At 38.9% G+C, this 72,089-nt stretch overlaps 1 long non-coding RNA gene across 3 annotated transcripts; it reads right to left on the minus strand.

Annotated features, from left to right (window-relative positions):
* Positions 1–26,696: 26,696 nt before the first annotated feature.
* On the minus strand, positions 26,697–32,256 carry LOC108447974. Of its 3 annotated transcripts, XR_001863719.1 has the most exons (6): positions 32,021–32,256; positions 31,551–31,645; positions 30,938–31,002; positions 30,173–30,285; positions 29,290–29,522; positions 26,697–28,296 (listed from the first exon to the last, which is right to left on the minus strand). It is a non-coding gene; the product is annotated as an uncharacterized LOC108447974 (long non-coding RNA). The 3 variants fall into 3 exon arrangements; XR_001863718.1 differs by lacking the exon at positions 26,697–28,296 and having other exon boundaries at positions 28,491–29,522; XR_001863720.1 differs by lacking the exons at positions 26,697–28,296; positions 30,938–31,002 and having other exon boundaries at positions 28,491–29,522.
* Positions 32,257–72,089: the final 39,833 nt, after the last annotated feature.

The following is a 72,089-nucleotide window of genomic DNA, read 5'->3' on the forward strand; positions in this document are numbered from 1 at the left end:
GATTTTCATCTATGTTGTATGTTTCATTCAATGTTGTATGAAAATAATTTCCCCATTGGTCCTAGAGTGGCTTATTATCTGTGTTATTCATGTCAACTAAGTATGTATTAAGCCCCATGGGTTTTCATAGTTTCTATTATGTATTGCTGGGTCTTAGGAAAACCAATGTAATTAAGGTCTTTCACTTATGTACGTGAAAAGATTAACTTGATAAAATGCTGAATGTGAAAAAAAAATCTGAGGAAGATAAAAGGAAAATGTATTCTCTTCATATGAATAGAAGGCATAGGTCATTAAAAGCACATGGGCTTAACATTAAAAAACACTGAACACACTCAGGTGAAAGGATTTAATTAGGATGGACAATCAGTTCCCATGTAATTTGGATTTGTATGTCACAATTTCTCTTTATTGTTTAACATTTGAACTCTGTATGTAGGGTAATGAGAGTAATAGTTGAACTCTTTTCATTTTCTTCTTGTTGTTTAGGGGATTTTTGAAATTCACTACATGAATAGTTGAAAATTGGCAGTACCAACTAGTAAAAACAGAATCCAACAGTTAGCAGAGGTGAACTTCTACTGATTCTCCAAAGATACTGTTTTTTTTTTTTTTTTGAGAAAGACATGGGAAACAGTTTGGTAAAAAGAGGCAGGAAGCCTCATCCTAACTACCCAGCTTTTGCTTTGATCACCTTCTCCATAGCACTGGTGCTCCAGGATGTTTCCTTAGCTGGGACTCCTGAAAATCTTTTTGGAATATCAGGCTTACAGAATGCAATATATTTTGTACTTCACCCTCCCTCTTCCTTCATCTTTCAAATGTGAAAAAGTTCCACTTGAGAAAACATATTCCCCTCTTGTCCTCTTTTTGGGAACTACTTAAAAGAGAAATCTCAAGTAGCCAATGAAGTAACAAAAGCATTTTTGGTGTACTGGCTCTTTGAGAGGTTTATAAATCTGATCTTTTCAAAAGAAGCATTCCTTTAACAAACAGAAAAAACTTCCATCAAAGTTCATTCCCTTAAAGAAGCTATTTGTCACCCTCTCAAATCTAGTTAAAACATTTTCCAAAACTGTTTAATAACAAACATTGCTTTTTTCTTAAGCATCAAAAGTATGTACTGCTAGTGTATTCTCTGAAGCCAGTAAATACCAGCTGATCAGCCTTGAATCCTTTTAGGAAGTTTAAAACAGCTGTGCTGCAAAATGAAGTGAGAAAAGCAGCAGGAACAGGCTTTGGCAAGCCTGGATTTGTTCATAATGCAACAAAGGTTCTAAATTATTTCAGTGCTGGTAACCTGCAAGCTGTAACTCCAGCTATTCACTTCTGTGAGTGAATAGCACGCAAGAATGACCCAGCAGACAAATTAATTCAGCTGCAATTGGAGCACACACACACAAAAAAATTATGCCTTTATAAAATTTGTGTGTAAAATAAGCGTTCAAATATCTTGCAGACGTAAAATATGTCAATTAGGTCCTCCTGAACCATTTGCAGAGTCAGAAAACTGGAAGGAAATGAACCCCTGACAGATGAAGTGTCCTTATTTAATTAGCCTAATATGAGAGAGAAAAGCTATTAAAAGTACTCAAAGGGATTGTACAACAAGAGGCATTTAGTCCTAAGTACTGGGTTTTTTAACCAACTCTGGTAATGGAGTGTGTTGTTTCAATAAATAGGTTGCAACTCAGTGTGCCATTAGGTTTGCCAATACCAAGATAGGGAGCCAATCTTTCTTCAGTGCTCTCATTCCATTGCTAGGCATGTTCAATAGACAGCCTTACTCAATGGTTTACTTCTTCTGATCGCGACAATTGATAATTGTTTCTTGTTTAACAACCGCTTACAGATTCAGTAAAATGTTGGGCTGTTGACTTGAATATTAGCTGTGGCTTTGGCACCTTCTTTTTTCCTGGATTGATTTTGGTCAGCATATGTGGGCAGCCTTATTTATGGAGATAATAGCTTTTGCTTTGTTAAAGCTCAGTTTCAGATTCAACTTCTGCAATACCTCTTTGAGAGAAAAAGAGAGCATAACCTTATTTGATGCTCAGAGGAATAAAAGTCTACCAGATTCTTACAATTGTTGAAAGAATTCCACAAGTGTTTGTTGTGATTCTAGCTCCTTTCTTTGGTCATATTGAATAAAATTCAAGAGTCATTTCTCACACAGATAGTTTGCATAAGAAATTTAGTTCCAAGCATTGGCCAAAACGTCAAATCACCAAATTTAGGGGGTTTTAATCTTCTGTGTTAACTAACTGTTTTTCTTACAGATGAGGTTCTAAATGCAGATTACATAGTCTTTCAACCAAAGAAAATTATAATTAGCCTATTCACAATTTTGTGCCAATCTGAAAGGGGTCCATCAATTCAAAATGCCAGTAACACCTCATTGTTTATTTCAAGAAAGCAGTCACTGAAAAATGGTACTGAACAGCACTTAACACAATAATATTCACCAAACAACACCAAAGTTAAGAGCAGAGAAAACTTTTGTTTACTGGGTGCCTTTTAAGAACTCAGTGCTTCAGGGCTTGATCACAGCAGCGTATATGAGCAGCACAGTTTCCTCACACCCATGGTACTCCTTGTTTGCTCCACAGCTGGAGTCATCTAGTTATAACTTTGAGCATTTTCTCTGACCCAGACACCTCTTTCCAGTTGAAATCCTTAATTTCACACCCACAGCCACTGTAGCAACACTTCTTACCAAGCTTCATATCTCACTGATCTATTCTACAGAGGGGACAACTTCCCCACATGCATCCCCTATGTCAGAGTGGCTACTCTTGTGGGTTTAGTTTCTTGACTAACAAGAAAATCAGAAAAAAATCCTATAAGGAATAAGAAACTGGCCTTAAGACAATTACCAGCTTCTATTTGAAATAAAAAAGGATTGGGTAAAACTCCTAGCTGCTCAAAGATGATATGGCCTGGCAAAATTTCTACTTAATCAACTACATATGCAACTGATTTTTATTCTTAACAAGGCAAACTGTATATAATACAAGACATATATTAATCTGCTTGAGTTTAAATTAAAAATTAGTCAGCACCTACTGACACTCAGGTGGGAGAAACACCTCTTGAAACGCAATACCTTGGCAAGCACAGGATTCAGAATTTGACACTGCATTTCAAGTGCACAGCCCAGGGAACCCAGACAGTAAGCTACAAACAAAATTACTTGTAGCCAGCAGATCCAGATTATACTAAATTCTTCATCTCTGATCTAAGAAACATTTTGTGGTAGATAGATGCAGAGATAGGAATTTGCTAATATGCATCATTAGCATTTCCAGACTGGTGCCTGTTTCCTGGGAGATGCTCTCACCTATTCTTGAGGTTGTGCAGAGATTTTGACAGCTGTAAAAGACTGTAGCACTGATCTTTGTTGCAAAAAACTCCAGGAAGGAATTGGAAGTCAGAAAGAGTTCAGGTCATTGAGTTCTTAAATCAGTTTCAGTGATAGTAGGAACAGAGAGTAACAGAAATATGCAAGGAGATTATGAAAAAAATCTCCAAGGTAAAAACATGTGAGATACATCTTGGGTTAAAATAATAATGTTATTGCCAACTTTAGCCCAGTGAAAATAAAAGTTATTAAGGTTTAGATCTTTCTGATTTTTTTTTAATGTTTCATTTATATGAAATTAATCATTTCCAATGGATCAAGCTTCCAGGACAACTTGATGGTTTCTGAAGGACCCATCACATTTCTTTGGATTCTGCCTTTGCAAATCACTAGCAGAGTAGCTAATGTAGATGACAACAGCCTGACCTACAATAGGCCTTCACAGAAAATAATCAGGGAAATGCTTGCTCAATTGCTATATTTCTGCCTCTTAAGGACTTCTTTTCAATGTAAAAGTTTCCTAATGTGACAGACTCAAGCTGTAAACAATTCAGAAGATGTCTTTCTCTCTGCCAGGTTGGGGTTTTTCAGCAAATTTCCCAGTAATCAGTCTTTAATTGCTGTCAATCAACTATTCCGGAAAAAAAATCAGGATTTTGAATCATTCCATACTATCATGTTGAAAAGAAGTCCAAGCTTATGGTCTTAATAACTCTAAATGATAGATAGTTTATTAGTAACATACCCAGGAACTTGTGGCATCAAGTATAAAATTCAATAATATTTTGCAGCATATTAAGTTGCACCACATCTTACCTCAGTTATATATATTTGGATTGTCTTTTTCTCTCTCTTTCATTTTAATTTGTTCTTCCAGCAAATTCAATATATTCATATCATTTATGATGGATGATTAGTAGTGGAAAAAAGTTAACAATTAGCAAACTTGCATCAATATATTTCCTGCACTGTACACAAGACAAGGTTGGTACTGGGGACCCTTAGCATTGCATTAAAAATAAAAAGAAGAAAGTACTCTATGATTTCCCTCTCCTCCCAAAGTGGCTCTGCTTTAAGTAGCCAAGAAACATTTACACTGGGATGTTTGGTAAAAAATATGAGTGATATCCTGTTTGGATCCTTTCATGGACCCTCACATCATTGCTGGGTTAGACCTTGGAATTTCTGAAACAAGCAGCAAAACCCAGATACCTTCAGAGGAGGTGTCCCCATTTTCCTGTGAATGTCAAATCAGTTGTCTAAGAACCAGGTGTGTTCCAAGACAGCTGTCAGTGTAAGGGTGTGACGAATGGACCTAAAATGCATGGAATGAGTCATGCTCTGAAGATGCTGGCTTTTCTCCTTGCCTCTCTTTGGACTACAGAACGTGCTCAGCCAAGAATGAGCACTTAACACATAAAGAACATCATATCTATGTGCATTATAATCCATGCTAATTGTATCCTTGCCTTCATCAAGATGACTGATGGAAATAGGGCTCATTCATTAACCAAAGCTACCTCTGAGCAGGCAGAGTTTTCCACTGAGCCGCCTCTTTTGTGCTTCATTTTATTTTGTAGAAAGCAGCAGTTCAAGGAAATATTTTGCTGCACTATTTCTGTGCTCATTCCCTAAAGCAAAGACATGCCTATATTGTAAAGAATTGCATATGCAATTAACTTATTCTGATTTCCCTGAGGACAAGAATAAATTTCTTTAATAGAAACTAGTTGTTATTTTCTGCAGGCTTATGTATTTTGGTCATTCATTGTGTGTGTACATTGCTTTTTGCTGCTTCATGACCTTTGTGACATCAAAAGACACTCTTTTGTCTTTTGTCCACATTAGCAATCCTGAAACATACGTCTTGATCGCAGGTTCCTATTGTTCATCAGGACTCTGTGTTATACATTCCTCAGTAGAAAAAAATCCCACAGTCAAATCCCTTGTGGGAACAAAATGCATGTCTTAATTTTTACTGATACAATGCATAGGCAACTGCTCTTTAAACTGTAATTGTTAGGCCTGAACAAGCATCCATTGAAGACATCTGCATTGTTGGTACCCTGGTGAGATCACTTGGAAAGGCAGTGGTTAGTGGTGTACAACAATATGTTAAAATGCCCAGAGGAATTAGGACGCTTTCTTAGCGATGCCTGTAAACTTTTCTTATTGGCTTGCCTTTTCTGGTATATGCCACTCATAATTAACTACAGCAAAAGAGGGCCCAGCAAGGAAAAGCAATTTATCTGAAAGCCCCTATTCTTTTCTCAAAATGTATGAAGGCTTATTTTGTACTTCCAGCTGGCCAGCATTTCCTTTTTGTTTTCTGAATAATGATCTGATTGTCTCAAATAATAGAAGAGCTTCTAGGGAAGCTCAAAGATGGTATAAATTTGCACTCATCTTTACTGAAGTAGCTTCTATACTGGTAAGGAGTCACTGCCCTTCCTGCCTAAAAGTGAGGAGCATGTATGATCACAGCATAAATAAGGGGATATTTCAGCAGCTATCTCACATGATGACAAAAAAATTGAGAATTTTGGACCTTTGGCAACAAAATAGCCAGTAAATGTTATCATCCATATAATGCCATTTATGCCAGCATTCCTTTGTCTGTAGGAATGTAATTTCTTTCTTCGTCTGTTAGAGACAACTTGTTGCTTCCTGTTTTCTTGAGTAGAGTTCTTAATCTTGTGGAAGATTCTGTATTTGTCCAGCTTCTGCACCAGGTATAGTGTTTAACATAGTAATATTTTTTAAAAGGATCATGTATGCAACAAGCAAAACACATTAAAGTAATCAAAAGACTGTGTAAGAGACAAGTATGCAGATCCAAAGCTCTTCCACCGAAATGGTGGTGCTCCCACAGACGCAAACATAGAAAGACTACGTTGCTCTCCTCTAAACTGCACCTTCACTGGAGCATCTAAATGTTTGGTCTGGACAGTTTCATCAGTGCCTTGTCCTCTATGCCAAATGTCAAAGACACATCAAGGCTGAACAAAAGTCCACTGAAGCTGGTAGAAATCCCTTCAGTATCTTCAGTGAGCACTGGATGCAGCTGAAAACTTACAGGTTGTTGCAAAGAAGAGGAGCCTGCTGCCACCAGTAATATACGGACCTCCTAAAGGCTTGCAGATTTATTAAAAAGACAATTTGAAAACCATTGTGTTTCCCAAGCTGCACACAGAAAAATGAAGAGAAATTTTCAGACCGAAAGGAAAACCCCTGGAAAATAATAATTATTGCAAATGGAAAGTATTGTTTAAAATATAGCATTTTTGTGATTTCACTGATGCCTTGCCTTCCCAGTCTGTGCTTGTCAAACATGCAAAATGCATACTCAAAGCTATTTTGAAGTTAAACAAACCAAAGGTGTTTGTAAATCGGCAAGCAGTTTCACCTCCTGTGCCCTAAAGTCAGCCTAAGCAAGGTTATTTAAACCGAATTTTGAGTGACTGTTTCTGGCTTAATACCTCCTTCTGCTGATTTTTAGTGGCTCAGAGTAATTTTTTTGGCAGAAATTATAAAACAATGGAAACAGACTTTTTATAGGGGAAAATGACAAACACTTCTGAACTCTCACAGGACTGACAGTGAGCACTGCTTAAATGATGTATATTACAGAGGTTAAAAAGTTTCTTATCTTTGGGTTTACAAAATTATCTGCACTATCTGGATTTTCTCCTCAGTGAATCATTCAAGTGTTTTACATGTCATTAAAGGTAAGGGGAAATGTTTTAGTGAACTGTTAGCAGGTACAAAATGTTTGTTTTTCTTAAATAACATTCCTACATAAAGGATGTTTGGAGTGACTGTTTAAGAAAAGGAAAAAAACTTTTGACTTTAAAAAAGCCAAGATCCACAGCAAAGATTAACAAAACGTCAGTGATTAGCTGTGTGTTGAATACAGTAGCTGTAGCTGGAAAAGACATAGCTCCCAATATCTAAGTGATGAAAGAAGAATTTTTTTCCCAAGTCAGAGGTTTAAGAGATTTTTCCCTGCATGTCTTAAACAGCATTTGTCCTCTATTTCTCATGGGCTACTAAGCAGGTATCATATCATATATTGTAATAATTCTTTTCAATTACACTTCTTGGAAAAATTAATAGAATGGGTAAATTATTTTAAACAAAATCCCAAACTTGCCCATATCCTTACTCCACATGGGCCGAAGGTGTTGTCTTCCTTGTCCTCTCAAATATTATACAAAAAATGTAAGGGATGGTTATAAATCCGAATGTTAACTCTAAGGGTGCAGTGTTATGGACACCTACCTTTCACCCCTTTCCTCTTGTGCTGGTGATACTGTAGGAGAAAAGACACTAATGGAAGCGAGTTTCCCCCTATCCATCACTGCAGGCTAATCTCATGTCTGCACATGCTGCCTTTGCTGTCTGTTAGACTCTGTTATTGCTCTGAATTATATTCAGTTCTTAAACTGACAAACCTTCCTGTCTGCTTTACTTGCACATTTCCCCTCAAAGCATTTTGTTAGACTTGTTCTCTGCTGCTTGAGATGTCAAAGCTTTATTGACTAGCAGTTATTCAGCATTTGCCAGCCTTTCTCACCTTTCCAGACCCGTGCTGGGGTCAGGACACTCCTTAGATGTAATGCTTTGGCGCTGGAATTACATTTTCATCACTCAGGGAAACACTACAAAGCAGTATATCTGGAGTCACTCCAAAGTGAGTAGAGCAACTCAAAAGTTGCTTCGATTTCTAGTGAGAATAAGATAACACAGTCACACAGATCAGGTAAGAGACTGTATGTGCTTGTATTTGGCAGGATTCCAGACAGAATACAAATGTTGGACACAACACAATTGGAGAAAGATCACCAGAGGAATCAGTGTACCAGCCTCTAAGAAATTAGGGACATGGGTAGGTGGATAATGAGCTTCAGTTTCCCTATTAGCCTTGTACTAACATTTAGTGGTGAAACATCATGGTAAATGCAGCTGATTGTTGATGCATTTGTTTCTGTACTTCTGTGAGGTTCATATTGCTTTCCACCTTACCTTCCGTATCCCAGCTTAAAAACAGCACAATACTGTCTTATCAAAGCCTTCAGTGTTTACCTCTGAATCTGAGATCATACAAACAATCCATAATTGTGTGCATAGTTGAATTGCAGCCATTTTTGCAAAATTCATCATGTCTGGGCAAAGTTTTTCATAACTTCTCCTTGATGGTATGGGAAACCACCTCCTGTCTTGTGTTGTTAACATTTGTGCCTATGGCAGTTCTGAAAGACAGATGAGATCTTCAGTCAGAGTGTACAAGGAACTCTTAACACTCTGTAGTTTCATTCTTCATTGTTCATTTATCACTTTTTATCAGTCTAACACTATAACCCAGATTGTGTTGGTTTGAAGTCAGGGCTAGCTTGAATAATGAAAATTAAGGAAAATGAGTACATGGCTGTGCACTTTGGAAAAGGTATGAAAAGAGAGATTAGATATACCAATTTTTTTGGCATTGTTCCTAAACTTAGCATAATATATTAGTTGGCTCTTGAATGCACTTAAGTGCATCATGAAGAAATAAATAGGGATCTGCTCACCAGTGAGGCCACTGTCACTGCTCATTTATTTCCACTGCTTCACTGTCCAAGAGGTGTGATTGATCTGCACTCCCTTGAGGCTTCTGGTTTTTGTTCATCAGTATGAATAAAAGTCATAGAACACCATGAGCACATCCTTCTGGTTGCAACACCAGGGGGACATTTTTGAAAATATTAGTCGCCAATTAAGTTAGAGTAAGAGGAAACATACAAATACCAAAAACCCACATCCCAATCAAAAGAGTGAGTTGCTCAAAGCTGATACATCATAGGTATTTCTAAACTCAGTCAAACCTGCGATCAGCTGCTGGTACCTTCAATTTTCATCTATTTCTCTGATCAGAACTATGGTGAATATAAAATGAAGGATCAGCACCTGAATGCTTTTTCTTCACCTTTGAATATGACATCAGTGTTCAGAAGTTGAACTTCATTTTCATCCAGTGTCTTGCAGAGTCATGCCACCTCCCTTAGGCTTTCTGGGAAGATGACAGTGTTTGCAAATGCTTTGCACACTCATACTTCTAAAAAGCTGGGGGAACCATACTGGTGCTCTTGCCTGACCTCTCACATAATACAGGTCATAGCATAATTTACCTTGGTACACTACATCAAATCCAGTAAGCTGTGGCAGAACTACAGCATATATTTTTGACACCTATCTCAATTTAAAGTTGTCAAGGGGCTACATGATTCACTCTGACTTTAACTAGTTCAAAAAGTTAAATTTATTCACTTTTCAAAAACTGTGCCTTATTTCTAGTTTAAATTGCTTTCTCAACCCCTAGCCACAGATTTTCTTACACTTTTATTTCTTAAGGAGTCCTTTACTATCACAGAAGTGTTTCCCAGGCAATAATTTTTGGATCCTGCTCAGATGAAGTCTCACTTTTCTATACTCGAGTCTTCAAGCACCTGTTGCCATTATTTAAAAGTAAACTGATTAAGTTATTTAGCAGGATATTAACACTTCCAAGTGACTAAGACACAAACAGCTAATAAGCATTTTTGAGGAAGCAGCATGCCAAGTTTACAGAGGAGATTGAAAGCTCTCCAGAGCTAATTTAGAAATGTCTCTTCTTCATGTCTACATCCTGATCCTGAAATAGCACTGGAGTTGTTCTGTTAACAGCTACGTCTAAAGATTTCTGGTTATGTCCTATTCCAGATCACAGTCAAGCATAGCTTGTCTTTATTTATATTTTTTGTCTTCTTTAAGATAACCCATTTTTATCCATTGTGTTTGCATTGCTAGAATAGTTAATTTATCTTTGATAAAACTGAGAGGGTCAGAAGATGAGCCTGGATAAAAGAGTACAGACAGCTCCACTTATATCAACTTGATTGAGCCAACCATAAATCTCAGCTTGACAACTCTTTAATACAGTTGATTCATGAAAGCACACACTTCCTGATTTTCATATATTTGTCTTTGACAGGAAGAACACAGCTGCCAAGCTGAGAACCAGAGTGTTAGCTGCAGGAAAAATTGTACAAATTGTATCTGTCTCTGAAGCTGTAGATCTGAAGATTTCTTGACAAATGCCATCATGAAGAAGAACCAGGTTTTGGCCAAAACTCATAGCTACTTTAGTATACCTCATCACTTATCTGTGATAGACCACACAGTGCAGATCAAATGCAACCACACAGGAATATGTTATTCCAACCCTGCCCTATTGAAGGGATTTTCTTTTCTAACTATCTATGGCCTTGGACAGAAATGTGAATTTCATAACTAAAGGTACACTTCCTGCAAAGGAAGACAGAATTTTTGTGTGTATTTTTGTGTGTCTGAATCACTTCTTCCTGTGATCAGGCGCATCTTCATGATTAAAAAAAAAATTCTCCTTATATCAGCTGTAGATAATGTTGTACTGTGATGGAAAAGATAATAAGTCATAAAACCTTCACTTCTGGAAAATACTGCACATTTTGAACATGGTTAGTCATGAACCAGAACAAAGCAGTAATGTGTATTTCCTTTCCCTGACGCTTTGAGGCAGTGCTTGGAAAAAATGATGATAAACCAGATTAGAACTGTGAAATCACTTTGCCACTTTTATATGCTGTCACTGCTTTGGTGGATAAATAGCTATGAAGATAAGTGCAGCTATGCCACATAGCTCCATTCCCTCCTCCACCCTGCCACCCACACTCAAGTTCTGATTCAAGTGCAGCCCAACTCCTTTAGGGCTGTCCAGGAAATTGCCACCCAGAGATTTCCGTAGTAGTGTTTGCAGTCAGCACCACCAAAGGAGGAGATAAAGTTTTATTCGGAGGGAATGCCTTGAACTGCTCTTTCCACAGTCAGTAATGGATGCCTTAAGCCAGCTTGTGATCTGCCATCTCATCTTTGTCAAAGTTTTGTGGCATTATACGCAATCTTTCTTTGCTCATGTACAGTCAATGTGCGCGTGGAAATGCACTTCCCAGAGTGAAAAAAAAAAAACCTGCAGAAGTGAAAATTCATTTTAAGATAAAGTAGCAGAAGTAACACCATGTAACAACTTGACTAGAATTTCTGCAGCTGTCTCATGAAATCTGCCTGACGTTACAGGAATTGCTCTGCAATGAGTTTTACTATGTGAGACACTGAGGCCCCACCTTGTAATTCACTTCTCAGTATATATATCTATAAAACTTCTTCAGAAGAGGCTGTTTGAAAAGCAAGTGGCTGAGAAGCGACCCTAGAATTTAGCTCAGTAATTAGTTGTTATTCTTTCTGTGATTACTAGAAGAAAAGTTTAATTTTCCAGAGAATATCATAAATACAATACAGTCTAGAAAATCTTCCTTTAGCAAGAGATAGTTATCAGACCACTCAGTCGTTGGCTGCACTGTACACACAGCTAGAAATCTTGGCTAGAGACAAAAGTGATTGCTTTCAAATGAAAAAAAAAAAAAAAAGAAAGAAAGAAAACAGAAGAACAAACCTTCAAACACAGAATTGCCAGCCTGAGGAGAAAGGGAGGAATCAAGGGGATTAAAATGAAGAGTCCATGCAGCAGCCAAGGTGAGCTATACACGCTTTTGGAACTGAACTTAACATATTCCTTAGGCTGACTCAGAGATGAAGTTTTAGGTAGAAGAGTTAAGAAAGTTGCCATGAAGCACACCAGCTCCGTGCATCAGCTGTGGAGATGATGTTACTGGTAAGGGTGGAAGATGCCTCAGGGAGCTATAGCAGTACCATAGCTGTGACTTCTATGCTGAGCAGCTTCTGAGCAGTCAGATTTATGTTCCTGCTTCCACTATTAAATGAGGAACTTGGTCTTCTTAGGCTCCTCAGACAACCAGTGACATGCCCACTTAGACAGAGATTTTTGCACCTTTTCATTCTAAAGAAAAACTGGTGCCTCAATACTCCCAGGGGAGTGGGAAAGGTACAAGCATCACTTTCTGCTTTCCCTGCCCGTGAAGGACAGAGGTGGACACAATAAGGACACAAACTGGGAAAGCTAGCTAATATTTTATTGCTCAGATGAGAATTTCATAGTTTAGACAAAGCAAAGTGTGATTTCCCTCATTTCACTCAGATTTGTTGGAGAGTACTCTTTGATGGCAGCTAGGACAAGTTCTCCTCTCAGGAGGCACAAACATGAGAACAAAAGCAGTTCAAGTCCCTGACATTACTGAGAACTCATGTGCTCCTTACAAAGGACTGCAAGGAAGCCAGGACAGGCTGTAGCAGAGGAATGAGCAGGAGCAAGAGCAGATGACGCTGGCTCGTCCAAGAACATACATCCTTGCCAGGAGGCTTTTCCAGGTCTCAGACACAGAATGCTCTGTGCTTGCATAAGAGCCAATGTTTTTCTGTCCTGCACATGGCAGCACTGAGGCAATAATCTGTCAAGCACTTGCTACTGGATTTGTGCCCTTAAGCGAAGAGGGATGACTCGGTACAGATGCAATGGTGGTGGCTGAGGAGTACTGAGAAAGCCAATGGTTTTTAAATTCCATCCCTCGCATTAACCAAAACCAGACTGTTGGGCCTCTGGTTTTCTGAAGAGCCCTCCAGCTTCAGTGCCAGAAGCAGGGAGGCAGGTAGTGTCCAATAGCTCTTCCCTGAGGAGGCTATAGGGTGACCCCAAGGAGTCATCACCCTGATCCAGAGTATAGCAGCAGTAATCATAAACTTAATCCTGTGTTCTTCCATTAGCATCTATTCCTAGACAATATGCCCCTGCTTACATATATAACTTGTTGCATTATTAATTATTTCAAAATCCTTGTCATACGTTGTTTCTTTTGCAATGTGGTGGGAGTTGGGTTAGAGGGGTTGTTGCAGCAAATATTTCTGGTGTTTATCTTCTATTCTGAGTTCAGTTAGACTTTCATTTCTCTCATATTTCAATTAAAAAAAAAAAAAAAGAAACCCAAACAAACAAATATCTGGCTCCTGCTACTACTGAAGAAAGGGAGGTCATACACTTCTTGTCTCCAGCCTCGGAAAAGCCCAGGAAGAAGGTTGCCCTGGATTTCAATCACAAAAATAGTTAAAGTAAGTCTTTTGGCTCCAGTCAGAGTCAGAAAGAAAAAGGAAGGAAAAGCATTTGTAATTGCAAAAGCATTTCCAAGTAAATTATTTGACAAATCTTGAGTATAAATAATTAAACCTCTCATGAGTGTGAAATTACATAGTATAAGATAGACATTTCTTACTAATTTCTTACTAATCCAGTACTCTTTAATGCATTCATTTTTATGTCTTTCTTGCCTACAATTATCTATAAAACTCCATCACTTTCCATTCTTTGTGGTGTTCACATCATATATAAACTGTTCCAACTGTTCATGGTTTATAGTTTTGTTAAAAAAACCTTAACAGAAGTTACACAGAGATCCAATACACCAGAAAATGTACTCTGTTCTACATGCTTAAATATATAAAAACCACAATTATGCTTCCTAAGTGCCTAAACTTTTTCATCCAGAATAGCTGTTTTTCTATGTCACTTCATACCATTCTTGAGTGGCAGGAAAATGAAAAAATATGTGAGTTTATCTGTTTGAAATAACTGAGAGATGGCAGCACTCCATTCAACCCAAACTTGACTTGTCATATAATCTATATGGCTGCAGTACAGCAGTCGGTGCAAGTGGGAAATGCAAGGGAAATGGAGCAGTCAGCTATAGAGTAAGCTAGGACATGCATCGTTTCATCAGTCACTCTCCCCTCTTTGTCATGGTGGGGCTGACAATACCAGCAGTCATGGAAAGTTCTTGACTAAATGGGGAGAAGAAGGAAGTTCGTGACAATTGCTTTTCTTCCTGGCCCCCCGTCTGTTGATGGCAGCAACATTCTCTGTGCTGCTGAAGCTGTCCCTTACATTTGAGAGCGTTAGGAAAAATATTGTCATCATGAGGAAATGTATTAAGATAAGGCACACAGTGAACACCTTCCAAGTGGTATTAATCTTTTTTTTTTTTAAAAATACCACTGAAATTTTTGCACATATCATAGTGGATCAAATTTCTTGCAGCATTCTTTCCTTCCTTTCCTTAAATGCTAGAGTGAATTCCCCCTAATTCTCCTCAGTCTTCATACACTACTCCCTGACAGTGCAAGCTACAAATTATGAGGTACTTTGTCTCGGTTTGCCAAGGTGCAAATGGCCATATGGTGAGACCTTATTGGATGTCAAGTGCTCTGGGTTCTTTGGGAAGAGAGTTACTGTTTGGAGAACAGAGTGCTAAAGATTTTGAAATTAACCTTGAAGCAGCTGTGAATGATATAGCGGCACATTTTATATATTTTGGTCTCCAGAAATTTTTGGATATTTTTTTAAACTTCCTTACAAAAGGCCAGGCATTCTCTGATACTGATGATCACTGCTGGAGCAAGACTCAAATATTTTTCCTCGCATGACAAACACGAATGCATTCCCAAAAGGTAAACTTTCTTTGCACTTAAATGGTTGTGTTTATCTTGCATGCTCAGTAGGTTGATTCCACTCTGGGTTTTGCAGTACATGTGTCAGAGACTGAAATATTATATTTTATGACTTAAACATTTTCTTAAAGGACTTTTAAAACTGTGTTCCAAAAGCTGCAGAGAAGACTACTACACCCTGAATGGGGCCCTGACTGAGGCCTTACACTGCTTGCTGATGAAGATAAGATAAAGTAACAACTCAGGGCTGGGGACATTCACTGAGCACAGGCTTAACACCTCCAGGATGAGGACCACAGCCCCAGGGCTATCAGCTGCCAGGCTCGCACAGACCCTCACACCAAGGGGTGGAGGGAGGAAAGGCTCTGGGTATCTTGGAAAAGCCTCTGGTCAGAGGTGCAGTGACTGCCCATCCTCCACTGTGCAGAGCCCAGCTGAGGGGTCCTCACCAGAGGGGAGGAAGCTTATTCACAGGAGAAGGGGGTGACATGGCCCATCACAAGGGCCCCCAAAGGGGTCCCCAGACCCTGCCCCAGAGCACCAGAGATGATGCAACAGACCCTCAGTGTTGCAAGGGACAGTGTGTCAAGCTGGCCCCTGCTAGGGAGGCACCCACCTGGCCCAAAGTGTATATTAATCCACGGAATTCTGCACTCTTTGGCATGTGGCAGCGTGTGGTGTGGCGGCGTGTGGTGGCATGTGGCAGCATGTAGCGGCGTGGCCACGGCAGTGGGGGACCCTCACCACCAGCAGAGCAGATGGAGGGGAGCAACGAGATGTCATTGGGACCCTCAGATGGGTGATATGCTTCCACCTAACCCCTGTCACCTCTCCCTGTTCCCCCACCCCCCACGCACACTTCTTTTTTCTATTTCTTTCTCTCTTTCTTCTTCCCTTCTCTTTGCCTCTCTACTATTAAATAGAATACATCAATATTTTGGAAATAACATCTAACCTCGTTTGGTTTTAATCTCGTTTCTGGGGATATTTTGAACCTTCTAAGTTCTTTCCAGTTTATGCACAGAGACTTAGCTTGCTTTGTTTTTCTGGGTTTAAACCAGATCGTAACAACGTGTTAGGGCAATCACTCTATTTGGTTTTATACTTTTTCCCATACATTCTTTCACTGCCAAAAGGTGGGAGGTTGTAAATTAGCATACAATAATTATTATACTGCAAAATCCTAGCAGAGATAAAGCATCTGACATTTACACCAAGTCAACTCTGTAAAATCACAGCTTATGTTTGACTGAGTCAGGTTCCATGGCAGCAAAATTACAAACGTGTACAACCACTAGGGTGTTAGAAGGAGGAGCTTACACTCATTTACAAAAACCATGGTGTGGTGATTAAATCTCAGCCTTTGAACACATGAAGAATTCCATGGATGAAGGTCCTCACCTTTCCCATCTTTCCTAGCTGCCCTGTCAGAAGCACATTTTGTAGCTTTCTCTCTCCCAACCCACTCTTCCAACACAGGGGGACTTTCTGTCATACTTAAGCACAATCATTAGTAGCTTTAGGGAATGCTGAAGGAGACAGATAGCTGTTTTGGATAAGGTTAAATTAAATATTTAGGTTTACCCACATTGAAATAGATGCAATTTCTGGGATATTGCAAATGAAATCCCTAATTTATGTATATTTAACATGGATGGAGTAGCTGATGGTCCTTTCCCATTATGTAGGCTCTACCTTTTATAATCCATTAATTTTACCAGGGGAATGTTCTTTTCATCCTGCTTTTGAGCAAAGGTTTCATATCAGAGACCCCTCTCAAAAGATCCTTATTCCACTTAAAAGTGACTTTAAATAAAGCAGAATACAGTTGCCATTGCTCTGTGAGGAAGTACTCTGTCACACTCTGTGTGACACCGTCAGGATCTGTGATTGTCACAGGCTGCGGGGGCTCTGCTGCAAGGTGTCTCCTGCGAGGCAGCCTCCAAGCAGCCCCCAGCAGCATTGCATCCTTAATGCCACGTCAGACAAGTGCCTGCTGGACCTGCCTCAGACTTCGCACATACATAGGCTCAGGGAAGTCCAGGAATGCTTTACGGCTTTACCACTCAGGATATAAGCCAAGGACAAGCAGAGTTTCTGTAAGAGGAAAATGTAGCCCCTCACATGCTGAGGAAAGGGAAAAAAAAAAAAGGAAAAAGAGACGTTTTTGATAGGATGGAGAAGATGCCTTCAGAGGAAAGAAGTTAAGCTTCAGAGTGTAGCTGCCTGGAGAGCGCAAGTGGAGCCATGCCTCGGCAGGCTGCAGCACACATTCCCCCAGGGAAGCAGCATATGCCAGTAAGAGCTGGGCTTCCCCATACACAGTCTCTCCTAATTGTGCTGCTGGATCTTTTTTGGACTTCTCTGGAGTGATGCTACCCCCACACATTCCTCCTCTGCAACTTTCTCTGTAGTCTCCACCGTCAACCTCTATCCCTTATAAGCTTAACCTGCACATGATACTGTGGCCTGAGGTGAAATGATATATGTGTTGTTCACATATAAAGTCCTGATTTATTTACTTTTGAGTACGTGGGGGAAATAGAGGTATTTGAGGGAACCTAAAAAGTTCAAGAAAGCACTTGATTAATATGCTGCTGGACAGGATAAAATTAATATTGCCAATGAAAACACAATCAGGCCAAGTGCAAATGAATGCTTAGATTGGGCTGGGAGGGACTGCATGGGCAAAGAAAGGCTTTTGAATTAACGCAGAGGATCAGGAAAAAATATAGGAATGACTGGAAGAAGAGCGACAGGAAAGAAGGATTGTGTTGGCCTACATGTCAATGAATTGGCCATTGACAGCACATAAATGTTAAGGAGCAGCTTTCAGTCTCTGACTATTTGTAGCCTGATTCCTAAACCAAAGAAGAAATCCAGAGCAGTACTGGATACCAGACTATACCTCTGAGCCATCAGAGCCTTTCACTTGCGCTAAGGAAAATAGATTATTGATGCTGGCAGGAACACGTGCTCTAAAAACAGACAAGATTGCAGCCTAATCCAAATCCAAACAGAAGCAAGTTGTCTAAAGCCAAATTCCTTTTACAGTCCCTTAATTTCACTACAAAATTGCTTTCCTTTAAGTTTTAAATTATGTAGTATCCAAGCCAATCTAGCTAACCCTTGATACAAGAGCAGTCTGTCTGTGCAGGAGTGGACCCCTTAAAAACTCAAAAGCCTAATGGCTTATGGGACTCAGTAAAATCTTGGCCCCACTGAAGGCAGTAGGAGGCTTGCCAAGGACTTCAGCGCAGCCAGTATTTTACCTCAGTTCTTTACAAGCAGCGGTGTTGCTCATTTAGAAGCACGAAAACACCACCGTGAATTTCCTGAGGTCCAATCACCAGCTTTTGCTGGTGCTTCCGTCGCCATCACATGCCTTCACTTTCAAACCCGAAGGGAAGAGGTTGAGAAGTGCAGCCATATTCTCCCACTAACAGCCAGTTCCTTTTATGTGATCTATATGTGATGTTTAATTCCAGGGAAAAGAGGAAGAAACCCTAAACTTGTGCGTTTTTATTTTCCCCCTTCCTCTCATTCTCCTGAAAAAATACCACCCCTGGAGGGTGGGATAAAGACACCTTGCTAGAAATGAGGGGACTCAGGGCTGCTGGCCCAGCCGGGAATACATGTGACATTACGTGTCCGGAGAGCCGGGTGGGAAGCACACCAACCTCGGGCTGCTCGTGGGGCCCCCACCCAGCAGATGACCAGGCGCTGACATGGCCCCATTGGCCGGACATGCCGCCAGGATGGGACAGTAATTGAAAACAGTGGGACTGCTGCCTGCAGTCTCCAGTGTGAGTGCTCAGGAGTGTGTGATCACGATCAATAATGCTCCAAGGGAATCTTTTAAAGTCTTCCCAGCCACATCACTCCAGTAAAGGATTTGTCAGCTTTTCCATAAACCCCAGTTTTGAAAAGTTTATAGCGCAGCTTGTTTTCATTACCTTGAGGTGAAAGTTGCCATATAAAATGTCAGACCAGAAACACTTTTTTTCCCTTGCTAATACAAAATACCATTTAAAACAAATTTTTGTCTCCAGATTTAGAGTCCTGGTAAGAACTATGTTATTCCCTGAGTGCTTTGAGTGTGCTGCTCAGAACTTCTGTGTGAAAATCTATTGAATTCAAGAATCAACAAACAAATGGCAAGCTCTTCTGCTGGGTTTTTGAACCACTGACTAATATGTCCAGAACCGCTGAGTTATTTTGCTCACTCCCAAGAAATGCTGTAAGTCTGCGTCCGGGACTTCTGTGGAAGAACAGACAATATGTTTCTGTCTCTTCCCTTTCCAGCAGCTGGAATTATGGTTTTGCACCACTTTGGTTTTTTTAAGGAGTAAAATTTCAGCTCATACAAAGTTGCTGTAGCTCCATTCTTTACAATCTACTTTGCATCTTCTCTCTGTTAAACAGTTTCTATGCAGCAACCTAGAAATAATTGAACTGCCAGTAACAGATGGGACTTTTCCTGTTACAGGCATGAGTCACGTTCCAGCTACCTGTACTTACAGAACACGGTGGGACAAGAATCAAAACCCAGCTGACGTCAGATGCCTGTGCCTCACACAGACGGGCAGAACATTTCTCATCACCTGAGAAATAATATCTGACCTCTTCCTTCCCAACAGTTTCCCTCACTGCTGAACTAGACCCTTGCCCCTCACAGTGCAGTGGGATCTCATCTCTGCTGCTTTCTGACCTTACCACAAGGAACAGACTAAAGTTGCTGCCTCTCCTGTGTGGGAAAGAGATGTGAGAGCAGCTGTTTCTCAGCCTGCAAGCCTAGTGCTTCTGTTTTAGAGCAATAGATGCCAGCAACCAAAACGACAGCTAAAAAAACCACAAAGGAATTTTGTACCTGTGCATACCACCTTCACTTATCTATGGTTGGAATGATTAAGACTTCTTTAATTTCACAAAGTCAGTTTCACACAATGTTCTTACAAAACAGGATACAGAATGTTGCAGTCTGGTATCTTTGAGGACTGACCCAGGAGAACAAGAACTGCTGTCATGCAGATGAGTTCATCCATGGAAACCAAATGGATTTATATTTGCTAGATCTCCAGTCTCTGAAAAGTCTGCTTTATCCAAATGTCATATGACCATCTTACTCCTGGTGGAACTGACATATTCTGGATGGTTTCTTGATGAGAAGGTACATTTCACCTAGTTTTTGGCATGGTCTATACCTGGGATAATTTCTTTTTACCAATGGATTTTTGCTGGTGAAAGAAAGTTTGGAAAAGTCAAAGAAGAGAAAAAGATTTTTTTTTTTTCTAAGATGTGCTTAGAAAAAAGTATCTATGTGGATATTGAACTGATTAGTTGTGGGGGTGTTTTTTTGATGAAATGAAATAACACAAAATATTTAGGAAAGGACAACAGATGGAAAGAGTCTTCAACTAAATTTAAAATGTATTAATATTGCCATTACAGGAAGCTGAAAGTGTATTGCCAACTATGGAATACCAAGTATAAATACAGCACTTTTGAGTCTTGTTTCTTAAGGAAATGAGGCTTAAGTGATTGTGTGATTGCCTAGTTATAAATCACATGCCTTTATCCTTCTTCAATCCTTTTTTATTCTCTAGACTGACTCAGGAGGTCAATAGAGGTTTTAAGGTGAAAACATTTCAGTGAGGGTCCTAAAAGCTTGAAGCCCATCAGGACAACTAAAACCAAACAAAAACAAAACAAAAGCCAGCCCCCAAAACTATTAGCATTTCCACTGAGGTAAATGATACTGTAAAAACTCAGCTGCTTTTGAGCACCAGAAAATCCACAGATGGTAATAGACAGTCAGAACACTTCAACAGCTGGAAAGGTTTTACTTGAAGCTGTTACCTTACTAGACACCAGAAAACCTATTGCTAACTAAAACACACAGACTTCCAGACCAGATGCATTGACAGGGAAAGGTGAAAAGCGTGTACTCTGACTCCAAAATTTCCTACAAGTTTTCAGTGTTATATATCTTGTAATCTTCACAGGATGCTGGCAAATAGACAACATTGACAGAAAGCTGGGTCCAAGCTAGCTGAAAGATATATAGACCCTTATTGAAAGGATTACCTTGGCATTAATTTCATGCTGTAGCAAATAGACCATATTCCCTTTTCATTTCTTTTAAATTGAGGCCATTTGGAAAGCTATATATTCTTTGTAGGAAGTAGACTTTCCTCTAGTATTATCCTATTCAAAGGCTGCATTTCTCAAGGCTTTCCTCTAAGTACATCTAGAGAAAAGTAAGTCACCTGTTAAAATGACACAAGCCATTTGCGAATGCCTTCCCTAACCCTGGAGCCACAGGCAGAATGAGAATACATCTTAAGCAACCTTCCAAAAGAGGCAAGAAGACAAGCTTCTGTTTGTTTCATATATTTCCAAGATACCACAGGATCATGCAGCACAAGACAACAGTAAACAATTTCCAAATTTCTTCATTGTGGTAGAACACTTTCCAGTTGTCCTACTGTTCTGTTTCCATTAACAGCATTATGTCCATCGGTATGTTTCTATTGCCATCAGTCTCCTACATGAGACACAGAGTGAGCTGAAGATTGAGCCTTCTGTTTTGTTTTCTGCTGTAATGGGATCTGTGATGCTGCGGGATTCCCAGACTGCTTGAGGTGGGAGGAAGGGCACAGTCCACACAGCGTCTTGCAGGGCCAGTGCCTCTGTACATGGCCCAGGCCTATCAGCCACCCTGATGCTCTGCCAGGGAGCTGAGAAGCAGCAAAAGAAAGCCAGTTTTGCTGAATGAAAGAGGGAAGCTCATGTAGTCCAAATGAACAGCAATTTAGACTTTTTATGTACCTAACCTCTGCCTTCTTTGTGTTGTCAAGAATAGCAAACAAGTGCTAATGGTGAGCAAATCCATCTGGTGTCAGTTCCATCCCCCTCAAACACAGATCCTCGGATTAACATAGACCAGTGCCAAGTGCTTTGACTGGCATAGATATTCAGATTTATTTTTTCTGTTGATAAATAGCCAGAGCAATGTTCCTGTCCTTGTGAGGCTGATGGAAATCCCTCTGAAAACACTTGTCTCAGTATTTCCACTGAAAATACCACAAGATTCCTGCCCAGCCTGAAAAATAGAAGTGTGTCTTAGGTTTATCTCCTTGCAGTTTTTTTAGAGATTTTTATGGGCAATAAAAAATTCCTGCTGCTACTGCTGCTAATGAAACTATGAAGAAACCTTCATGGTATTCATTATCTCGTGCCAAATCCCAGATGTTAAATTACTGTATGTTGTTGGGCTTCCAGTCATGAAAACATAAAAAAACCCAAAACAACAAAAATGGCTTTACAATTTCTTTTCTGCATGGCAGCAGGCCTGGACATTCTTGTTTCAGATCCACCATAAATATTTGATTCTCAAGTCACTCATATTCATGATTCATTTTTTTAACAGGCTAGTAGGCACACTTTGGCAGAGGATGCACCATGTGCCAGCTATTGGAAACATCACACATTGGAAACTGCCTTTTTTGACCATCTAATAGTCTATCTTATCAAATTGTAAACACAAGAGAGGACTTAGGGACAGATTGTTCTTGGCCCACAAAAAACGGAGTAAGAGCAGGGATTTTGCTGTCTGATCATTAAGCACAGATCTTGCAAAGGAGTAAAAGCTCTTGGAATACCTGCCACCTTGCAATGTGCACTTGGAGCTGACACTACAACCACTGAGGACAGGAGGAGATGAGCTACTCAATTTATCGGGAATTTTATTACTCCCCATGCAGGAAAAGGTGTAGAAGCAGGACAAAGCCAGTGGCAGCACCTGTCCTTTGTGAAGTGATGCACTGTGAACTGTTGGGTGCAATCCATGTGAGTGAATGTGGTGACAGGACTCCAAAATCAACAGGGGACTAAGCAGAGCATGCATCTGCCAGTGCTGACATTGAAGAAATAGAGACAAATCAAAAGGAAACAAAACTTTATCTATATTTCAAAGTCAACACCAGTGCAGTGCCAAAACTGAGAACAGCTGAGAGCAGCTGGAGAGCTTCATTTCTCTTGACTATACTTGGGTTTGTCCTTCAGGGTGCCTTAGTGCGATCTGAGCTCTTTCCTGGAGCAGAGTAAGAGCAGGAGTAGATGGGAGAGATGCTGAAGAATGAGTTGTGCATTTTGGGAAGAGGTCAAGAGTTAAAAAAGAGTGTGGATGAAGGAGCAGAAGAATGACAAATTACCTTCCCTGAGTGTCTGTGATTTTATCTTCTTGTGACCAAAAAGAGGTAGCCAAATTCTGAACAAAAAGAGTTTTTTCACTCCACAGAGAACTGCTAACAAGGTTTAAGCTCAGCCCTTCCACAAGGTATTTTATATGCCAGCTGTGAAATATCACAAACACTTGACAAATGTTTAACAATCCGGCCCTGCTATGTTTATCCCTTTCAAACAATACCTTGTTGGGGGCCTGGTTCTGAGAAGCAATTGTGCAAAGAATGTGGATGGGAGGAAAAGCAGCTTTTCAGAAAAGAGAAAAACAGCTTTGACAGAAGCTTCGAAATTTCTGTGAACTCTATTCTTCTGTCAACATACGGATGTCACTCCCTGGCAGGTGGAATCATCAGCAGAGTGTGCTCCCTAAGCATTGCTTAGATGAGGAAATGCTTCATTTTCCAAGCTTAGTTGTTGCAGCAAACTGCTGGGGAAGTTAATTGGTGAGTCTGGATATATCTAAAGCATGAAGGGCCCGCAATCGCCTCCCAGCATCCAATTCTTAGCAAATGGCTGTGTTTAGCAGCAAAGGGAAAGACGACCTACCACAGCTCCATGTCACAGCCAGTATCTTTGCAAGAAAAGATACTTTGATGCTTCCTTTTTCTTAGTGGCCTGTTGTCCTGCATAAGACATACTTACAGATTTATTTGGTCTCAGTTGTCCAATGAAAGAGGCATCAGAATTTCTTTCTCCAGTCAATGAACCACTAGAGACTCCCTCATTACCTTTAACTCTGAAATCGTCACTCAGAAATTTACAGGCCAACCTATAGCTCCCCAGAGAAACTCTGCATTACTTTGGTTTGCCTTTCTCTGATATGCCTGCCTTTTCCTATGTCGCCTTTTCCCCCATCAGAACTTCTTTTTTATCCTGATGGCTCCAGTTCAGTTTATGCAGTGAAAAGTGTGAATGTATTAAAACACTTTTGGATGACATAAGCCCTTTTGAACATTTTCCACACAAACATGCATCAGGTATGCTCCCACCAGCACATCCCTGCCATTGTTGGAGCCAGGTCACAGTCTAGTCTCTGAGTAACAGAGGCATAGACATTCGTAGGGAGTTGTAAGGGTCTAAGAACTCATTACCCGGCTGTTGTGTGTGAACCTTGGCAGCCAGCTAAGGGGGATAGAATCAGAAAGGTAAAAGTGAGAAAACACATGGATTGACATAAAGACATTTTAATGTGTAAAAAAAAAAAAAAAAAAAGGAAAAACAAGGGATGCAAAAGCAACTGCCCACCACCTCACTCAGTGGTAGCCATTGATAAACTCTCTCCCAGTTTCGTTCCTGAGCACAGTGTTACATGGTACAGAATATTCCCTTAGAGTCAGCTGTCTGACTGTGTCATTTCCCAATCTCTTTCCCATCTCTAGCCTGATTACTGGCAGGAGAAACAGAGAAAGCCTTGGTACTACGCAAGCACCATTCAGGAACAACAGAAAATGTGTGTGTTAAAAATGATGTTTGAGTCACAAATCAAAAAACACAGCACCATACAGACTGCTATGAAGAAAATTAATTCTCTTAGCTCAGCCCAGTACACCAGCTCATATGGTGACAGTAGTTTGGTTACACAAAACAATGCACAATCCCCTTCAATCAAGAGGACTGATACTATCCAAATGTGCTCCAGAAAAACTTGTCCTTTCCAATTGTATCTGTTGCTCTAAAACAGAGTAGGAGCTTTTCTACATATTTTAAATCCTCCCTGATATACTTAGGCCATCAGGAGAACTTAAGAATCACTGTTCCTTTACCTATCATCCATGAACTGACAGATGGGACTATTGGTCCTGCTGCCATGCAAGCTCTTCAGAGCCTCGTCTGGATGTATTTGGACTAAATGAAATTCGCTGTCTTATCATGTTCACAATACTCTCCCATCTCTTTCCTAGCTGTGGGATCTAAGAAGATAAAGGAGATGGCAACCAGGGACACTGGACATTATCCTTAGCAGGCTAGGATTAGAAAGCAGCCAGAAACCTCTTCTGGAGCAAGGACTGCAGGTTTCCACCCAGTGAGGCTCTGCCTCTGGGAGAGCGCGGGCTGGGGCTGTCCATGCCCAGCTCTTCAACTGTAAAGGTCTGGTTTGAGATTGGGAAAGAAAAAGCCTGGGAGCAGGAAAAGGATATGGCATCACTCATGGGAGCCTGGCTAAAACTCTTTCCTGACAAGAGGGGTTGCATGCTTGGAAGACAGATTCCAGCAGTGCTGCAGCATCCAAAGAGCCAGCCTTGAGAGAGAGAGGGAGATTCTGAGAAAAAGGGAGAGATCCTGTAGATATCTAAGCTAGGGAAAATAGTATGCTCATACAGAGCCACAAAAGGCTCTTCAACAGCAACAGTGGAGAGAAAAAGTGGAGGTACCTGTGCTGCCTCTGCCGAGTGCTGTCACTGGCACAGCAGTACTGGCAGGACACACCATCACCAGCAGTGGTGGAGGTTTGCTCTGTAACAGGCAGCTCCCTGCCTTCCCTGCCTTTGTGAACCCTGAGCTATGCCATGGCTGTGGGGGGAAGCTATAATCCTTGTTCTCATGGCATGCAATCTCAGCCAACCTTTCAAGAGGAAAAGTTGCCAGACTTAGGATGTCAATCTCCTGGTGGCATCCATTTTTGAGTTAAATGACTTATATTACTTGAGAACAGAAAATTTGGTATGGAAGAGTAAGAAAGGGTAAACTAAAGAGTAAAGTGCTATATAAAATTTTGTGTTAGTAATGCCAAATGACTCATGGAAAACTTAATAATCACCTCACTTCAGTTTCAAAACAATGTAAAAATGTTTTTAGTCCCACGTCTTCACTTGCTTTCTTCCCCCACCCCTTTACAGAGACCATGTCTTGTGGCAGGGTACAGTTTCTCTGTGCCAGAGCTCAGGGCCAGAAGGGCTCAGCAAACACCAATTTGAATTTACTACGACATGCCCCACTGAGAATCTCTTCAGACAGATCAGTTTTGTTCTTTTTATATTAGACTACAGGTAAGTCTGGAGATTGGATTAACTTTTTTTTTAATCCAATTTTTTTGAGTGTAGACATTCACTTCAAGCAGCCAAAATTCACAGAAAAGCAGTCATGAGTTCTCATACCCATCATTACATACTTGTATCACATCCAGTACAGAGAGGGATTGGTCCTGAGGGGTTTGTCCAAGTTACCATACTACAGAGAAGAATCAGGAAAGCCAGATCTTTCAGCTGACCAATTTCATTGGAGTAGTTTTGGATTTATATAGCCAGTCAAGATCAGCAGATACTTAGACTCTGTTTTATCTGGAAAGAGACTAACTCTTAGCTGGACTTCATAAGCTAGCCTTCATCCAGGACCCAGCATCATATTCAAATGAATCAGAAGAGAGAGAACAGCAGAGGAGAGGAAAGTAAATGTTACAAAGATCTCGAAAGCCCCTGCCCCACCCCAAAATTTCTTTGCAATCTCATATGTGCACATACTAGAGGATGCATTTGAACTCAAATGTTAAGTTTCTAGATGATATTTCATCTGAAACTCAGTATTAATTTAATTCAAAAATAAAAACCTAAAAATCATTTCAGAAAAAATACGTTTTTCTCATTAGGATCAAACTGTTTGTTCTGATTGCTTTGTGCTGGTAAAAGAAATCTGAAAGATCTGACTTTAACAATTTGTCTTGGTGCTAAAGCCATATATAAGCAAAAATCAGGGTTTGGATCAAACTGTTTGTTCTGATTGCTTTGTGCTGTAAGGTTATATTTTTTAAAACAGCCAAAATGGAATTCATGGTTCTGCACCACAGAGGGGGAGGAAACGCTGCTTCCCTGGTATTCATCTACTCTCTTCATCCCCATCTTCTCAGCTCCTCTCTACCCAGCAGCCAGCTTTAGCACTTCTCTGCCTGCCGAGGAAGCTCATTTGACTCACTAAAATGGCCAAAAAAAAAAAGGGAAAAAAAGGGGTGCCTTCCCCTTCCCAAAGAAAAACAAGATTTTTTTTTTTTGGCAGGGATTAAGCTAGCTTCTCTCCTGGTCAGAGGGATGCCAGCACTGTCTGCAGGGTTGGCTGATTGGTGGCTAAGGAAAGAAAGGCTCAGGCAGGGAAGTGCAGAGAGCAAGACTTCCCCCTTTTGGCAGCTGGAAGCTGTTAGTTCAGCTCAGAGTTGTAACTTTAATCCAAACCCTAAGTGAAGTGAAAAAGCTGGTTTTCATGCAGTTCTCTCTTTCCCAATCAGGCAAAACTTTGTGTTTTATCTTTGCATCTGGAGCAAGGGAATTGAAATTATCAGATGAGGTAAATTAGTGATTGACTCTCAAAATATAATTTGGTACTCATATCTTATATTTCATGTTTCTTTATATCGCTAAAAAGGGATCAACAAGAGTAATGCTGTCTGTATGTACTCTGTATTCCTAAGCACAAACCAATGTGCAAGTTCAGCTAAGTACATATTTAAAATATTTTCCAAAGTGTTCCCAGAAAAAATCAAAGGGATATTCATATTTGGTTCCTTCTGTAAAGACAGATTCACATCTATAGCTAGACATACATGTACAAAGACACTCAGGGTGATGTGGACAGCTACATATGTGGATTCACCTTTTTTCACACTGTGTATGTGAAAGCAGGACAGAGACTAATTGCAGCAAACCAGAAACTATAGTAATTAATCTAATTCAGAAGTTACCAACCGTCTGAGAAGGGAAGAACAGAAATGGAATCATGTTTAAATGCAGCCCATTTTGCTTTGTTCTTCAACACAGTCTCATTCAAAATACTTTGGAATTTATGAGTCTACTGAAAGTGAGGTCTCATAATGTGCACAGCATGTTGCCAGTTAACTTGAATGAGCTTCTCCTCTGCTTTCTGTCTGATTGCTATAATAGTTTGCTTGAAAAGGGGCCTCTCCTTCAACAACACATGTATTATGAGAAAGTACAAAACCAGTCCATAAGCCATCCAGGTAGGTTTGTGCAGCTCACCTAAACATCTGCCTTCCAAAACATGATCTGGTGTCCCTTGAAGCAATTTGGAGCTGTGCATCTCTGCGGCACTCTGGCCCCAGCCTTGCAGCAGCACAATTCTTTGTCAGCCTTCCAGTGCTTCCTAGTGCAGTTCAAGAGACAAATGCTTGCTTGCTTGTGGGACTGCAGTGCTTTGATCTCCACTTCCAGATGGAACCAGAAGTGCTGAGGCACGTAGAGAAAACAAAACCAAATTTTTGCAATCCACAGGAAAGATGCCTAAGAATAATAGAAATATATTTCTTTATGCTGGCTGCTTTTTTTTTTCTTTTTTCTTTTTTTCTTTTTTTCTTTCTTTTTTTTTTTTTGTGACAGCATCATAAGCTCAATCAAACAAAAATCTTTAAAACACCAGACAGAAAATAAGGATTGCAGATATCGCTTTTTTTTTTTTTAAATCTCTTTGACATTTAATTCTCCCAAACACATAGACAAAGCTTCTTCTGATCTCAGTGGTACAGGATTTGACTCTAAAAGTTCCAACCACAAACAATGAAGCTATTACTCCTATGATTCATCTGACTCTCCACAGGAAAAAAAGAGTACCCTATTCCTATAGCTGCAATGCTTACTGTACTTATTTATGAACTGATATGCAGTACTGGAATATCCAACATGTTTTATATACAGATTATCTCTATAGAACTGGAATATTGAAAGCACTCAGCTGTAAAAATTACTTTTAAAATCATTTATGCAATCTTTCACATGTTGATCTTTATTTCAGCTGCAGTGTTTGAAAGCTGTAGAGCTTTGTATATTCTTTTCAATTGATTTCACAACATTAATTTAATTTACAGTATCTTGCATTACTCAGATTTATAAATAAGAAAGACTAGTTTCAGAAACACATTTGTTCTCAATATCCTTTCATTGCACTCTGCTCAGAAGTACTGGAATGACTCTTCTCCTCATCAGAGCTATTCAAACCCTTTAAGACATAGTGGCACTAACATTTTGAACTTATGCAAATAACCTGCTATTTTGTCTGAAACTGACAGAAAAGGGAAAAAAGTTGCATTTATAGGAAAAATATTGCTTGATGCTTGACAGTTATGAAATGTGTTCTTTTTGCCCTCCTTCAGGTCACTGGGAATGAATTCCTGTCACCAACAGTATAAATCCTATGGTCGCTTAATAACCTGCACAACATATACTGGTCTCTATTTGTAGAGAAGACATACAAAGAGTATTTCATCTGAGAAGTCATACCTTGTTTTCACCATGAGCCTAGCTCTGAAACAGATGGGAGAGAGTGCCAAGGCTCAGCACATATTGGAGCTGCTGGCTTGGGATCCATGAGTGACACAGCCATCTGCTGATGTTTCCTCCCACTGTGTCCTGGGTGCAGAGCTGCAGCCAGGGCAGATGCTTCACGTAGTTGGATGCCCTTTGCATACTTAGAGAAGATCTTAATTTTCCCCCATCTCTTCTAGCTGCTGGAGCTGCAAGAGAAGCATTTCACTTAAGGAGGTTCCTATTTAGCTGTTCTGATTCCTGGGAGATTTCCCCCACTGCCAATTTAACACCACTGTCCCCACAGTAAGTCACAAGGGCTGAGGAGACCAATCTTGTCTTTCCCTGCTATAGTCCTGTTGGAGAAAAAAGATTTCATCAGAGATTGACTAGGATCACCCCTTCTCTTAACCATATGACCAGCAGACAGCCAAGACTAGATGAGGACAGAGCTTGGTTTTCCTCCCCAGGACACCCCATGACCTGGCTTTTAGACAGTGAAGAAGGACCAGGTGCACCAATGTGGTACCCAGCCTTGTCCCATGCCTGCATTAGCAGGATTGTATGGCTTGGTGGCAAACCCCACTGGTCTTCACAACACAGTCCAAATGCACATATCCTACCCTACTTATGGGAAGGAGGGGGTCACTGACAGCAAGAATGTCAACTATGATGTGTCTATTCTCAGGACAGGAAGAGATAGCCATTGTCCAGCACTGCTGGGCTTTGTGATTGAGGGTTGTCTTGCTCTTCCTTTTTTTTTTTTTCTTTTTAATTAAACTGCAAGTTCTCATTGTCCTGGTAAATTCCAGTTTTTAATAAACTATGAGCTATTTAAATACTATTTAACTAGACATACTTTAGATTTGGAGAGCTGATGATGGCAAGAGGATCTGATGTGATGTGCAGCAAGTCCTTTGGCAGCTGTTTCAGAGACAGTATTTGAAAGAAATCCACACATCCACACAGAGACTATTAGGAAACCAAAGAAAAAGACATGTTAGGATCCAGGAGCAGGATATTTTAAAATGTTATCCATGTTTCAGGCACAGATCTTGTTAATTTAGGGTACTACGTGCCATAGTTCAGAAGCACCAAATATTAATGGATATTTTAATTGATTTTAAGGCACCTCTGAATTGATTTTAAGGCAGTTTAGGAGGCACTCTTCCTCATCACTTGCTTACATATGGCAATAGACCAGGAGAATTATAGCAGTGTTATAAAAAACTACAACAATGTCGACATAAATTCCTACAGGAGACCTATGGAGGAATGAAGTGACTATATTTTCTGTATAATTAATTCTTTCCCACACAAAAATATTCTGCTTCTGTCAATAAACCTGTGTTTTAAAAAATCTCCATCTAGTTCCCCTCTTTGAAATGAAGGCTTACATGTGAAGTTTAAAATCACACTTATTCAAATGGTCAAAATTTTTCAGGCTGCATAATAATAGTCCCTTCATCTGGAATAATAGACATGTTTAGAATTACTTTGAGGATTTTTATTATTTGATTATTGAGGATTTTTATTATTTGATTATTTTTTCAAGGGGGAAATAATAAAAAGGGGGGAGTTAGAAATCCTAAGATAAATTCATTCATAAAACAGAAGATCATACCTTTTCCCCCAAGATTTTTAAACAGTGGAGTTTTTTGCTTTTGTTTTCTTCCTGTCACAGTGACCCTAATGACAGAAGAGTGATGATTATATTACTAAATGAAAGTAACTTACTTTAGCATTGTCACTATCACTTTAAGATTTATGTCCATAGTTGTCTGCCTAATTACTGTTCTTTATAACTGATACATCACAGAGATGCAAAAATACAAAAGCTACACTTGGCAGTGAGAGAAGTAAATTGGGTTTGTTCTCAATTATTTTTCCTATCAGTCTGCATTGAAAACAGTGCTCCCTATGCTCTGTGCTTTATTCCAGGGGGACGCACTTATGATCACACTGAGAAGGAGGCTCTATAAACCACAAACATTTGCCAGATTTGCCAGCACATCATTATTACACCACTCAGGATGCTTGACTTTTTTTCTGTTTTATGCACACAAAATTCACACTCAATGGGAAAAAATGACATGACCAAGGCATGACTTAATCCCTCTTAGACTCATTGTACATTCCATTACTGTAGAGTTTCAGATATGCATATTTCTCTGATGTCCGTGTCTTAGTTTCAGCTGATAAAGGAACAGTTGGAGAAGATTTTACTTTTTGCTTACCCTGCCTTGACACAGTAGGTCGATTTGAGTGGAACTACTTCATCTGCCAGCAGTCAGCTACTTCCCATATTCAAGTAATCTTAATTAAAGTCTAGCTGAAGAAGAATACAAAATACATGAGAATTATACACATGGACCTGGTTAAAAAATTGTTATAATTCAACCACTGAACAACCAAGCAAAACCAGAACAAATCTGCAGCAGTGCAAACATGCATGTAAGCATGTTATATTAGAAAAACATGAAAATTATCATTAATGCTCCTTAACCAATGCCTTAGGAGAGCAAAGCATTAAAAGTATTATCTGAGAACTATGTAATATACAAGAAGTATAAAGAAATATCAAATGAAAATAAAGTTCAGACGATATTTTCATTATAATTTCTTTCTTTCCTATGAGTAGATAAAACAGACCATTTGTTAAAATTGAAATCAAAAAATCTGACCACAATTATCTTAAATGTGTTACTTATTAATATGCAAGGCTCTGTGTGGATATTGTCTCTGGAAATGCTCTTTTCAGATCTGGAAAGAAGCTCTGCATTCCAACTCCCTGCAGCCCTTCTTGGGAGGCATGAGATTTTTACTTGTCCTAGCAAGCTGATGATATTTATCCATTCCAGTTATTCCAGCTAGTTTGTGCCACCCTCGATGGGTTGCAAAAACTGTGAGAAACAATACAAAGCAGGATGCATATTCAATGCACAGGAGTAAGGCGACAGTGGCTTTGTCTGCTTGTGCATGGACTTATCTAGGAGTGCTTTATTCCTCCACGTGGCTATCTGGCAGAACTCAGCCCTGATGTGAGGGTTTTCAGGACACAGAATACAACTAGTCCAAAGGACAGTGTGGGAATAATTGCACTGCCATATCTCTCATGTTTGTGGAAACAAAAAGGCTGGGTGAATCCAACCTCTGATTCATCTGACTGTCGGGATCTCTCAAAGCCCCACCCTTTTGCTCACACAATTCTGGCTATTGTGATTCATTAAATTTAGTCCTATTAATGCTCATAAACATATTTTGGGAATGCTGACAATTTTCTTCTGGAATGGTGGTTTGTGAACAGTCTTTTTCCCATTCCACACACCAGCAATGATGCAATCAGGGTAGGACAAGGTGGTGTCACATGCTGGAAACCTAATGTGAATTGCAAATGATAACATCCACAAGTGGGTGAGAAACATTTCTGCCCCACCTTGTGGACCCTTGGGAGCTTCCTGCTTTTGATCTATGAAAATCAAATCAGCTAGCTGTGAGAAGTCCTTTGGTTTTTAGCATAGCTTTTAGTGAGCTTGGATGAAAATCAAATGAAGAGCAATCAAAAAATCTATGTTTTCCCTTCACACAAAATACTCTATCATTTAGGCAGGTTTTGTCTTTGAGACTTGAGAAGACTCTGGTGTTGGGGGTAGTAGGTGAAAGAATTCCACTGTGGTATTTTCAGTGCTATCTATTGGGAAGAATACATACAGGGATGCCTTCAAATTGAACAGGGGTTCCCAAAGATATTGATTCAATAACTAAAGTTCTTTCATCTGCTAATTTCCAATTATTTCAGCTGAGTTAGAGTCTTTGAGGGTGGAAAGTCTGTAGAACCAAATGAGGAACTGCCCATAGGTGCAATCCCCTTCCCAGCAGTGCTCTTGGCCTCTTTCCCCTTCCAGTACAGGGAAGGCAAATGCTCCCGAATTCCTTCTCTGGGGAGACTGTGACACTTCACGCAATACTGCATCTAGCAGCCTATTCAGCATGCACAAAGAGGAAAGATCTTTGGGTAATTCACTGTGAATGGATAGAAATGAGACTGAAATCCTCTAAGCCTCTTTATTTTCCCATCCCTACATCAGTCAGACATAATACACTGCAGCCCACAGATTTTTTAGCATGCTTTTGGTGTTTACATACCTATGATTACTATTTTTGCATTAAGTTGTTATTGGAAAATATTAATTTTGTACAGAAATACAAAATCCACTTCTTTTGTTGTTACAACTACAGGCATAAGTTTTTCTTTCCATCATTGAAACATTCAGGAGAGTCCAAATTATGCTGACAACAGAGTAATTTTTCCGTACCTTGTGGAAGAGAAAATGTTATGTCTTTGCAGGAATGAAGACAAAACAGAGGAGCAGCTGTTTCATACATAAAGGTACTGAACACTGAATCATGATGAAAAATGATATTTAGTGAGGCAGAATCTTGAAAGTGAATTTTTGGAACTGTAAAATTTATGTATTAGGGTATTTCAGAGCAACTTGGTTGTTTTATTTATTAAAGATACCTAAGGACATCTACTTTTTAAAAGATCCTTATTCAATAGTTTGATCAAGTATGTTTTGGGCTATCCAGCCGTTTAAAACTTCTAAAACTGCTGGTCATTTTTACATCTGAAATTAAGAATATGGTATTCAGAGGTAGAAACACAAATCAACTAATTAATTTCATTTATTCAAAAGTTTATTAATTACTTTTATTTAATGTATTAAAAATTTAATTATTTCAAAAAATCATAAAATCCTATTAATGCAAAATTTAATAAATAAAAACAGGCATAGGTTTTAAGCCAAAGCAGTTGTGTTTGGAAATATTGATGTCATTGGAAACTGCACAGGTTGTTGCAACATGGAACAAAAAAACCAACATGGATATGATCTTGTACATAAACCTCCCACAAACTTCAGAGATTAATTTGGTTACCTAATTGCAAAAGATAGTTCTTCATGTCTGTTTTTCAAAACATGGTGCTGAGAGGCGATATCTATTTGTCTCTAAGACTCAAATAGACAGCAACTGAGTTTTTAAAATTTAGAACAAGAGCAATCAAGCATCTAATGCTCTTTGTGTTCATAACTGCATAGAAAATCTCATTAAACATTACTCATTTGGTCATTGTTGTTTATTTCCTTGGAGACAGCATCAAATCCTAAAGTACAATTGAAATCAATGACAAAACCTTCATCAACTTCCAGGAAAAACAGTTCAAGTCTATAGAGAGGTAACGAGTTTTTCATTTAAAAAAAACCAGCAAAACCAACACAAACCACAGTTTTCAAAGCCTCAAAAATGTAGTCCACTAGGAACTTTGGGTATTTCTATGTTCCTACTCCTCCTTTGACAGATAAATCAACTAACTCACATAGATTTTAGTTTTGAAGAGTGATAATTGAGTAATTGCTAAAAGGGCAACAACAACAAAAGAAATGGATGAAAACCTTCAGCTGGAAGGATTCTGTTGCAAGAAATACTTTTGACATCATCTTGTGTTTATTTAGGGGGGTGAAGGGGGGCACACACAACTTAATGAGTTTTTGCCCCAGACAGAATAGAAAGAAGCGTACAGGTGAAAATTTCTGATTAAACCTGCTGAGCTCACTAATTTGGGAAAGACCAGGGAAACACACCGGAAGAACTTGTGGATATGACATTGCAACAGAATGAAGTTTGGCAGAGGGAATCATGGGAGCTGCCATCAGGAACTTATCCCATAATTGAAGTGTTCGTCAACTGGAAACAAGTACTGAGATGGAAAGATCTTGGTCTTCAAGTTGATGCCAGTGTGACAAGGAACTTGCAGAGAGATACTTTTATAAAAAAAAAAAGATGTGATGTTAAGACATACAAGGGTATTACCTAGCAAGATTCCCTTGTAGAAGACTGGCACAGTGTGAAATAAAGCATTCCGTTCTCTGTCTGAGAACAATGAGTTTGAATTTGAATCAGTGTAGTGAAGGAATAGTGAAAGACTGCTGAAAATAGAAAAGGTGATTAAAAGAGTTTTGCATTGTCATGTTAAGCAAATCAAAGACCTGGACAGAAAATGTCATTTTTTAATAGACACCAATGAGAGAAAAAAAGCCATGAATAAATTTAGGATGGAGATGAGATACCTTATCCTTCCAGCACCAGGTTTTTGGAACAACTTGTTTTTAGATCAGTTGTTATAAATTTGTGCAAGGACTGCATGACAAAACCACAAGTAACATAAAGGAATGGGTCTCATCGACACAGAATGTTCCTTTCCTGGGAGCCTGTGTTGCTTGGTTTTAAAAACATGATTACAGCAAGTGCTGGGGAAAAAAACCAAAACAAACCAAACAAAATAACCCCAAACAAAACCAAAACGCAAAAACCCCTCTGCAAATAAGTCTAAAACTCACTGAGCAGTCAACAATTATCCTCTAGCAATAACTATTTTTATTGCTCAAAATAGGAACATTTTCTTCAGATTGTGCATAAGAATTTTCATGAATCATAATCTGATAATAATTTCAAGGGAGGCATATAGATTAACATAAAATTTGAAATTTATTTAGATTTCAACACAGCACCACCTACTGGAATAAAACTAGTAACAATGAGTCTGAAACAGGGAAAACATCGCTGGAGTCCACTATGATTAATTTATAAGCCTAGAGTGTGGAGGGCTCTGTAACTGGCTCTGCCTTGCATACTATCCCTGTTAATATAAATTTGATGGCAAATTCACGATTCTTTTCTTATGATATTAGAAAGGAAGACTTTACCACAGCATAGGTGAGGCAAAGTTTTTCTTTGAGTTAGTAGATATAACTTGGCACAAAGTGAAGATATTTACACAGAGTTAAAGGAGATAATAATATATTTCACAGGAAAGAGAGCATTGTGCATGGCAGTTTACATGGGCTGCAGATAGCTAGGTATAAGTGATAAAAAGTAGCTGCTTGGCCTGTCACTAGAGAACATATCAGCCACTTTAAAATACACTTCACTTAGACTAATCACCACATGACTGCTATTCTAAATGAGGCATGCAGGTGTAAAACTGGAAGAGCACAGTCCCTTCTGCTTGTTAATGAGGAGATTATAACATGTTGCAGGTCAGAGTTTCAGGTGAGCAGAAAGCACAAGCACTGAACAACATCCAGAGAGCAAGATGGGACATGTGTGGTTCAAAGCCATGTTCTTGGAGATTTCTCTCTTTTGAGTTCCCTCTGCCCTCCTTCCTTGAGGAAAAAGAGAAGTCCTCCAACTTCCTATTCCTAGGAATTTTTTCTTCTCACAGCTCTAGAAAGCAAGTTACAGGGAAAATGGCTGCTTTGCATGGACATTACACTGGCAAAGTTTGAAATACCTGTGAGGAACGAGACAACTCTTAGAAAAATTAAAATAATTTATTAAAACAGAAAAAAAAATTGAAAAATTATAAAAATCAGGAAAATGTCAAAATTTGGGATCCTAGTGGCTCAAAAGGGTATTCCCAGGAACGCAGGGATTGGAGATCTTTTGGCTTTTACAGCACTGAACCTCCGGTGGAGAACTTGCAGTGCTGGGCTGACTTTTGGCTAACCCAAAAGTTGGAGAAAAATTATTGAAGGCTCCTAAATAGGAGTAAGGCTTAAGTGCCCAGCACTGGCGCCCACCACAGCTAAGTCTGCAGTGGTCTGCACCTGCTCTGAGGCTGACTCACTATTTTATAGTTCCTTTGCTCCGCCCCAGTCCGCCCACAGACCGCCCATGGCACACCCCTTTGGTTCTAAGTGATTGGTGCTTTCCTTTGACAGATTATCTCTGTCTACCAATAGCTCGTCGTTGTCAGGGGGTAGTAGCAGCTGGAGTAAGAGTGGTAACATGTCCTTATTAAGATTCAGGTTGCCATGGAGCTTACCTACAGACCAACGGCTAAAGGTCTAAAACTGGCTGTTGGCTGTTAGGAACTGGGGTTTGGGGCTGGTTCTGAGCAAAGTAGAAAACTTTAAAATAAATATTAAAATACATCCAACACAGCTTAAAACATTAGCAAAAGTATACAGAGAACGTAAGAAAAACAACTCTTTTTTTAAAGTTGGAAGGGGAATTTTAACTGGGACACTTTTAACTAGGGGATTTTAACTGGAACTGGTGCAGATAAACTGCTTTGAACAAGTGAACACACTAATAACAGAACTTGATATTTGTACCTGGGCTGATGGGTGAACATTAACACTCAAATTTGTGTAACCCAAAATTAACTAATTAAAACACTTAACATGCAAAGACCAAATTAATTAGGGAGTTCATGTATGACATACCAGTGTCCCCACACCCACCCTCCGTGGTTGCTTTACCACTCAGCCTGTGGCTGCAAAAGCAATTCAGAGAACTGTTGTAAGATGTGTGGGGGAAAAAAATAAAGGGCCAGCCTGTGTCTCCCTGAAATACTAGGACGCAGAAGGGTAATGTAAAAAGTATTTAAAAGTTCCTTTGGAGGAAACAGCCTGCCCTCAGTTGGCCAGGAGTGCTCAAAAATGCTACCTGCCCCCAGCTTTCACAGTGATGGAGAAAACTGAACATGGCTGAGCTGGCATGTGGCCTCATCACAGTGGCCTACCCTGCCAGGGTCACACACTGGTGTGCTTGTGTCAGGCCAGGAAAGCAGTAGTTCTGGATCAGGCAGCAGGCACTACCCCAAGCAGGATGTACACAGAGGGCAGCAGTGACAGCAATACAGAACTGCTATGGGGCACAGGGCACTGAGTGATAAAATCATAGAATGGCTTGGGTTGGAAGGCACCTTAAAAAATCTTCTAGTTCCAACCCTCCTACCATGGGCAAGGACACGGTCCACTAGACCAGATTGCTCAAAACTCCATCCAATCTGGCCTTGAATGCTTCCAGAGATAGGGCACCCACAACTTCTCTGATGCCAGGCAGAGGCAAGCAGCTCAGCCCTCCCTTCATCCCTCAATAAAATAGCTCTGTCTTACTCCCCGCAAGAGTACCAGGCCAGATGCCACTACAAAAAAAAAAAGTGCAGGGGAGAGTGGAGGTTGGAAGAGTGAGTATACAGCAGTAAACTGTCACATTTACTGTTGGCAAAAGGAACTTTCAGGATTCCCAGCCACAGACCTGGGCTTGCCAGGGAAACACAGCCCAGTACTAGCTCCCCTTACTACTTATTGCACCCTCAGCTGGATGAGTTGATAGCATTTGGACAGGACTTTGGATAGGATTACTGCCACCTGGCATTAATGACCTCACAGTTGTCCCATGTTGCTTGGAGCTTAGGATGTCTCTGGAAGCACTGAGGTGGGACTGCTCTCTCCAGGATAGGACTGATGCCAGAGCTGCTTAAAGAAAATGAGAGGAATCATCATCTGCATGCCTTCCCCTCTTTCTTGAGCTAGCTTCAAGTTAGCTGAATCCCAACCAGGAAACATGATAATCTTATAATTTTAATGCTGAAGCTCCTCAGATTATTAATTGCTTTCTAAAAAATAAAGGCTGGTACACCCACCACTGTAGCAGAGTGCATGAATAAACAGTTACAAGTACCACACTCCCATTTAGCAAGAACATCAAATAAGATGTTCTTACAGTCAAATAAGACTGTCCTTTTGAAATTCACGAACATGGAAACAACCTTGTTCAAGAACAAAAGCACAACCCTTGCATTCCTGTAGTACCACTATACTAGAGAAAATGGATATAAAGTTATGATTTGCACTAATTAGAGGATACCAGTGCATGATTTAGTTCAAATTTACACAGTTTTTTTGTTTAAGGTTTGACATTTGAAAGTCCGCACCTTATTTACAGTCAAAAAGCCGAAAGGATTTACATTCTGTAAATATTTTTCTTCTTATTTAGTTGTTTGAAATCTTCCCTTGCCCTCTGTTCTCACCCCCAGACAGAGTTTACACAACTAGAAGGAGATTTCAAATGTGTGATTTTTTTTTAAAGAGACAAGAGCCAAGCACAAATCTAGTAACAACGTGTGGGGTTTCAGAGTATGAGGTTCAAAGTTGTCTTATTTTAGACATCTTAGTCATCAACTTCTCACAGTTTTGCTGCAGGACATGATCTCAAAAGAAAAACCTGGAATACTTTACAAATAGTAATGAAATCGGGGTTGAGGGAAGTTTTCCTCTTTTTAAAATCCTTTAAAAATTCTTTATACCCACAAACCTATGCTTCTTTCTCCTTTTCCACCCCGTGAACAGCAATATGTTTCCAAATGGCCACCAAGGAGCTTTAAAGGGAAGTATAATTCTGATTGTGATTCTTCTGTGGCCTACTATTACTGCAAATCTGTTCATTTGTTTCCCTATAGAAGCAAATAAAATAAAAAGATGAAGATGCCAAGTATATTTGCATGTAAGAATAATAAGCATGATGAATTTTTATTGTATTTTCATTGGTTAGTTGTGACTTAGACTTGTTTTTAAAACCTTTATCACTGTTTCCCCAAGCATTTCCATGTTCTTATGCACACTCAAAATCAATGTCAGTCTGTAGCAGTGAATTTGCCCTAACTCAGACGAAAAATGAACGGTCTCCTATTCTTATTCCTCTCATAATTTTTTCAAAATACATGAAATAAATATCCCCCAGAAATATACTTTGTCATTTACTACAGTGTAGCAGGTAGAATTTAGCTGTATGTGTGCCTTCATTTTTGTAATGAGTGATTTCAGCAGATGATGTTTCACCTCACTCCTCTGGAAAAACACACATCTTATGCTACAATATGTATGAAAAACATAACAGTAGTTACATTTTTTGTATAGACCTTTGTATATCTTTGTATAGACCATCTTTGTATAGACCACACATTTGTTGATGTGCATTGATCTGATAAAAGTAAAAAAAAAAGGCTACAGACACCTGAAAGATCTTCTGCTGCAGTGTTACACTACTACATGCTGTTAACCATGAACTAGTAGAATAAAAAACATATCTGCATGCTTGCACCTTGACATCTGAAAATTTACTCTTTGATCCTCGTGATCTGAAGAACCACCACATTAGTGATGTATTTTTGCACTAAGCTGGATTCTTTGGATCGTTACACTGAAAAATATTTTTTCAATTTTTTTTCCTCTACTAGTTGAGGAAAATCCCATGCCTTTGTCCCCTGATTTCTATCTGTGGTATTTTGAGGCTTGCTCCATGAATCCAGAAAAGTTACCCAACTAGAAATACAGCCTGACTTTCAAATGGACTGAATAGTAGCCACTCCTACTAGCCACTCCTACATCATGGATGATGGGGAGTACTCAAACTTTTTAAAAATTGGGCCATTTGCAGTAAAAGCCATAGGCAGTCTGAGTTAAAAAATTGACCCAAATCCTTACTTTGAAAGACCCAATAAGCTACCAAGCATATCTAAGTTCCAATCATTCTCTAAGGGAGACTGAGAAAGGGGAAGAATATGGTTGATTTTCCAGCTGCAAAAACCTCTAGTCACATCAGCAGGGAAATCCTGGCTATGTGTTTTTGTCATAGCACTGCTAGTGTTGCTTAAAGACTTTTCCAGAGCTGTAAGAAATCACTGCACCTTGAGGGCTGTTAACTTTATCTCTGACCTTCGAATTATTGTTGAAAAGGCTTCATTCAAATTACATTCACTCATTACCATATTGTATTTATAATGTGTATGTATGTATGTATCATTGAAACAAGTGCCCAGAGACACTGTGGAGTCTTCGTCCTCAGAAATGTTTACAGCTCAGCTGGCCAAGACCCTGAGCAAGCCAACACAGCTGCAAAGTTGACCCTGTTCTGAGTGGGGGCTGGGACCAGATGCCCTCCAGACAGCCCCTGCAGACAGAATAGATTATTGGATGATTCTGTTGTTCACTGTCATGGTAGCAAACAATGCAGGTGCTTCCTTTTTCTGCCATGTATTTAATATTTTTCTCATTATGTTATTACCAAATCCAGATGTAATGAGATTTCAATGCTTTTTAGTATTTTAAGTAGGTACAGGAAATAGAGGGGATCATTTGTTAAGAAGCAAGTAATATCATCCCTAATTAACTTTGAATACTATTTACATGCTAATTTATTTTAAGTTTTTTTAAATACAAGCAAAATATGAATTGAAATGACAAAGTTCTGGGTGGAGCTATCTACATTCTTCATCAGATCAGAGAGTATACCTATCAGTTCTCATAATAGTTTTACATTGGATAAATTAAGCTTTGATATTGCTCAGCTTTTACTACAGTGGGTAATTGCCAAAGTTCATTTCTAGTCCCAATGGTTTTTGTCTGGAATATAATCTGATAGAAGCTGAAAGCTCCTAGGCAGTCCAATGAACAAGACATGGGAATCGAAGGCTTTGGTGTATCCATATCTCTGCCACTGAATAAGCTCATTCTTAACCCAGGCTGGGGCCTGATTCAAGGTTTACTACAACCAGGAGGAAGCTTTATATTGACTTCAGTGAACTTTGTCCTACTGTCCACTTGTCTCAGTTCTGATTCTGAAAGTCTCATGCAAGTGAAAATGTCCATTTTAAATCTTTAAGATAATAGTAGGTGCTAGATGCAATCTTAGTGAGGATGAGGAATAGGGTTTCATAAAAGAACAGTGATTCCTACTCATGCATTGTGCAATATGTGATGCCTAATGGATGGGAAGGGGGGAGAACCTTTTCTCTCCAGATACTTGCCAATTTGCTTCAGAAGGCTCTCATGAACATTATGCTTCAGAAGCTCTCATGAACATTAATTGTTTACTGTCATCACTGTTGTTGTATTAATTGCTGTTAATTACAACACTATCTTAGCAATGTCTTCAGCAAGGCTTTCTAGTTCGGGGAAATGGGAGAATGATGCTCAGTTCCTACCTGTATGAGCAGGATTGTTTCTTAGTTGTTAGCTGCATTTAAACACCTTCATTATGCTAAAGTCTCAGAGACTTATAATTCCACCTGTCTTGCAGACAGGGAAGCATTTCTGTTTCACTTTGGGGTGGGTTGGCTGGTTTGGGTTGTTGCTTTTGTAAGAACTCAGTGTTAATAAAATTCACCCTGCAGGTCAGGAAGTCCTCCTGCAGGCAGATGGAATTTAAAGATTATCCAGAAACACCACCCAAAACTGCCTGTATCTGGCAGCGATGTTGATCACAGTGGGAAAAGAAGATCCTGTTTATATCTTCCTTGCTGCAAGAGCATAAATTATGGGATGTATACGAACGAAACCTCAATTTCTGCGCATCTCTTGCAGGAGGTCTGTGTTTATAAACACATAAACCATCTGTTAAGTGTTTTCAAATTAAACACCTGTTTTTATAGTACAATTTAATATCTAGTTTCAAAAGAGCCTGTGAGATCTAACGAAGTTGCACAGGCTGTTTCTTGACTCTTTGCAAGAAATGCAAAATAATCACATAATTACAGAAAATGCCTGCAAATGCAGACTGCATTTTCCTGTTTCGGTTGAATTCCTATGTTGGAGTAATTAACTGCAACTTTGCAATGAAAACTTTGCAAATGCTTCAAGCATTGTATCAATTTGTGTGATGTGTGTGATGTGATCTTCATTGAGGAATAACTGTACATAAAAGAAAACCAGTTTTACAAATAATTAAATATGTAACGTACTTTGGATATATCATGTGAATGTCAAGTGGTATATCTGCTTTTTCATTCACAGAAAACATCTCCAAGTCACTGTTAATGTCAGCAAACCCTTTCCAGCACTAAGGTAGTTATTAGCTTTCTGTATAAGACACCGTTTGGCTTGGAAAAGTGGTTTGGCCTCACAATTGATAGAGATACTCAGAAAGCCATGCAAACTCAGTATCCAAACTTTGAAGAAGTTAAAATAGATTTTGATAATCTCAGTTAAGATAGCTGGACACAACAAAATCTCATAAGAGCATCTATTTGTACTGTTAATTGCCTAAATACATTCTCCAGACTGGCCTTAAATCCACAAGTAGATAGTGTTGCAAAAAGATTCTAAGTCTTTTTTTCAGAGTGAAACCAGCCATGAAAATTCTGGCACACTCCTAAATATGCTCAATTGGACTCTTTTTGTAGCAGTAAGTCTAGTTTTAACAGGTGCCATTAAAGCTTGTGCTGTTTTATGAGGAACATTTTGGTCAGCTCCACTGAAAATTAATAACTCACCGAGTCTGTCAATCTCTCAGTATATTTGCTGTCTGATGGAATGGAAACCAGCCTCTTTATCAGTGAATACACCCTGCAGACATATAAAAAAAATTAATGAAAAAGCCCATTTCATTTGAGAATGCAAAGTAAAATTGTCTTATTACTTAGCTTATTATTACTTTATCCAGGCAATGCAAAAAAAAAGTGTCATCATCCAGCTGCACCAGAACTTTACTAATAAATGGCTGTAACTGTCTGATGGTGCATGCAAGGAGTTTGGTTCTCTTCCCACTGAAGTCAAGGGGAGTTCTGTTACTGACTACAACTAAGTATCTTGTCCTTGTGTGAACTTAATAAACGTGTCATTTCCATGAGCAGCATGCACCATGTTTTATGATGATTATTACTCATATTTGATTAATGCTCATTTGAAACTTACATGTTAGGCATTGGGATACAGTTTCTCCTCTGAACTAGGTATTTTGTGCAGCCACACTAAGAGAAATAGGAAAGATATTGGCACATTAGGCACAATTAAGAATTCATCTGCCAAACAGGATTTCCCAGCTGGTGAAGGGAAAAATAGTTAACTCTTATGTCTCACAAACATAAAGCCCAGGACATGGTGTTACAAAGCCAAAGTCCAGGTGGTTCTAGCTAGTGATTGAGTTCCCTCTGTCCCCTCTGTAAAATCTAGTGATTTTTAGCTTTTAAATGGCCATGAGAAGAATTGCCAGCCAGTATAGAGGAGTGCTCTGAGATCTGCACATCTCAGAGTCATCACTGCAGCAACAGGAAGCTGTTATCTGTCTTGTTATCTGTGATGTTATCTGTGTTTGGCTGAGTTGTTGGCTCCTGATTTTGAACACCAATACACCGATTCTTCACTGTATTAAGAGAAAATGCCTTTTGAAAAATCTCTGTAATGCTTTTTACAGATAAGTCTCTGATTTCTCAGGAAATCCCCTGATTTTCCATGCAATAAGGAGGAAGGATGTTTTCTGATCCTTTCCTAATGAAGTACAGAGAAGCTTGTCTCTGGCACACAGAGAGGGGGCTCTTGAGGACTGGAGATACTCAAATATTTTAGCCTGGGTGTTGAAGTAAGAAAGGTGGAAGAGAAAGGAATGCCAATAACCCATATTGTTTCATTGAAGACCATAGACGCAGAGCTACAAGCCACAGTCCCTGTGTGATGTGCTCCCGATTGGTGCCTACTTCCATTCAACATCTTTTAGCCCAGGAGTGCTTTTCCCAGGCTACTGCTGGCCACTTACAGCAGCAGTGCTCTCTCTCCCCATGACTTATAGCTCCTTCCAATCGCTCTAAGTGCTAGTAAATGCTGTGATGGTGATGATGGCTCTGAGCTGTGGGAGAAGGCTGTTCAGAGTGGGAAGGTGATAAAGAGCAGCAGGCACAGCAGCCCCAGTGCAGGAACAAACACAGGCTCCTCTTCCCTTCTTCATGTTCCCCTGGTGCACGACCCTCCTCACATGGCTCCTGAGAGCTCCCCTATGCCCTGGTGCTTGGAGACAATCTCAGCATTGCAGAGGTTGGCTCACTGACTGAAACACTGACTGTGTTTCTGTTCTTACTCATTTGTCACTATGGGGAAATTTTCTCATTCTCAGGAAAATGTTCTTCCTACTTAAGAAAGTACTTGGACATTGGTCATCCACATTGATGTGGCCACTGTGATTTAGGGAAGCAAAGCAAAAGACATTGGCTTCTGGAGCATGGTTCCACCTTGCTGACACATGCCACAAGAGTTCCTATGAGGCCCTGCAACAGTATCCTTGTATCAAGAGTTTTCGGGGTGAGGGAACATTCTCTCGTGAGTTCAAAAACTGTCAGGTATCAATATAACTTACAGTACTTAGCAGAAAACTGCAACAGATAAAATAAAAAATAAATTATCTGCTTCAACTGCATTGCCTATGCAGCACCACCAGTCCCTTGGCTTCTGTTTCACTGCCCCTTTACAGAAGCCTCCTCACACTCATGAACATGTGTTTCTAATCAGAAAATGCTCAAGGAAATACCACCTGCCTACAAAGGATACCTTTTTTTCCCAGTCTGAGCGGGCATCTTACAGGCAAGTTTTAGTACACAGCAAAAGCCAAGCAGAACAATTAACTGAAAGGGCAGCTTTCTTCAGTGTTATCTGACATGTTTGTAACAAAACTAGGAGAGAAGGCTTTTCTTGATGATTATTCCCGGTGAAAATACAATGAATAAATAACTTAATGGGAGAACAGAGTAATAAGAAACTTTTCCTTTTCTTTGGCTCTTTAGTTTACTTTGACTTGCCTAATCAAGGCATTTTTTTTAAGAAAAAAAGTCTGAATGTACTCAAAATAAAAGTTTTTCATGACTCCTGATTTTCAATCAGTGTTTTCTGAGCCACCCATAAACACTAAGCAGTTAAAAAAAATCAATGCTATTGTTTCTAGAACTCTTTAAAAGTAAGCCACAGAGGCTGTTGGACAAGGAAGGTAATCATTTTTGTGGCTTATTACATTAATATCAGGTGAGCCAGATGTTAAAATCCTGTAAGTGGCGATCTCAAAGAATAGGATCCCAATCCTTTGCATTTGAGGGTTGATCCAAAATGGACTTAGTTTAATGATTTCTCTTGACTTAAGCGGACACCAGGTCAATCTGATCTGCTCTAGTACTTTCAATTTCACACAGTCATGCCTTTAAGAATAATGTGATTGCGCTGTGAGAATGATGGAAGCTTTACTCGGCTAAACCATCAGTGTAGAAAAAAAAGTTGAGGCCAGTTAGATCCAGCAAGGACTTGGCACCATATGTTTAAGAGCAAAATAAATAAATAAGCAAAACCACTAAGAAAAGGCTTTTTAATCTGTAAGAAAAAAACCTTAGCAATTAGGTGATGGTCAGACATAGTGGTAGGTACCTATACCACTGTTAATCAGCACCTAAATAAATGAGCACATGGGAAAACAGCCCCTTCTCTCACAGTGGTTCTCACTGTAGGTTTTAAAAACAGAAACTGGGGATGAAGATTTCTTCCAGTCCAAAGGGAATCTAAGGAGCTCACCATCCAGAAACAAGAGAGGCCTTTGCAGTCTGAGCCTGCAACTCTCAGGATACATGCAGCATGCCATGTGAGAGGCCAGCAAGAGACCCAGCAGCGAGCCCGTGTGCGCTGCTGCCAGACGTCAGCCTGGAGGTTGATGGCCCAGTATCCTGCAGCTGCCACGCACATCCTGCGTGTGCACAGAGGTGGCTGAGGGTCACACTCTGCAGCCAAAGGAGTGTGGGAGGAAGGGAGGAGTGACATTGCCCTCAGACTGCCAGCCATAGGAGGGAGTGGCTGCAAAGCAGTGGCTTGTTCTCACACATCACATGCACACAAACACTTATGAGCCAGATTGCTTTCTAACAGCTCTGCTATGTAGTAGATACAAAATCCATGGCTTAGGAAAACATCCCTCTCTGTGCAGAACTTCACTGTTTTTACAATAATGTTACCTTATGTAGTTCTTGCTGGTGGGAAGTCTATTAAAAGCTCAAGGCCTGGAGACACTAAAACAGAAAGCTGAGCAGAACCATGTAATCAACAAGTCCTAGTACACTACGGCCTTTTTAATGAAGATTAAAAAAGCAACTCAAACACTAAAAGAGAGTCTTATATCTTTAAAAGTTTTTAAAGGCCCAGACCATTATTCATTTGCAAAACTGATATCTATTCTACACTTCTCTCTTTTCAAAAGTTGAACACACACACCTTTCCTCTGTGAAACTTTTTATCCATGACTAGCTTCTTAATCCCTTTCTACTACACTTGCAGGCCTGAGACCACTGGGATAACAAAAAAATTAGTTCCAAAACCAACAACAATCCAAATGCAGTGGCTGTCTGTATGCGTCCACACAACAGTTCTGAAAAGATGGAATTTAAACAGGCTCTTGGGGGTTCATGTGAGTCATGCAGTGACCACCAGAGTCCTCAAGAACTTCCAATCTAGCTCTTCTACCTGCAGGAAGAGGCAAGCAAATAATGCGCATGGGCATAGATACAAACATGTTTGCTTCCTAATCACCCACACAGTAGGGATAAGCAGATCAAGTAATAATTTATAAATGGAAAATGATGTGTACTTAATGATGTACAAAATCTCAAGTTGTTTAAAAGTTTGTTTAGAACCAACTGGGACTTCCTGTTCATCCAGGCCTATTTGCTTATCTGAGCAAATCAGATCTCTCAACTTCAAGAAAACAGGGCTGGAAAACTAGGGGTGATTGTCTATTCACAATATCTCACATTGGACCTGGTAACTTTATTTCAGACAGACATGGGGAGAATTCCTACAAAGTAAATGAGACAAAAGGAAGAGTTGGAAAATGTCTGTACTAAAAATACTCTGAATAACCCAGACAACGCCATTTTGAGCACCTAAAGTCATCCAGCCACTTTTGGTTTACATCACCGATATACACTTCTAAATAAATAAATTTGCATTTTTTTTAGGGTAAAGCTGAAATCTGCTGCTAGACACTGGAAATGTTTGTATTAACAAGCTCTTTGAGTCCAGTTCTCTCTTTGGAATGGCACTTGCAGCTTTGGGTTTTGCAGTGCTTGCTGGAATCAAAGTTCTCTAATGCAACTCCATGCTGGCTGGATTAAGTACAAATGAATATTTTTATCCCATCTTCTTCATTTCAGAAAAGTTTCAGCCAAATCGCCTAATGTCCCATTAATTGTATACTTTATGTCTTCTTCACAGGTTCTAATAGAGGTCAGCTCGGCTGCATCTGGGAAACAGAGGCAAAAGTAAATAAGTTTATGCTCAAAACTTGGCATCCTTCAGCAAACTCGTGTATAGTTGCTATCTGTCTCTGCTTTTCACCAACAGACATGGTGATGCCTCAGCATCCATTTGTGACCATGCAGTACCATTTCAGACCATGTTCAGCAACTAAAAACTTGCCCAAGCCAAAGATTGATGCAAGGATTAACAGGCCATGCTTCTGATAATGCTACCAGGATTTTATTTCTTTCTTGACAGAAACAGTGATGATTGTGTTAAACTATATATATACACTCCCAGCAATATTTCTGGTCCTTTGCTCCTAAAGCTCCAAAGTTCAATCCACTTGAAGTGTTTTTAAATTACTTCCCTTAACCCAGGAGATAACAGGATCTTCCCTCAGAAAGAGTGGCCGTCTTCAAGATTTCTTCAGGAAGACCTCCTTATTTGGAAAGATTTTCTCAGCATCTACCTCAGGTATTTCACAAATAGCAGGCACTCTAAATTTTCACATTGTTGTGATACCAGCAGTGGTTGATGGCACTCCAGAAAATGTTTTGTAGGCTTTGGTCAAAGCCCAATGCTGCATCCAGACAGCTGCGACGCCTGGTGTTGAGTTTCACTAGCAAAACCCGCAAGGGGTTTGTGATCTGTCCAAATGGTAAAGAGACTTCCCATGCAATTATGGAAGCACTTTAAAGTCCAATGATAAAAATTGGACTTTCTGTCTCCAACTGGCAGTAAATCTATCATGTCATTTGACTATTCTCCAGAGACTGTCACACTATAGGTCAGAACTATCCCTTCTCTTACATTACAGATAAATTGTTGCTCAAAATAAATAACTAACATGGGGGCCAGGGAAGCTCTAAAATACTTGGCTCTCTCTCTCAGTACCAGACACATCTCTTGTTCTTAGCAAGCTGTGTAAATAATATGGAACTGCTAAAGCAGAAAAAGAAATAAAGTTGTTAAATGGTAAATGAAGGCACACATGCTTTCAGATGTTATGTTCAGGAAATCTGAACCCTTTCACCGTTCGTCCCACATCTTATGCAAGATGGACCCCCTCTCTCTGTTCTGCTACCATCAAAATCCCTATCTGTAGTTTAAGCATGTGCTTTCTTTTACAGAAGGCCTCAGTGATGCTGTGTTTGAAGTACCTTTGTTGGCTTATCAGTGCAAGAGGTGAGGATGTAAACAGCACTTGCTAAATCACCTCTCTAGAGAATTCTGAAAAGTGATTAAAGTTCACTTTACCACTTACTACATCAACATAAACCTTTATGAATGTCTAAAAAATATATTTCTTGCAACCATCTTCCAACTAACTCCTTTGGCTAGTTCTCTCTCTGTACACATAAAGTAATTATCTAACATTTAGACATAAGTTACCAGCTTTTATATAGTCCCTTCAGATGTGGATAGATTTGTCTGGCTTAATGAAAGAGGAGGTTCATTCAGAATATTACAATGGTGAAATGATGTTGTCCTATCATCTAGGCTCTCTAATTTAACCTCAGGTTTTTCTCTGAGGATCTTAAACACTCACTTAGTATTCATAAGTTTTGACCTAGATACAAATCTTGGTCTTTTCAACTCATTAACCTCTTTCAACAACAGCATTATGTCAGTCTTCAGTATCTGGTAGGTTCTCATTTAAAGATTTGCCCCAGTTTCCATTTCATTTTTTACATGCAACTTTCTGCCCAAGAAATTCACATTGGTCCCTTGATCATAAGAACTAGAAAAAACTCTGCTCTATATATTCTTTAGTTTTTTATCTTATTATGTATTTTATGGTATGTTTTAGCATTTATTTAATTTAGCTTTTTTTTTGTCAATACTACAGTTGTGACCCGGATCAGCTCTGCTATGCACAGCTGATACATACACTCCATATATACTGATAAACAAATGTGAGATGGAAGTCTTTGTCTTCATATCTTGAGTAGGTAATTATTTATCTGTGTCACTAGTTGGCAAGATTCTACTTTCTTTCCTTTCAGGCATATATGTCACTCTGCAGGATAAGTTCTTTACTCTTTCCTTTTCATACTGCCTTTTTGTCTCTATATCACTGATTTGAGAAGATGATTGATGGACTGCTTTGCATTTTCTGGCTTAATGCCTAATCCTGAGGCATTTCTTACAAGAGACCACTTAAAATATACATACTCATCTAGAGTGAGCTAGCTCTTTCAGAGCAGAAAAATCCTTTGTGAGCTTGAGACTCTTCCAGCATGCTTTGTATTTTGTTTACTAGGGCAGTTTGTTTTCCCCTCGGTCCTAAGCACAAGTTTTGCGGTATTCCTCACTTCTCCTTCTGTGGCTAATACTAATTCCATTACTTAATACAATGTTAAATTCACTTCTGCCTTAACTTTGAAAGCTGTCATTAGTCATAAAAAACAATCTATCCCACAGCATATCACTAAAGGCATTTTCAGAGAAGCAATACATAAGCTTTGTTGCATACACAGCTATAGATCCCTTTTGCATCACGATACAAGTCTGAAATGTGAATCATTTTCTGATAGATATATGGAAATGGTACATAGCTTTCTGTTTGGTTTTACAAATTTTCAAAAGTCCTTCTCATCTCTAAGAAATTCTGCAAGTGGACAGGGACTTTGCAGATAAGAAGCCCTAAGGGAGTAATTTTCTACTCCTGTCTACCATGTCCATTACAAGAAATCAGTGCCTACATTTTAAAATAAAATTCCAATTTTCTTTGGTTGTACTGACTTCCTTAATTTGTCATAAATTTTAATGATTTTTAAGTGTTCCTTGTCAGCAATGTTGTTAACTCTCTACCAGGATATTGCAAGCTAGAAACAGCTGCCTAACTTAAGTATGGCATGACTGGAATGAGAGTGGGGAGAAAATCACTACCACTTGATGATAGGGAGTAAGATTTCATATCTTTTGCTACTGAACTCTAAAGTGAGACTGCTCATGAGGCAGATGACTGTTTTATATGAAAAACAAACTTGCACAGTAGTCTTCCATCTTAAATTGGAGTAAACCGTCTGTTCAGAGATTATGAATGCTATAAACAGCATGATTTCAAATTTAAATGAATAAGAAGGTTTTGCACAGCAGGTTTTTTTTCATACTCTTGTACCAGAGATATTTTTGTAGGTGTTTTAGATTCAAAACAAATACCTGCAGGCAATTGTTAAAAATGAAATAGTGGTTGGTTTCCATATTTATGTGCAGAGACAGCTGTCCGCTGCTGTGTGGGACCAGTGACCAGCTGCCAATACTTTATTCCTTCTTCACAGCTCTAAATTTCTCTCAAGGTCAAAAATCCTGGGAATAGAGGAAATGACCTCTGAATTTATTTAAACATTTCTCTACCCTCATATCTTTGACTCACATTCCCATGCAACTAGGAGGACAGTGATGTTACGTGAATATCTGTGGGCTAATTGCACTTACATGTCTGATGTTTATTAACAGCAATACGTCAAGAACATATTCAGAGTTAAACAGACAATCCTTGTTCATCGCCTGCCTTATCTAATAAACACTATTCCATCCCAAAGCTGGACTTTGGCAAGGTATCAACATATAAGTCAAAATCTGTGAATCAAAAAATTTCGCCTTATCTTTTAGGTATGCATTAAGTTTTAAACTTCACCTCTCCTCTTTGCTCAGCTAGAAACATCTCATTCCTATAAGGCCTGGAATGTTACGTATTCATCCTCCTTCCCTTGCACAATGTCAAGCCAAGAGTCATGAGGATGTGGCATGGTAACTGCTCGAATATCATGAGAAGGAGCAGTGCTTTTTATTTGGAAGGAGATCTCAGACCAGATTGGCAATAAAGCAGTAAATCAAGTAGTCTAAAGGTCCTTAGAGAGGTATGAAGTGGGGCAGAAATACTTGTGCAGTTTTGGGAAAACCATGGCATAAGACAGGGTCAGAGACAATTTTGCTCATGCATAATTTTCAATGATTTGGAAGAATGAGAAGAAAAACTGGGCCTAGACAATTTGGACAAATGCATTGCCAGCCAGAGAATGGAACACATATGGCAGGGGGAAATTAGAAGAGGAAGAAAATACTCTAGAAGGATTAAGAACTGATGGAACAAGATGGGTACTTGTCAAGCAGGCAGATACCTATTCTGTTGGAGCCACCTTCAAGTATGATAGTGCCATACCTAACTTTTTTTTAACTTAGTCAATTTTCTCAAGATTGCCTAACTAGTAGGTACAGTTATTCAGCCAAGAAATCAAAACAATATCAAAAAATCTATCTATTAAATCACATCTAATTACCCCACATCCTTACAATATTATTCGCCAAAGTGATCAAGTTATTGAATGAAAGAAAAGCATGAAAAAGAATCAGCATATAAATTTATGTGTGATTTGAAAATATTTATATTTTGATGATAGGCAGCCAGAAAGACTGATTAATTCAGTTCACTATTTTTTTACTGAATAAAACAATCCTCAACAGAAAATCAACTATGGCCAGTTGGAAGAGCAAGGGATATTTTACATTTTCTTTCTTCTGCTGCATTATATTTAATGGAAATTAAACCCCCTGCATCTGACACTGAAAAAAAGAATCAAATACATTATTTGTGTTTATCAATATACCATATACTATAAATAATCAATCAACTAAATCCCCAAGATTGTGTTAGGTTTTTGTTTAACTATATTAATGGACTTAGAAGAAACTTAGCTTGAATTTCTGTTTGTTGAATATTCTTCTAGGGCCAGATTATGACTTTAGAAAAGATTTAGGTAAATATGATCTTCTTATATATATTTATGAAATTGGTATGCAAAATATGGCCAATATTTATCCCTTAAAAATTATCACAACATTTCTCCTTGGTCTTTAGTTTAAAGACCTTTCAGGTTTACCATTTTGCATTTGAAAAATAATTTCAACAATGTGGATCTAATCTGTTACTTAGGTCTAGCAGACAAATTTCCATGTAGCGTCGTAAGACAGATGTTCCTGTTTTTTTATTATTAGTTTTTATGTTCATTAAACCTTTTATGTAGGTTCTAAAATAACATGCCAGTATCATGAATGACCACGTTGCAGCATGAAATACAGCAAATGTTCCACAGCAAATAATTCAGCAGCCAAATCCCCACTCTTTTCTTGGTGAATTTCGTATTAAGAGAAAATGTTTACCATTTTAATTAAACAGGAAAATTGTTTTGCAATATTCTGTAGTTTATTCAAGAGCATCTGGTTGAATTATCCAAGGCTGGAAAACTGAACTGCTTTGATTGGATGCATTAGTCACAAGATATGGGTAAGAATGCTTCCACTTGGCGAGTATTTCTCTCTGTTACTTTAAAATGTGCTCTTTCAGTAAACATTCCTGAGAAAAGCTCCCCAACTAGCAATGACCCCATGAGGCCAGCATTTAAAGTCACAAACTAGCATATTTCAGGGGTAACTGCACCAGAGTCCCTGTTTGACTAATTTGTTCTCCTTTTCTTTTGTACACATCAGATGGAAAAAAATATGGCACACAGACTGTGAACGACTGAAAGTTTTGCCTCTGCAGCAAAGTCTTCTCTGAACATTAAAGACACTGTAAAATCCAGGGGGTTTTTGCCACTGAGAACTAGCAACAAGGTTGAACCCAGGGTAACTAGCCCAACCACATGACTTCCTTTCCCCAATAAATCCCCAAGTTTCACCAAGGTCAACGACATTCTGATTCTCTTTAGAGCATAGTAATAAGGCATCTCCAAAATTCCCTCACTCAGGCCTCCTAGGAAACCATTTGTGGTCTTCTGATCTGTCTAGGCTTATCTAACAGCAGAGGTAGATTTACTGTGTATGGACTTGTGGTGCTCCATGCCTGTGCAGGTTCACGCTTTCCAGAGGAACTGAATGCAAACCTATTGCTGCCTGGTTGCCACAGAGCCTGCAGATCTGTACAGAGTGGACTGCTGAGGACAGTTATATAGGTTTTGCCTTACAGATTTTTAGTAAATCCAGGCTTTAAGGTGACCTTAAGATCCTGTGTAACTACTGGTGTGGACACAGAGAAAGTGGTGTGCAGACAACACAACATAATGAAGGATCTGGCCTTCTCTGGATTTATTTTCTGAATGCACTTTGGTCTTAAATCTTAATTAAAAAAAAAAAAGTTTATAAATAGCAGACACTGAAGAGACCTAGGTTTTAAATTCAGTTAAGAATCAGTCAGTATCTAGCAAAGAAAAAATTACTGGTGTTTTACACCAATTTTACCCTCTGTGATTTTCTGTTTGTTTTATTTCTTTGGCTAAACATTTGCAGAAAAAATGAAGATGAAAATCTTGGAAGGAACTTTTAAAAACAAGAAATGTACTCCACCCTTATTACAACATTATTCTTATTTAGCCAAACATTTTTCCTTTAACAAATGATCTGCTATAGACGCATACACAGAAAAGGCATAAAAGACCTACACCAGCAAAATCTTCTCAGATTATAAAAAAATTATTAGGAGGGGTGAAATATGTGAATAGATGAGAGAAGGCAAAGAGCACAAAATAAACAAGAAAGTAATACTCCTTCTGTGAATCAAACTAAAATCTTGCATAATAATTCCTTGAGTCCATGAAGGATAACTTAGACTGAAATAAAATCACGTGGGCTTCATGGTGGCTCCCCGTTGTGAGTGGATAGTGGGCCTCATGTGACTAAGCAGATGAAGAAAGGAATAAGCATATGAAGAGTGGAGAGGGAAAACGTGAGTAAATAGCCCCAGCAAAATAAGAGTCATGGGGGTAAACATGTTAAAAGTGAAAGTCACAGCAACCTGAACCTTAGCTTTCTGAGATGCTTAAGTGAGAGGAAGGCTTAAACAAAGAAACTTGCAATCATTTCAGGAAGCTATCAAAGATGTGGCCTTTCCCTGTGTTTATAGCTGGATTTTATTGCTGGAGTGGTGTGCTGTTCACTCAAGGTTAGCAATTATGCTTCAAGTCTCTTTCTTAGAACTAGGCTGCTTGCTGGAGGAGCCCCTTGGGGCAGCAGAGTTTTCAACAGAAAGTAGTCACATACATCACCAGTTCCCTAAAGTGTATATAATTGCCTTTGTTGACCTACAGACAGACATTTAGAGCATACTCTCTCCAAGAATTTCCAGAAGAACTTAAAGCAGGGACCATTACTTTTCCTAACGCCCTTCACATCTCCCAATTTAGTTTTCTTCTAAAACTGACTCAACATAATCTAAGTCCTATGCCAAGAATGTTTTGGTTTACATTATTTTTTTTCTCATTATAAGCTCTGCTAAAGGAGAGCCCACTGAATCAGACTTGTTTTCAAAGACTGCTTTGCTACTGCGTGCAGTCACTGGCTGCATAGCAGAGTTCTCTCATGCAGCACAGGCAGTGCCAATATCTCTCCGAACAGCCTGTTAAAAACTCATTTTGGAGTAATCCCTGATTTGAGTGCAAGGGCTTTCACCAAATGACCTACAGAAGTCCTTCCTGATATAAAAGTTTCTGTGACTCTGTAATCCTAGGCGCCAAAATGTTGACACAGCAGCGACGAGGGAGAAGGGGGCAGAGAATATCTTTCTGTCACCAATACACATTTAATCACGGCAAGAACATGGATGCTCAAACATTACAAGTTAATTTATGGATGAAATCCAGAAACTGACACTTAAATATTTTTACAACTGTCACATATTTCCTTTTTCTAAGAAAAATATCACTAAGCATTACTGCAGAATTTTGCTTATTAAGGATTACTACTTTTTACATGTTTTTTTTTGTCAGAAATATTTCACATATCTCTCCCTTGGTTTTAAGCCTTGCCATATCACTTTGCATTCCTATAAAGACAGCCAACCTCAATTAGTCTTTTAATGGAAACTGGCTTACTTCACTTCTTGTTTTGTGTCTATATGAGAATAAATGAATGCAAAATAATCAAAGGAAGTTTACACTAGTGGTAAGTGTAGCTATGACTTTGAGAGAATCTCAGTTTCCCAATAAAGTTTTAATATTTGTATTTACACCATAATAATGATCTGTGAATAAGATTGATAACCATGGTTTTAGCTGGTTGAAGTTAAAACTTTCTCATGTTTAGCAACAGAAATTAGTGCATCATAATAAAGTTGAATAACCATATCTGAAATCTTCGTAATATTTTCTGTGCTGTACAGTCAGTAGTGGTGCCTAAGAAAAAGAAAAACATGGTCACAGAGTGAAAAATAATGCCTTATTGACTTTATAGTCCAATGGGGACTATAGTCCATCGTGACCCAACATGAAGTATGTGCTAAATGGCCCCATGCTCAGTAAGCTACGTCCAGTTCTCTTAAACCTAAAATAACTATTGCAGCTTTATGCTTTAATAAGTTGCATCTGGCAGGCACCTCAGGCTGCAAAATAAAACTTCAGTTGTTTCCTATGACTCTAGTTTTCCTGCCACAACTGGCTTGTTCAAGACGCTTCTCAAAGCTAGAATATCATTGCAAGGTGTGAGAAAGAGTTTCTCCTTGCCCTATTCAAGCTCACCTCTGTGACCTACCCAGTATATACTGGATCTAAATATAAACTTATTTGGCATGTCAGAATAAATACATGGTATTTGTACACAAGTCTAAAATAATACCTTTGTATTCCTTTAGAAACAACCCATGAAACCATTTTCTTGCACCTAGCAATTGATGATAAAACACTCTCAGCTGTTTACTGTTAAATCTCCACAACTCCATTACAAACCTCAATGTCATTTTCCCCTAAAATAAGAAAACCAACAGATTTTAGCAAACAGGGCAAGTGGAGGAGAGTCAACTAAAGAGCTAGGGCAAATAAAATCTCCTTTTCAAGTTAAGAGATGTAGAGGACTTTACTCAAAATTCAGGTACTGTTCACTTGCTGTTTTCCGTCTTCTGTTATCAAGAAATAAGACCAAACACATACCTGATTTCTGAGGTCCTAAAACAGAGAGCATCTGAAACAGTGTCTCTAGTGCTCTAGAGATACTGCAGAACAAAACATTTCCAAATCTAGCACTCAGTCATTTGGTTCAACCAGAAATCCAGTTTTTCCAAGCAGCACATAGGGCTACATAAATCTTAAGTAACAGAATGTCAGTCTGATGAGCACTCAACTTTCACAATATTGCTGCATGTATCTGTTCAGTTTGAGCTCATTTTCACATATATTTCTATAGCTTTATAAAAAATAACTGTTCATCTGGGCATTTTCCTAATTTTTTTATATGTGTCTCCCTCAAAGTGTCAGGTTTTCTCAGTGCCAGTTCAAATGTATCCTTTCAATTCCCAGTGCTGCTTCAGTAACTTCAGACTAAATAAATAAAATGCAGCTGGATTTGAGAGACAAAGGTCTTCACCACTGAATATTTAAAAGGAAAAGAATTTATTCAGTTCCGAACATAGAGTTCTTCATTCCCCAAATCTGAGAATTTCTAAATTGCTGCTTTCACCCCATACTGAGATCAAATCTGTTCTCAAAATAGCAAAAATTCTCCATGACATGGGATGACTGCTTCCACCAATTTCCAGCAAAGTACTACTTTCCTGTAACTATTCCTTTGGCTAACTGTTCCTTTGTCCAGCATGACCTTTTCCAGTTTGATTCCTAAAAATGTTCATCTCTGGTGTTGTGCAAGGCAGTTTTTTTTACTACTGATATATGAAAGGAAAAACATGAATGAACTTACCTAAATTATATTTCCTTGCCAGTTGGAGTTCATCCAAACAGTGAAGCAGTCTGTGTAAATTCATTTTTATGGTAACAGTTTTGTCATCTAACTTTGTCTGTATCTGCAGAAAATAAAAATGAATATAAATGTATTCAGGAGTAGATTAATTTTCTCATGCAACAAAGGTTGTCCAAGGTGGAATACTTGAGAAATAAGCCTGTCATGAATTTTACCGTTTTGACATAGCAATACCCAAAACACATAATTGTATCTCCAGGTATGGTTATGTTGAAAAAGCTCCATGAATCTTTCAATTCTTTTTTAACTGCTTTTTCTTTCCTTTCATGGAGTCTTACTATTAGAAAAACCAGTTTGTTTTTTTTCCTTTTCTTGTCATATAAAGAAATCTTGGCAAAAAATTTCACCAAACCACATCTGTGAGCCCTGTGGCAGAGTCAGAAACATCTTCAGATTGCTTCAGATTTTCTTGAAGCCCCATTAATTCATATCCATGTGTCCTTCCTTTGGGCACATGAACTCTTCTCAGGTGGAATTCTTAGTGCTACTGACTTCTGCCATTAACCTAACCTATTTTTTTCTGATTAGGTTAAAAGAAAGAGAGGGGGCATAGCTCTAGCTTTGTGCATTTCTTTTCTCCTTTTTTTCTCCTTTCTGAAAGAGTCCAACTAATACTGGCCACAGAAAATTTTACTGACACATATCATCCTGTATGTAGACTCTTGCAGATTAACACACAAATATCTGTGGGTACCTGCATCACATTCTGTAGAGCATTTCTGTACCTTCTGATACCTTCCCACGCCTCTAAATGAAATACCCATTTTCAGTTGGATTGCTTGAAACCAGCTTCAGGATCAGACACAACATCAGGGTAAAAAACTGTTAATTCTATAAAGATAGAGATAGAAAAGGCGAGACAAAATATTTGCTGCCTTTCTTTCCTTCTCATGACATGTTTCTACATGCACTCTTGATGGAAAAGACAAGCTGTAAATGACAGGGAGAAACCCCTAAAAAGGAACTGAAAAATAGGAGATCAGCTCCTGGATGCCTTTATTTGAGGATGCTAAAACTTTATGCCCTACAAGCCTGAGAAAACATCAGTTGCTTCACTGAGATGTCTGCCTTTCTGGTTCACAGAGTTGCATCCACAGCTAGGAAATCACAGCTTCAGCCTCCTAGTAAGTCAAGCGTTCTTATGAAAGAAGTTTTCATTTATATAAAAAGAACACATGTAATTTATTTTTTTAATAAGTTAAGTCTCCCAAGAGTATTTGCCAAGGAACTTTTATTCTAATATTTTGGTTGTCTTTGCAAGATGATCATCTTGATAATTTAAAATGTCATAGGATGTTTGCAGGAACAATAGACCAAATTCCTGAGCTGGTGTAAATTGACGTGACTCCACAAACATCAAAGAAGCAATGCCATTTTCCACCACACCATCAATGTTCACAAATTAAATGGATGTTTTGTGGTTTACTACATGTCAGAAAACTCGTCGTGCATCTCAAGCCCACATAAGCTATGGTGTAAAACTATTTTATTTTTAATAGATCTGCAAAAACAAACTTTCACATCAGAATATTGACCTCAAATGGTTCTTTTACATCAGGTTTAAACGCCACATCTTTAACGGTTCAGGGAATGCATGTGCAAAAGAGGCTAATGGCAAATTCCCTGAAGCACAGGCCAGATTTGCTCCAAATGCAGTGCTTTACAACATCTTGATCATGAGACTATCTTCAAAATTTTCTGGGTAAAGTTTAATTGTTTTTATTCTGAACCATTTCCCCCTCTCTGACAGTAAAGTATTACCTTAAGAAGCACATTTTAGGTTTCAGAGTAGAGATTCCATCATTCTTTTCCTAAAGCATATGAACACTATGCAGCAGCAGCAACATCTCAGCTTGCTCCAAAGTTTTGTTTTAATCCTTTTTGGCTCAAAGAAAATCAACAGCTTTTAAATTTAATATATGTGTACATACAAACACTAGATAGAATATTTATATATTTTTAAATGAAAATTACAGAATGAGGAACTATGAAGAATGAACATTTCTAACATTAATTATATGCTAAATACATCATAAATTTACACGGAAATAATAATAACGCTTAGAAAAAATATCTTTCATCAAATGGTCCAAAATCACTTAAAAAAAGTCCTATGATCCTCAAAATGCTCCTATGAGACAATTGCATATGAATGGATCCATTAATGGATCATCCAGCCATGTTACATTACTTTTTCCATTCAACTTTGTTAGGAATAGAACCAGCAACAAATAGTTCATAGCATTTCCAACAGGAAAGAGGAGCGTAGAGTAGAAGGGTGAGAGGAGACTATGGGAGGTGGCAGAAAAGCAAGGGTCTGAGTTTGAAGAGAGGACATGGCAGTCCTGTTCATGGCAGTACAACAGGAAAGAGGAAGGTCTGCCGACACAGCAAGCCAGCTCCTCAGAACCTAGAGCTGCTTGAGCCCAGAAGTGTCTCATCTTCTTCTGAGAAGTTTGAGGTCTACTAATTCTCCCAAAAAATCTTGACATTTGCTCTGGCTTTACATGCTCAGACAGTGTGGCTGACAGTCCTTTCTCACTTTTCTTTCCACACCTTGACTGCTAACTGATAACTACTGCAGATCCTCTGTAGACCACTTGCAGCTGGCTGAGCAGGATGACTCACCTGAGGTTTTTATGTTGGGTTTTTTTCACAGAAAAAATCCTAGCTCCTGCTCCAGTAGGGATTTAAAAACATGAGTTGCATATGCCAAAAATCCATCTGTTTCAAATGTTAAGGGCAGAAAAGTAGCCATGTCTGATGAAATACATGGCAGCCCAAATCAAGGATTCTGGATGACCTTAACCATTACCTTTAGCTGTCCCTTTCCATCATTGCTAGATGGAATGAGATAAGGATGCTATTAAGTTTTAGTTTCCTTTAGCATATTTATTATGATAGAAAGTTGTGCATGTTGTTTTTGTATTAATCCATCACATGTTGGCTTTCATAAATGTTTAAAAACCTACCAACTAAAAAGAGACTGCTACTACACCAGGCTATAGTATGGTCTGAAATGTACTAGTCAAAACACTCTCCAAGTGTACACTTTCAGTAACCCTGATAAAAACAAAGGAAGAAAAATTCCTCATCCCTTTTTCTGTCTGCAGGAAGTAGAAAATCACACTCATAAATTTACAGCAGAACGGAAGTCACATTGCATTACGGTATCCTCTAAAATCAATAGAAACTGAGTTGAAAAAGTACCTGCAAAAAAAATCAGTCTGCTTGGCACTAAAGGCAAAGCTAAAAACTGAAGTTGTCCTCTGGAATAGCACACCCCAAGAGATAACATGTAGTAGCATGGATAAGAGGCTGCAGAACAACTACTGCCAGGAAAAGTCACAGAGTCTGCTACAACTCAGTGAACAGTGTAAATGGTGCTTTTTGATGTTGATCAGATAGAAGCAAGTAGTTTTTGGTTTTTTTAAAGCAGTTGTCCCCAAAGTGTGCCAAAGAACTGTCAAAGCTAGTAGCTCTAGTAATGCAAATTAATAGAAAACTATAATATTTACAGGCAGTAACACAAAAAGTCTGCACAGATATTTTTTCTATATAATTGCCACCAAAATAAGTCTGCCAAAGCAATTTATGTCACTGCAAATACCATTTTTCCTTGTAAATGTTTCTTTCTTATGTTTTTCTTTGAAATACATTTGCAGTGAAAGAAGAAGGTGAGAAAAGGTCTTAGTTTTCAGTTCAGTAACAAGTAGTGCCTAACAGACTAATGAACAAGGACAACAAAAATCTGGGCCATTATTCACAATGCCTGCAGCTAAAAATGCATCTGCCATCTCTACCAAGAATATCTGTTCTAAAATACATTCATAATATGCAGGGGTCTCAAAGTGCATGTATTACCAAAAGATATATATGCTCTATTTGAATATAATAAAGCACTTGAATTAATTATATCCAATAAGACCTTCCAATAAATTAGTAACACATTTTGAACACTATCTGCACTGTTCCTTCTTCCCTTGGAGGAAACTCATTGTGTTTAACTGATGAAAACATCTGAGATGCCAAAAATAGTAGTGATTTATGGTTTCACAGTAAAAGTCAAATATTCCTTTGAAACTTGAATAAAGAAATAATGCATGAGCACTGAGAATATATTCCAGAGATGTCATTCAGCTTGGTTCTGAACTTGGAAGATATTTCTTGTCAGTGAAGCACTCTTCAACACAGAGACCTCTCCAAAGCTTTGGACTTAAACACTGGAATAGCTATATTCCTTTTAGATGTCTTTTTATTTCATCTAACCTAGAAAATGCACCTGGGAGATGTTCTACACCATCTAATGCAATGGAAAGAGCATCAGGCCTGACTGCATCATTTGACCTCTGGTGCTACTTTAATACAGAATAAAATTATCATAATTGAAAACACCGCTTGGCAAGTTGCTATTAATTATGTATTGGATTATTGCCTAAGACCCATGTTGCATTTAATTCTCTTGTTCAAAGGTTCTGGTTTCTATTGTGTTTTCATTTGTTGACTGTGGACCAAACATGAGTTGCAGCACTTTCTGCAGGATCCTCTTCAACACTTCCTTTCAGCAAGGCTGCTGAAAGCAGGCAGCCATGGCCTGGCATATTTTGCATAAGGAATGCTACATATGCAGAGTCACTTCAGATTCTATCTTAGAGCAGATGGGGATTGAAGCCTCCTGACAAATACTTTTAAGCATAACATGGCTCTTCTGCTCCTGATTCAGTTACCAGTGCATAAACCCTACTTTGCTACATGGGCATTTACTTGATCCGGTGACTGCTACACTTGCCATTTGACATCCTGAGGTCTTCCCACCTCACCTCGAGTTTTCAGCAATGGGTCTGTTATCCTCAACTGAGGTGTGTGCATCCAGCAATAGAAATGTGGTTGGGATCCATCTTGGGCACATCACTGCTTTGATGTTGAATTAGCCTGGGTATTTGATACAGAGATCATGCTATAGTTAAACTTTTTTCTTGCTGGTCATGATAGAGCAAGTACCTGAAGGGGCAAAGTATTTCGGACAGATGATATATGATCCAGAACAGAAGCTACTTATATTAAGATGGTCCCTCACAAAATTTTGAACAAAATAGAACCAGTAAATTGAGTTTATATTGATTTATCCATTTCTTTCTTAGAGTTACACCTATTTTAATCTAGTTCTTGAAGGCATCAAGTATGATTTACTGTATTGTAGAACCGTGGTCTCAGTTTCACCAGCTTGCTTCTTCTCTTGAAAGTCCCTGAGCACTAGTAAAAGGCAGTTTATGTTTTGCAGAAATCTTTCAAAGTATGTAGCATTTCTGCATCATCAGCTGTTGTGGACCCATTGAAACCAAGGGAGCTGGTTCACAGTTTGCTCCTGGTGAGGATCTGACTGCTTGTATCGTACCCTTTCACAAACCAGCACGGTTTCAGTTCTCTTTCTGTTAAAAGCTTCTGTCAGGGGAACAATAATATTGAAACCTACAATCCACATTCAAGCAAAACTTTTCATTACAGAACTGAAAACAGCTCAATAGTTCAAACCAAAGGATCTGTAATGTTTTCCAGAAAGTAAGTCATGTCATTAATTCAACGCAGTGAAACTCCTCACAATAATTAGGTTGAAATTAAGCTAATTTTTAACGGCATATTAGCTGCTTTTTTTGAAGGAGCAGTTGGTTTATTCTCTCATTTTCATCCACCATGGTGTCACTTCAGGACAAAGACAATTTTGTACAGAAGTCCTACCTCTGCATTTTCATATTGTTAAATGCTTGATTTTTTTTTTTTTTAATTTTTTTTAGTACACACTTATCTCTGAATTTCCTGGAATTTTAATATTTGAGAATGATTACAAGATCCTTTTAATGTAACTCTCTCACTGTAAGACACTTTACAATTCTAGGCCTTTTTTTTATGTCCTTAGGAATATTTAGGGATATTTCTTAAAAACCTCTACATCTATGAAAGAGATTGTATCAGAGCTGCAAAATATATCCTAACAAATTTCATGTGACAATGAGAATTAAAATAATGGGATTAAAAAGTGACATGGTCACTTCATCTTAATGAGCTGTTTATGATGGAGAGGGTGCAAATTTACTTGTAAATTAGGCAATTTTTTCTTGTCATCTTTAAGACCATTCTTTATTTAATATTGTGCAGAACTCATGTAAAGTGGGTTTTTGGAAACTGTTACTGTTAGTGTCAGGGCATTCATTATCCCATCAGTTTTACCGTTAGCTGTGTGCATACCTACAAAACATGACAGTTCTAATTCTGCTGGGCCATTAAAGGTTTGAATGGTTGGTTATGTTCCCAGGCCTGTTGAAACCAACAGAACCAGTTATTCCGCTTAATAGGGATGACTAACATTATTAAAATCAGTGGCAGATGACCCAATACTATTGTTTCCAAGCCCATGTTTTCAGATGGGAGCATCTAATAATTTAAAACCAGGCCAGTATGCCTTTAACCAGAATATTATGTAACTCCATCTAGCATTATTTCATTTATTGAAAAGCTGTGACTTTTAATTGTCATCTTTTCTACAAAAAAATTCAGCTTTCTGGGGTGAAAAAAACCCCCTGTTTTCTTAAAATCACACACTGTGTACTACTCCAGGCATTGTTTTATTTAAATGTCATTGGCACCTTGACAATGCCAGGTGACCCCTTCCAAAACCCTGTTTTCAAAGGTAATGCAGAAGAAAGCCTTGCTTTTGAGAGTACTGGTACTCTACCACAGCAGTTAGCTGGGACTGCTTGCTGTGACTCTTTTCTTAACCACCATTTTTAACATTGTGAGACTTTTAATGTCTTTATTTTAACTTTATAACAGCTCTTAGTGTTACAGGGAGAATTATGCTGCTTTTAACTTAGCCATGGCCTATGAGAGGCTGTGATTTTGCTACTTTTGGTAATTCTTCTATATGCAAAAAAAAAAATTCTTCTGACTGCTGCTTCCCACAAGGCAGACTTTACACACTCATGTTCTCTGGCTCCTGATTTGCATCACTGACATCCTTTGCTTTTCTACTGAATAGCCAGTCTGTTTATACTTGTACCATCTCACAAGTCAGTAGCTTTCATAATCAGAGTTGTGTTAGTCTTTTGGGCATTTGCCTTATGGTCACTGTACAATTTAATGCATTCATCCTACAGTTTGGTTGTCTTTTTGCCAATGGAGAACCATCCCACCACAGCCCTCGGTCTTTTACAAGCAGCTTTCCATGTAACTCTAACTTGCAGAGTTCAATTTTTTTCAGTTTAAGCTCTTGCCTCCATGCCTACTGAAAGGCATTTCAGTAGTTGTTCTTACCAACATTGACAAGAGGAATCAAATCTATGTTCACAGCCTTGGTACTCTAGCTATCACAGTCAAATTGACACTGGCCTGGACATTTGCACTTATGACCTTGCACAAGTTTTCACCAGTTAATACCCATTTCTGCCGAAATTATGAATCATTCCTTACAGATTTAGCAGCTCAATCACTTCTGTCTTTGGTGTGTACCCATATAAGGATGCTGTTAGAGTAGGAGAAAGCAGACAAGGCTTTGTTTATTTATATCTACAGTTATCCAGGCTCTAAGAGTACCTAGGAAAAAGTAATTTGAAAACTTCAAAATTAAAACAAAACAAAACTAACAAAAAAATCCATGTCCTATAAGAAACTCCATTTTCTCCTACTTTCAGGAGCAGGATTCGTAGGTAAGGTAACTTCTGTAACCACCTCTGGGTCAAATTTATTAAACCACAAGGAGCTGTCAACTCCCTCAAAGGCAGGAAAGCCCTGCAGAGAGACCCCTAACAAATTTGAGGATGGGGCAATCACCAACCATATGAAGTTCAACAAAGGAAAGTGACGGATTTGGCACCTGAGATGGGTCAACCCTGAATTCATGGACAGACTAGGAAATGAGAGGCTGGAAACCAGTGCCATGGAAAGGGACCTGGGGGTCCTGGTCAATGACGAGTTGAACACGACTCAGCAGTGCCCTGGCAGCCAGGAGGGCCAACTGTGTCCTGGGGTGCATCGGGCACAGCATCGCCAGCTGGGCAAGGGAGGGCATTGTCCCACTCTGCTCTGCACTGGAACGGCCTCATCTCAAGTGCTGGGGGCAGGTTTGGGTGCCACAATATAAAAGACATTAATCTATTAGAGAGTGTCCAGAGGAGGGCAAAAAAGATAGTCAGGGGTCTGGAGGGGAAGCTGCATGAGGAGAGGCTGAGATCACTTGGTCTTTTCAGCCTGGACGAGACTGAGGGGAGACCTCATTGCAGTATACAACTTTCTCATGAGGGGAAGAGGAGGGACGGGCACTCTCTGGTGACCAGTGACAGAACCAAAGGGAATGGCCTGAAGTTGTGTCAGGGGAGGTTTAGGTTGGATATTAGAAAAAAGTTCTTCAGCCAGAGGGTGGTTGGGCACTGGAACAGGCTCCCCAGGGAAGTGGAGTCTGACAGAGCTCAAGAAGCATTTGGACAAGGCTCTCTGGTTCATGGTATGACTCTTTTCAGTGTCCTGTGCAGGACCAGGAGCTGGACCCAATGATCATTGTGAGTGCATTCCAACTCAGCTTATTCTGTGATTCTGTGATTCTGTGATCGTAGCACGTGCCCAGGTAGGCTCAAATGTTTGCCAAGGCCTGGCTCTCCTCTTCCTTGTGATACCCTTCAGCTGACAAGACCTATGTGATCTCTAGGACATCAAAAGATACCTGCTCAGGATAGAGAGAGGACTAGCCTGTGCTTCTATCTGCACAGGTCTTTAAAGGCTGAAATGATGCAGGTGTGGCATCTGGACAACTCATAATGCCCATCTGAACAAATCACATTAATTGGTTACTGTTACACTTAAAAAACCAAAAAAGCTTCATTTTACAGAATAGAACCTAACCTTTGCATACTAAAATTTGGGAACACAGAACACTTACTTTCCTTCTGCTGAGCAATTTTTCTGTTTATTGATATTAGCTTTCAAATGACAGTACTAAAGTTCTATCATGATCTGTACAGAGGACACTTGGCAAAGGGCTCATTAACAACTGAGATGAGCTGTAAAAGAAACACATAAAATGTCAAGCTAATTTTAAAAATCATGCTACACTGTGGAATGGGCAATTAAACAATAACACACAGCACAGTAAGGTCTGAAAATTAAAATAGCAGAGTGACAGATGCTGCTATTGTCAGGGATACAGCTCAGCTCCCATAGTCCATAACAAGAATCAGAGTCCTCGAAATGTAAGGAGAGATCCAGCGTGAAAACTCAGTAACCAAGGTCCCTGCTTCAGGCATACCACACAGAATGTGTAAGAGGAACTCTATCTTCTAATAGGCAGTATGGGGTGCCAGCCTATATCCCCAGTGCAGCCTGTCTAAAGAGACCTGCAATAGCCTACTATTATAGTAGACTATTATAATAGTATTATGCAATATTATAAACTAATTATATTATATATAATACTCTACTAGCAGGGACTACTGTAAGCCATTGTGATATCACTGCCAGCTGTGCGGGGAAAACCTGTGACAGGGCAGGAGAGGACAGCATGCACACAGCCTTAAGCTGAGCTCATGAAATAAATTCTGACTTAGGTACCTGGTATGCAATCAGATTTTAAACACCTACCGAGGCAGTTCTAATGTAAATACCTATATTCCCTGTATGGAATAACAGAGACCTCCAGATGGGTGGCCCTGCACCTGCTGAAGCTTGATAAATAGGTCAGGCAAAATGGATGCTTTACCACAGGCTTTTTGCTTGCACTCCTTAAACTATTTGTCATAAAATTTTAACTATTTTCCATAGGAGCCAGAAGCATCACAGAAAGATTGTGAACTATAGAATCACCTAAAAGGGAGACTTAAAAATGTCTTATTCCTTGCAATTTGACCATTAGCTCACATTGTTCTCCCAAGTGATCTTTCTGTTTCTGTGTTCATAATCCTTTTCCATGGGAATTTCTTCTTAATCATGGTGAAATGTCTATAGTTCAGAGTGCTTCTATCTATTACTTCATTACTGAATTTCTCAAATGACTGAGCTGCTTCACAGATGTTCTGAAGAAGTATTTGAAAATTCAGTTAAAGACTTTTAGAAATGTAGGTCATGTTGCTGAACTTCCACCAAAAGCATGGATTCTGATCTGTTTTTTCACAGATACATGTTGCTTTTTCAGCCCTAAATCATTTAAAGGTAATGATTATGGTTGTCTGTGGAGCTATTGAAAAGTTAAAATGTGAACAATTGGGCTTCTTGTAAACAAAATATCAACCATCTGCTGCTAAAATGTTAAAAAGTGTGCAGTGATCCTTCCCTTCTTTAGTTACCAAATTTTGAAAAGATGAAGTAGGAGTATTAAAGTTTTCATGGTTTGTTGACTTATTCACTTATTCTATGTTTGGAGGTTGTTTGGGGTTTTATTTCATACGTATCTTTGCTCAGGAGAAGCAGCTACTTGTAAGGCTAGGATTGTTTCTTTTTTTTGGTTGTTTGGTTTTGTTTTGGTTGTCTGGGTTTTTTTTAATTTCCGTTAGGGAAAGCAGCACTTAAAATATAAAAGTATCTAAAAAAAAATAAAAAGTATCTAAACTCCTCAGTCCATTTTCGAGTTTTGAGCAAAACTATGTCACTCTTGAAGTGACATCATTGATATCAAGGAGCCAAATGTCATGTCATGAAAACATTTTCTAAAGTCACTTGCGAAAGACTAACACATGATGGGATATGACACTGTAGTCATCAGTAAAAATTTTCACTATATATGACAGAGAAGGCAGATCAGAAGATGAAGACAAGATGACAGAAGAAAAATCCAGCAAAAGAAATCAGTTTCAAAAACAGACTAGAAGTAGAAGCATGGAATTGGACCACTGAGGATAATAAGGGAGTTCACCACTTAAGTTGCACCTAGTGATATTGATCCCACACAGCTGGAGAACAATCAGGTAGTTATGGCAGGTTTTTTATGTACATTTCTATCCATGTCTCAGAAGCCTGCAGTCACTTAATACAATAGTGGTGGTGGAAAGGGGAAAAGAACATTATAGTTACTAAAAAGAAGCCAGACTTCTGAAGACGAGTTTCTTTTTTTAGTTCAAGGATGGATTGGACAGTTTTGGGAAGCCAATATTCTAAAACAAGGAAAATAATAATGATATGTCAGCTATTCTAAGAAAAATGATTCTGACAAAAAAAGGATTCAGTCATGGGAAATAGTCTTGAAACCAGATTCTGTTGTTAGCTTTTTTAAAGGTTTTGGTTTTTCACTTTTTGACGGCTATGTGGAAACTCAAATCCAGCATTCAAACTGCAAAACTTGCACATAAAAATAAATATTGGTGTTGCTGAAGGAAGATATTCTTTAAATAGTTGAATGTCTCAGTCAGACAAAAGCTCATCTCAAGCTTGTTCTTAAACATTTGCAACACATGGGATACATTTGAGATTTCTTCATAAAGTACAACCAGCACGTTAAAGAGCACTCAAAGTTTGAGCCAACCCCAAAAGCTTTTCTTTTTATGAGCTTCCTGACAGTTAAAATAATATGTTCTACCACACACACACACATATATACATCTATACACTACATGGATATGGAATTGGTTTTATATGTCAAATTATGATTTTGCCTAAATTCTTTTATTATTTTAAGGCACACTTTTAAAATTCTTAATATTGGAGTGAAGGTACCCTGGTGGCATATCAAGTTTGTTTAATTCATTGATTTGCTCTCTACTTTCATAAAAAAAGTGTATAGTATTCTCTTTGAGGCAGCACATGGCAATTCACAAGTTGTGCCTTCATTTTGTGGCTCCACCATTACACTTCATGTATAATACTTGGCATTATACCAAATCCTTTTGTTTTATAGAATAGGAATTAGATATTCCGGTAAGAGGAGGAGTATCCAAAAGGGTGAGACAAGACCACATACATTAAAGAAAAGCAATTGCCACATTGTGGCTGTATACAGTGACATCTCTGCTGACACACCTTCCCACTCACCTGACAATTGTCACAGTCCTCTCCTCGCTATCAAACCCTGCTCCCAATGGTGGGAGGGATGAAAAAGGCCATTAGGGCTCTGTGTTCCTTGGGGTTTATGTAGCTTATGTCCTTAGGTTAGAAGACCTAGGCCTTCTTAGGTGATAACTTCCATGAATGGTAGACACATAAATTCCTTTATAAGTCCTTAGGGTATGGGTATAGCCTCACAATATGTCTGCAAGCTGCATAAGGTGCTAGGACTATAAGACAATACTGGAACAAGAGAGAAACAAAGTAAAAAAGTTGATAATCAGACTAATTTAGATGTCATTCTCAGTGCCCCCTGTGGTGCCCAAAGAGCATAATTTTCATCTGCTTTAGGATCTGGCTGGCTCTTCCCTGCTTTGTTCCTTAGTCAGAGAGATCAAAGGGGACTTGTTGAGACTCAAAAAGTCACTGAGTGAATTAAAACCAAGCCTATAAAAAGGTATTTGCTTGCAGAGTATGCACAAAGAGAGTTATCTATAAGCACTTCCTCTTTCTGATCCATCTGTCCTAATCACTTTGAGATTTGTCTATTTGCAAAGCTAATAATTCTATTAGATATTATAATAAAAACTTCTTCTTTAGTCATCTTCAATTAGGTCATCATAAATAGAAGGTATACACAGAACTAAGCTCTGTCCAACTTGTCCCACTGCATACTCATTTTAGATTTTTATCTTAGGTTTTTCTCTTCAATTGGCTACTGAGGCCTCATAACAATTCGCAATAGTGAATTAGGCATTATTATCACTGAAATGTAGTCACATATATAATTGCTGTACAGGTCACACTTGGTAGTAAAAGACGTAATTAAAGTGCAGCACTAGATTCTGCTCTTAGTTTCACCACTGAATTTAAACACATAATTTAGTGACTCAGAGAAAAGCATTATTGATTTTTTATATCCCAGAAGATGTCCACTGCAATGTAGAGGCCTTGGATATTCTTGTCTGCTTTCTGACGTAGGTGGCTTAGGGAATATTGAGTGCCTTGCAGCTGTGGACTGTCACTTATGCACTGCTGGAGAGTTACCAACTACTACCTACCAGGGAACAGTCTCTTATAACAATTTCTCTATTAAGTACACCCAGTTTTCCCCAGCAGCTGCAGTTCTGAAGGTGCACTCTCCTGAGGTTCATCAGGAATTCTGCTCTTTGTGTTTTTCAGGTTTTGAGAAACTTAAGCCTTTCCATATTGACAGTATATTTTTAAAAACTATACTAACTTAAGAATGCAGAAGGAAGTTTGTTCTAGGAAAGAGATTTTTGTTCTTATTCTCACATTTTATTTGGTTTTCAATCAATTAGTAGCATAAATATTTATGGTTAGAGGCTTTTCTATTCTAAATTATTTGTAACAAAAAGTTGTCCTTGGTTACCCCTTAGGAAGGTGGGCAACATATTCTCATTTCCCCTAAAAAACTGCAGATGTTTTCTGCCCTTTTGTTCTTGGAGGAACTTTTTTCTCCTTCATATGGTTTTATTTTCACACTGAATTTTCTGCAAATATAGCTAATTAAGGCCTTAATCTTTGCCTGGAGTCCTATGACCTTCTAGGTGGTCAGAGTACTTTTAAGATTATTGAAATATTTTATGAAATCATGTGCTCACTAAGGTTTCAACTCCAGACCCTGAGCTCCCATTTAGTTGAGCTCTGCCTGTACTGCAGTGTGACCTGCCATACACTTTCTGACTCCTTACCAGGATCTTGCAAAGTGAACCTTCCTACACACACACTTGGACTGCCATTGCATAACAACCAAAACACAGTTGTTCCAGCCAGACTCTGTTGTGGCCCACAGCTGCATCTGAGAAGTTGGGGCAAACTGTTAGTAATATGAACAATAATCATATCATACCACCTAGGTGATGTGAGTAAAGTAGAATTACACAATGGATAATCTGAAAATGCCAGTGGACAGTGCATCTCAAGATGCAGTGCATTAGCCTTCATACTGTGCTGTAGCATGCTCATACTATGCCAGCTATCTTACCTGTTGATCTTAACAGTAATGGTCAACTTAAAAATGGAGAGGGTTTTTTGCATTTCAAGATCAAGGATGAAATCAGTGCAGTTTTTATGGCCACCACAAGGGCATATTATAGCCATTTGCATTGT

Source organism: Corvus brachyrhynchos, unplaced genomic scaffold, assembly GCF_000691975.1.
Source record: "Corvus brachyrhynchos isolate BGI_N302 unplaced genomic scaffold, ASM69197v1 scaffold14, whole genome shotgun sequence".
NCBI classification, from domain to species: Eukaryota; Metazoa; Chordata; class Aves; order Passeriformes; family Corvidae; genus Corvus; species Corvus brachyrhynchos.